The 71,126-nt window shown below is 42.6% G+C and overlaps 6 protein-coding genes across 7 annotated transcripts in view; all 6 read right to left on the bottom strand.

Annotated features, from left to right (window-relative positions):
- The window catches only part of LOC133899605 (squamosa promoter-binding-like protein 15), a 5,242-nt gene extending 1,605 nt beyond the window's left edge, over nucleotides 1-3,637 (bottom strand). The window contains exons 1-9 of the mRNA XM_062340615.1: nucleotides 3,302-3,637; nucleotides 2,483-3,226; nucleotides 2,071-2,264; nucleotides 1,140-1,990; nucleotides 957-1,031; nucleotides 746-853; nucleotides 543-660; nucleotides 274-409; nucleotides 48-192 (exon numbers count right to left, since the gene is read on the bottom strand). Of these exons, the coding sequence (XP_062196599.1) occupies nucleotides 48-192; nucleotides 274-409; nucleotides 543-660; nucleotides 746-853; nucleotides 957-1,031; nucleotides 1,140-1,990; nucleotides 2,071-2,264; nucleotides 2,483-3,174 (2,319 nt within the window). The 5' untranslated portion in view covers nucleotides 3,175-3,226; nucleotides 3,302-3,637. The remainder of the gene's footprint in view (nucleotides 1-47; nucleotides 193-273; nucleotides 410-542; nucleotides 661-745; nucleotides 854-956; nucleotides 1,032-1,139; nucleotides 1,991-2,070; nucleotides 2,265-2,482; nucleotides 3,227-3,301) is intronic.
- Nucleotides 3,638-27,127: 23,490 nt separating this feature from the next.
- Nucleotides 27,128-28,286, bottom strand: LOC133898746 (calvin cycle protein CP12-3, chloroplastic-like). The gene has a single exon (XM_062339432.1). The coding sequence runs from the start codon at nucleotides 27,782-27,784 to the stop codon at nucleotides 27,362-27,364; it is 423 nt and encodes a 140-aa protein (XP_062195416.1). The 5' UTR covers nucleotides 27,785-28,286; the 3' UTR covers nucleotides 27,128-27,361.
- A 185-nt stretch (nucleotides 28,287-28,471) lies between these two features.
- Nucleotides 28,472-31,846, bottom strand: LOC133898745 (serine/threonine-protein phosphatase 7-like). 2 transcript variants are annotated; one of them, XM_062339430.1, is made up of 5 exons: nucleotides 31,148-31,839; nucleotides 30,179-30,682; nucleotides 29,290-29,436; nucleotides 28,963-29,070; nucleotides 28,472-28,802 (listed from the first exon to the last, which is right to left on the bottom strand). In XM_062339430.1, exons 1-5 carry the CDS (start codon nucleotides 31,601-31,603, stop codon nucleotides 28,713-28,715), a joined length of 1,305 nt encoding a protein of 434 aa, XP_062195414.1. In that variant the 5' UTR covers nucleotides 31,604-31,839; the 3' UTR covers nucleotides 28,472-28,712. The 2 variants fall into 2 exon arrangements, with proteins under 2 accessions (XP_062195414.1, XP_062195415.1); XM_062339431.1 differs by lacking the exons at nucleotides 28,472-28,802; nucleotides 28,963-29,070 and having other exon boundaries at nucleotides 29,289-29,425; nucleotides 31,148-31,846.
- Nucleotides 31,847-32,015: 169 nt separating this feature from the next.
- Nucleotides 32,016-34,407, bottom strand: LOC133898747 (uncharacterized). The gene is made up of 3 exons (XM_062339433.1): nucleotides 34,091-34,407; nucleotides 33,008-33,082; nucleotides 32,016-32,908 (listed from the first exon to the last, which is right to left on the bottom strand). The coding sequence occupies exons 1-3, from the start codon at nucleotides 34,259-34,261 to the stop codon at nucleotides 32,855-32,857; spliced, it is 300 nt and encodes a 99-aa protein (XP_062195417.1). The 5' UTR covers nucleotides 34,262-34,407; the 3' UTR covers nucleotides 32,016-32,854.
- A 13,479-nt stretch (nucleotides 34,408-47,886) lies between these two features.
- Nucleotides 47,887-53,448, bottom strand: LOC133898822 (3-hydroxy-3-methylglutaryl-coenzyme A reductase 3). The gene is made up of 4 exons (XM_062339578.1): nucleotides 52,391-53,448; nucleotides 50,931-51,112; nucleotides 49,771-50,117; nucleotides 47,887-48,963 (listed from the first exon to the last, which is right to left on the bottom strand). The coding sequence occupies exons 1-4, from the start codon at nucleotides 53,326-53,328 to the stop codon at nucleotides 48,721-48,723; spliced, it is 1,710 nt and encodes a 569-aa protein (XP_062195562.1). The 5' UTR covers nucleotides 53,329-53,448; the 3' UTR covers nucleotides 47,887-48,720.
- Nucleotides 53,449-58,543: 5,095 nt separating this feature from the next.
- On the bottom strand, nucleotides 58,544-60,439 carry LOC133899086 (cyclin-dependent kinase B2-1). The gene is made up of 6 exons (XM_062340013.1): nucleotides 59,906-60,439; nucleotides 59,622-59,795; nucleotides 59,431-59,524; nucleotides 59,265-59,334; nucleotides 59,020-59,158; nucleotides 58,544-58,866 (listed from the first exon to the last, which is right to left on the bottom strand). Exons 1-6 carry the CDS (start codon nucleotides 60,320-60,322, stop codon nucleotides 58,774-58,776), a joined length of 987 nt encoding a protein of 328 aa, XP_062195997.1. The 5' UTR covers nucleotides 60,323-60,439; the 3' UTR covers nucleotides 58,544-58,773.
- Between the last annotated feature and the right edge of the window lie 10,687 nt (nucleotides 60,440-71,126).

The following is a 71,126-nucleotide window of genomic DNA, read 5'->3' as shown; positions in this document are numbered from 1 at the left end:
TAGTTTCCACATTAAAAACAATTAGAAGACTCTGAAATTATACAAACCTCAATAAAGCAACGGCCAATAATAAGATGTGGTTCTCCTGGCAAGTCAAAGGTCTCCACACCTGAATCATCATATATGGTACCTGGATATGCTGAGCATAGCACTTCTTTGGATATGTACTTCCCTGTACTGGTACAGTGGATCCTACATTGATCCAAAGTTAACAAGTCATTAAGATTGTGGATATTATTGCCAATCCAACACTACTTACAACTCTGAACTTACTGGGTGCCAGGAATTGTCAGATTACAGCCCTTGAGAACTAGGGAGGTCTTTCTCCCGCCAACAACAGCAATTGGTGATACAAATGTCAGCTCAGGCGTATTCCAAGTTTTCCATGATTTCGATAAACGGGTGATTCCTGAAATAAGAAAGCAAAATTGACATCAACAAAAATGAAGTGACAAACAAACACGTAAGCAAACATCAAATAAGCTTTCAGATGAGCAGCACTAGAGGAAAAAAATGGCACAATTGACAGTAGTCATGCATACCATCTTTATACGATACCAATTGGGTATCAGTTCGAACTAAAAACCTTCCTTTTCTCCAGAAATCCAAATCAGAACTTTGAACTAATGTGTTTACTCTCTGGAGAAGATTTTCTTCAAGCTGCATTTACATTAGAGATTCCACATTAGATGTAGTAATTGTAGTTGTGTTTTATTCGTTTTGCCTAATTTAGTGACACACTTACTTCATCCCATGCAATAACTGGCATTGATAGGTACATGGATAGCACAAGGCAACCAGGGCGAATGTATCCCTCCATCTCAGTAGGGCTGTGTTTGAGCCAATTTATTATCTAAGCAAGAAACAAGAGGAGAATTATGCCAATAACATATTCATAGAGTGAAATGGGCTAAAGGGCTGCAATTTATCATGTTAGAATAACCGCGTGATCATACATCGCCACGAAGGTTCCCGGGGATTGTGCCAGGTTCCTTGCCAAATAGCTTGAATATAATCCTACCAGTCCGATCCTTTAAAATGGCAAAACAAGAGAATAGCTTGAGTACATGACTAATATAATAAGACATGTATGAAAAATTACAAACCAACTGGAACTGCAACCTTCCAATACAAACTACCTGTCCATCTGAGTTTGAGCTTGAAGGTGAATGGTCTGAACAAGATGTTGAGGCATAACATGACTGGTACCCAGGATTTGGTGGCGACCCGTTCTCAATTGGCCGCCCTGAATCCTTAAAGAGGTCAAGCGATGGTGCACACCATGCCTGACTTGTGCTAACCTCAACCATTGCAGCATCTTCCCCATAGTCTGCATCACGAGGGTGCCTAATCTCTTCATCTACCGAATGTATGGGGAAAAATTTGTGGGTTATAGGTGGAGAGGACGAAGGAGATCTCTCATCCAGAGGATTACTACTCTCAGAAGATAAGTACTTATTTGCAGAGTCCATCTTAGGAGGAATGTCCTCCTCAGTGCTACCAAACAACTGCAGCGACAAGTATAGCCGAGTTTCTTGATCTGTCTGCTTGTATATATGAGGTTGACTTTCGTGAGTGCTGTTGCTTCTCATAAAACCAGCAGCGGGAAAAGCTCGGGTTGATTTATCATGTGAATTTACAACAGTAGCTGGCTCGGTTGAATGACTCTTGCTCTTGTTATTATCGCTGCTGTCACTGCTCCCTTGGGACTGAGATGTTTTGGTCTCAGGGGTTGAAGTTGCAAGGCCAGTTGATAAAACCGCTAGCAAGTTCATGGTTGATGGCATGGTTTGCTTGTCAATCCCATTAGCTGTCTTTTGCACAGAATCCTGTTCTTGCCCGTGTGAAGCATTCAAATCAACAGCTTCCAATGGAGGAGACTTTGCCACAGCGTTTGTGTCGTTCAATGAATTTATTTTGCTTATAATTTCAACCAGATTCTGTTTATCTGGAATGGGAGGGATGCTAGGTACTTTACCAGCGTTAGTACCTGTTATTACAGAGAATAAATATTAGCACTGGTTTAACCACAAAGTTGTGAAAGAGAGTATTCAGTGTGAGTGCAAGTACCTTGCAAGCGTGCAATAACTGTAATCAGATTGACAATATCTTGTGTCCTATTAGCTGCATTTTCTTGGTTTCCAGGTAGAAGCAACTGTGAAGCGACATCCGTTGGCTGAGTTTTTCTTCTTCGCCGATTGTGGCCGGCGAGCCTACGCCTGCAGCTCCTCTTACCCTCATCAAACTCGGCGAGTGGGTGAAATCTAAACGATTGACCAGAAGAACCAACTTATTAGTAATAGTAACTACTAAATGCTCTCAGCCTACACCAACATCGGCGGCACCATTAAAGAGAACTATCTCTCTGGCCCAATACACACGCCATATCAACTGATCAAATCACAAAAGTACATTCTTAATAGTGCATCATAACAACAAATCTCATCAAGAACGTTTTGGGGGATGCAGTTACTATTATTACCTACTACACTGCTGGCAGAAGCGCTGCATCTGGTTGGAGACGAGAGCCTTTGTGGTCTTGCTGTGGATTTCGCAAACCTTGTGCCTCCGGTGATAATCCTTGGCGCTCGTCAGATCCGCACGGCAGTCATCCACCTGGCACATCGGGTAGCCCCCGCCTCCGTTTGCAGCACCACCCCCTCCTGACCCTCCAGCGCTACCCGGTGATCCAGACCGAACCCGCTTGCTCGGCCTAACAACCGGCTCCTGCCCCGCCGCAGCCGAAGCAGGTGGAGAAGGCGACGACGCCATGGGAGTCAGCCCGCTCGTATCCATCGGGGCCGCGGCGTCCTCCCGCAGGCCGAGCTGAAGATTCAGCACGCCGCTACCCTCGCCCCCCTGCCGCAGCGCCGCAGCTGCCTTCGCCGCCGCTGGCTGCTGCTGCTGCTGGCTCTGCCAGCCGCCGCCACCGAGGCGAAGCGCATCGGAGGACGGCCTCGCGGTGAGGGCGCGGCTGTCCCAGTCCCACATCCTGGGGTTCCAGCTCCCGCCGCCGCCGCCAGCTTCCGCCACCGCCTCCTTGGCCGGCCCCACGGCGGCGCCGGCGGGCCACGGGTGGCCGCGCTTCTTCGTCGCGGCGGCATGGGGAGGCAGCGGCTGGATCTGGTGCATGAACATCGGGGGGGCCACCTGCGGCCCCACCTCCCTCTGCATCGCTCAAGGTCTCCTCCTACCGCCGCACCAACCCCGATCCACCCCCACGGATCTGCGCACAAGGTCAAATCGATAAGCAACCCAGCAGCAGGAAACACGAGCAGCGGGCGAAGAAGATTCCAGTTACCTCTCGGCAAGTCTTCGAGGACCAAGTCGCCAGCGTCACGTCACCTCGCCCACCAGAAATAGCAGCAGAAATATCCCGAGGGGAACGATGCTTCTGGAGTAGAGAGAGGTGGAATCGGCGGTGGAAAGAGCGCGGCGCGGGAGGGAAAGGAGGGGAGGTTGGGGATGAGGAGGAATGGGGTGGTGGCGTGATGCGGCGCTGGAAGGAAGGTGTGAAAGGAGCGAGAGAGCGAGAGCGAGACCGAGAGACAGACCGCGGGGAATCGAGCTGAGACCGCCACGCGAGCGAGCGAGCGAGGAGGACGGCAGCTCGGGCTCGGGCTCGGGCTTTTGGCGTTGGGTTAGCGGTGTAGCGTCCTGGCGCAGCAACAGGGGCCGGGTGGCGTGTGCGTGCGTGGCAGCGGGGCGTAATTAGCTGGCCGGCCCGGGGGCGGGACGGGGAGCTCCCGCGCGCGGTGGGTGGTGGTGCCGTCCCACGCCGCAGGGCCGTACGGCGCGCGAGCGATCGCGCGTCGCGATGGGCGGGGCAGGCGTTAGTACCGGTGGTACGAGCCTACCACCACCACCACTCGTGCTCGTACCGCTGCCGCCCTGCGTGCACCTCCCCTGACCTGACCCCGGTGATGCCGTGGTGGTGCGGAGCCTGCTTTTTACGGTACGGGCCTGGCGCGCAGCGCGCTCGCGCCGGCATGGGAAATGGACACGGATCCTCTGTCGTCGTCGTACGGCGATACCCTCTGCCCCATGCATGCATTAGTGTACTTGGTACTGCACTATTTTTACGTTGGGTTGTCCTACGTTTACCTAGTAGTGCTACACTTTTCACGCTGAGGCTTTTTTTGTAAAAATTTGGCATTCTGTTATGTCCTAGACGCGTTCGTGGAATACTCTACATTCTCGCCTTATGTTTCCAATTGTGCTTCAGATATTACTTTGAGGAATTTCGATCATGATTACATCCATAAGTCGATTATTTAGTTATGTTTGGCTATTCAAAAGTGTTAAATGTTTGCATACTTTCCCGGCCATTGAACTCTAACATGCGGAGTTGCGGACACCACTTTCCTTTGCATCATCTGTCCTCTATTACGACCTGTCAATTAACTCCTTAGCTTCCGTTTCTAATTAATGTTGTTTTCTATCTCTCCCTTAGAGGTAGACATAAAACAATTTATAAATCTATTTTACTCGATCAATTAATTAGATCAAAATAATTTAATTAATTAAGTTATACTACCCTATCTCGTGCGACCTTGCAGGTCAACCTCAGTCACCCGACTCCAATTTTACCAAGCAAGGTAAGGATCTCTATGCAAAAAGATTATTTTATTGTTCCTTTTTCGGTCCACGGATTCAATACTCTGTGTGTTAAATATTCCATTTCCCTGGCTTCAAACTGAAGGGCAAAATGGGGAGAGTGAGATGGGGGTGGGGGTGGGACTCGTGAGAGGACGACAACGGGGCCGCGGGGTCTTGCTTCTCGTCTCAATTATTTTGTCCTTTCGCTTCCTTCTAAATCCCGGCTTCCCGACGGCGCCACACACCGATCCCGTCCACGACTCCCCCGGTCGGTACTGCGCCCACGGGATTCAGGGTCTTTTGGTTCGGTTTTTTCCTTCAGTTTCTAAGAAGGCAGAAGTTAAATCAGACCATTCAGCTATGAGTTAATTTTTTGAAACTGAAAAACTAATTTTTAATAAAATAAAGTAAAAGTTAAGAAGCTAATTGAGATAATTTTTTAATTTTTAGCATACTAGGAAAGTAAAAATTTATCAAAACCTAATAATAAAAAATCGTAAGACAAAAACCAAAAACCTGAGATCAACCAACAGACCCTTGTACACCGCGTGCTTCTTGGCTCTCCTGCCGCACGGCCGCACGCAGGTGCAACGAGTGTCACCTGTCCAGTGGCCGTGCGGCTGCTGGGACTAGGCCCGCGCGACGACGCCCAAGTCCTTATCTGCCAGGTCTGCCACTGTACTGATGTACTCCTCCTGGGGTAGCGATGCTTTAGGCTAATCAAACCAGCCTTTCGGAGGATTTGGGGATCGAACGAGGACTGAGGTAAACAATGGTAAAAAAAAACATATGGTATGAAAAATGTATCAGTGTAGGTATCTGAAAAGCTAGCAGTAAAAAGTTAAATTGTGACAAAAAAAGTTAAAAATATGAGCTGAAAAATCACCAACTTTTGATGCGCACACCCGAGCCTAAGAAATCGACTCCACATGTGTCACATCCGGTTTTATAAATGAACAAAATTAGATACAAACCATATGTATGTCAGGATAAAATTTCATACATACAACAACTTCATCAGTGTATTATACAAAATATCATTATTACATCGTTTAACTTAAACAAGATAGAAAGACCTTAAAGTCTTTAACTAAAGCACACTAGCAAAATACAGCGAAGCTCTCATTTTCTATAGGCAATCGATCGAGGTCCACCAGCCTAAAAGTCTTTATCTTCGTTGACGAAGTAGTTTGATTCTTCTTCATTGTCTGAGCAGCGTTTGATGCATATTTGGATGAAAATAACAAGTGTAAGTACATATAATACTCAACAAGTGTGGGAAATAATAACATGCAAGTTTAAATAAAGGAACAGTCTGTAACAAGTTAAATTTGCATAAACGTCAACTATGCTATTGTAGGGTTATAAAAGCATACTATTCAACTATGTGATTCACCACTAGACTTCCAACTCTCAGAAATATCTCCGCATATTTTTCAACCACGTGAATCCCACATCATGTTCCCAAACCAGCCAAACCAAACCAACTAATCATGTGAGAATCAAGTCTCTCATGACCATGGGTGTGAGGAATCGTCCAAACTGTATTCTAATTAGTCATTAGGAGGATCATTATTCATAATCACAACCTTCATGATTAAACGGAATACCATCCTGGTAGTCTCAACACGTATTTTGTGCCCAAGATCGGAACACATGCCTTTCCAACATAAGTCATCACAACAAAATTTAAGAAAGAGCGAGTAATTAAAGTTATCTTACAAGCCTTTAGGCAAGCATCATTTATAATAGTTTATAGAGATACTACGCAGCGGAAAGTAAAGCTAAAAACAACAAAAGCTAAGTGAAGTTGTATGCCCATAGGCTCCACCTCAAAGCACGCAATTTAGAGTAGGATGCACTACTCATGCTTGCCGCCAATATCAACAGGCGTGAAGTAGCCAAACACCGCATCTTCCTCACCAGCAGAATCTGAAAGAGCAGCGTGAGTGAAAGGACAATGATGTCGCCTAGAGGAGGGGTGAATAGACGTTTTACAAAAATTCGTCCCCTTTTTACCATTGGCCTAAACTTGCAGTGGAATATAAATTAACGGATTTTTCACAAGTGAAAAACCTAAATATGCTAGGCTCAACTAGTGCACAATCACCCTAAATAAGTGTGAAAATTATAATCCTAAGGTGACTAAAATTATTCAATTCTAGCAAGAGATATGCAATAAAACTTAAATTGAAAAAGGCTTAAAACACTGTTTATATGCCTGAAATTACTCCGGTGAAGACAGGAGTCTCCGGGTTGTCTAAGTCCGAAATCTCCGGTAAAGTCCGGATTCTCCGGATTCTGTACAGAACTGAGCTCGAAACTGAATATAAAGGATGTGTAGAGAGTTCTAGCTCAAACCAAGTAATGTCGTGTATTCCGGAGATGATTCTAAGTAGATCCACAAAGAATCTACACCCAAATACACACAAACAAGTAGATCGAGCAATATGCACAAAGATTTGAATAAGAACTCAAAAGTAAAGAAACAAGAGAGGAGACACAAGATTTGTTTCCCGAAGTTCGGATTCACCACCATGAATCCTACGTCTCCGTTGAGGAAGCTCCAACGAGCCGGGTCTCTTTCAACCGCTTTCCTCGATCCACTCTTGATTTCTTCCCTTGCGGAGGCGAAATCGAGCCCTTCACAAACTTTACCGCGGCTCACCACGAGCACGGAAGCTCACCGGCGACACCTAGCCGGCTAGGAGGCTTCACCTCCAAGAGTAACAAATGCTTCGAGAACTTCTTTTCAAGAACTCAAGTGCTCAAGAATGGATTTAGCTCACTTGCACTCAATCTTCCAATCTCTGAACCCAACTCACTTTTCTTCTCAAATCACACACTAGAATGGAGTGGGATGGAGTTCTTTTGGCTCTAAAAAGTGTTTCTTTCGTGCCCTTGCAGCCGCCCCAAAGGATGAGGTGAGTGGGTATAAATAGCCCACTTCAAAAAACTAACCGTTAGGCTTTTTTCTGGACTTTACCGGAATATCCGGCCTACACCGGAGTCTCCGGCCACTCCAGGTACCGGAGAATCCGGTTTTCACCGGAGTCTCCGAGTACAGCACAGCTGACCTCCGAAAAACGGCGATAACTTTTGATCCCGGAGTCCAATTTCGATGATTTTGGACTCTATGGAAAGTTTATTCAGAGGGCTACATATACCAACTGAACTCATGACCTAAAACACATAAGATCAAATTAGGAACACTCCAAAACCCATTTTAGACACTTCCACACTTTCCGCTTCGGACTCTTAACAAGAAACTCTCACTTTGGGTTTGGTTGCGAACTCTTGAGCACTGAGACACGACAATTAGTTCACGTTGCATCCCTCTTAATAGTGCGGCATGCCTAGACTCAATTTCAAAGATAAAACATATTTTTACCAATTTGAGCCTTTTGAATACTTTCAAGTACCGCTTCTTACTTTCAAACCTTTGAGGGTTGCCAACTTCCATATATTCTTCACTTGATTCTTCATATGATTGATGTGAATCATCCATAGCTTCCTATAGCCTCGCACGGTCCATCGGCGCAAAGCCTTTACTCGCTCTTCACCACCGCCTTGGTCCTTCGGCGCCAAGCCATTTGCTTGCCCTTCACCACGGATGGTCCATCGCAGCCGAGTCTTGCTTGCCCTTCACCGTCTTGCCATGAAAAACCACTTTGTATTCGACATCTTCAAGGAATTCATATTATCAAATATGGAGTCCACTCTTGTTCTTGACTCTTGGCATATATGATTTCAATTCAACTTATGCCTTCTTATGGATCCTAACTCCAACTCACTCTCAAGCACAAAGCACATGGGTTAGTCCATAAAACCTAAATGACAACTTTTATACCTTAAGTTACTTGATCTCCACAAGTAACTTATTAGCCTTCATGCATATTGTCAATCTTCATATAGAACCTAACCCCACTCATTCTTAAACACATAGCACATGGGTTAGTCCATAAAACTCTATTGACAAGTCATACCTTTAGTTACTTGATCTTCACAAGTAACTTAGCCTTCAAGCTTATTGCCAATCTTATTGAGCTTCTTCTTCTTCTTATGAGCATCACTAAAATCTCAATGACTTTTGATGCAATTCTTTGGACTCATGGCATTTCTCAAAGAATCCATGCTTCATCATTTGTGCATCTCCTATGGAATAACCTAATAGCAATTCTCAATATGATTGTTAGTCCATAGGCATTGTCATCACTTACCCGCATCACCTAGAGCTCATTCAACTTAATGCATTTTCATTCTCCCCATTCATCGAGAGCTCATGCATATCTCTCATCCATGCATCACCTATGGAACAACCTACTAACAAACTCAACACCATTGTTAGTTTATAAGTATTGTCATTAATTACCAAAACCACACATAGGGGCTAGATGCACTTTCAGTGAGTACGAAGGTACTCACAAGATTAATCCGTATATAGCAGATATAAATAGTTCGACTCCAAGGACTATGCATTGAGCCATTAGCAAGAAGAAAGAACACAAGGTTAAGTAAATTAACGCACAAAAGCAACCTAGACATATATGTGTTTGTGTTATCGTAGATCTCACTTGGTTACAAACAGAATTCTAGCAGTTTGCCATAATTGATTTTCCTTGATTACAGACGGGGTCATCATCCCTTTATATCGTAGGAAGGGAGAACTTACATGTGGGCCCTACACATATGGCCTCTGCTCATTCTAATATCTAATTCAAATCATCACTATGGAGGACCAGGCATGCCAACTTGCTCTGACGGTATTGTATGTCGTGTTTAGCTCGTAGAGCGCTACCTCGCCGGATTTAATGCGACAGGATGGAACGGTGCCCTTCTACGCCATCCCCATCCACTTGCCTCTCCGCGTCGTCCCCGTCCACTTGCCTCTCTGCGTTGTTTCCGTCCACTTGTCCTATCGGGTGGCTGACAACATCCCATTTGTCGTGCAGCACAGTGCCAGCCTGTAAAGTCTCACTCCGTAGTCTTTAATGCTATGGGACGGGACAATCCCCCTGCACTGTCCATGATTTTATCCGCCGGAGCCAGTGCCTGGTGAAGAGAAGCGTTCGAGCGGGTGCCAATAAAGGCGCTTCGGATGGGTTGCATCTAATCCGGCCCCGCGACCAGCCCCACTGGTCGCGAGTTATGTGAAGGCGCAGCGAGATTGGTCACTAGAGGCCTTGCACTGGTCGTGCGGCCGATCAGTTTTTTAGGAGGCATGTTCCCCTGGCTGTTTACATCGTTCATGGGGCCTGGTAGCTGGGGTACCCCTTTACTCAATACACCGACACATCGCTTGGCGCTAAGGTATCTAGAACTACTTCCGGAGCAAACTAAATACCTCTACAAACTCGTCTTCTTTCTTTTTTTATTACCTCCGTCTGCTCACACTATCGATGTTTAAGCCCAAATGACCACAGCTACAGAGGCATTTGGCTCGCCTTACCATTAGATCGGCATATGGTGAGTAAGGTAAGTGCTAGAAACAACTGCACCGACAGATGGTCTTAAACGATGCATGCGGTTTATGGTGTCCGGGTTCCTCTCCTGAACTGCCATAAGGACTCCTCCTGAGCAGAAAACACCTCTAACACTGCTCACATCTCATCTCATACTCACCATTCATCCAACCATCTCAACATCATAAATGTATCCGTAAACCATAAGTGAGCCATATGCTCGTGAACAATGGCGGTACCGTCGCTTGATTCCTACCGAGGACCTAAGCGTTGCTAAGCATATCGAATAAACTTATAATTAGACATCGATCATGTGCTCAAGGTTACAAAGATATGGATAAATGACAATTCAAGATAGAGATCATGCAATCAACATAGGTTCTACCCATTTTTGCTCGACACTTGACTTGTTAAACAAACAATATACATAAGCATAATTTATCAATTTTAGACTTCATCCAATTGAAAAAAAAGGGTGCAATATGCTTAGATGCTTTACGTTCTGCTCCGAGGTTTGTCTGACGCTACCTACACAGAATTTGCAGAAGTGGTGCACCTCGGTGTCACCCTTAATCACTCTCGCATCACGTTCCAGATCTTCGTTCACTAAAAGAACGTATGCAATGATGACTATGAATGTTGTGCAGAGAGATATGCTTCACAGTGTATAACAACCGCAGAGATACAATGCATCATGGCATGAGACTATAACTTCAAACGTTTCCTTAATTTGGTTTACTGTTAAACATGTAATAAGTTATGGATTAACTTAAGCTTAAACCAAGCTCCAATCAAATTAAAAAGTTAACTATGTTTAACGTGAGTGTGAGTATTTTTAATAAACAGGGCATAATAAAATAAGTGGTGCGCCTCGGTGTCACCCTTAATCACTCTCGCATCACATTCCAGATCTTCGTTCACTAAAAGAATGTATGCAATGATGACTATGAATGTTGTGTAGAGAAATATGCTTCATAGTGTATAACAACCGCAGAGATGCAATGCATCATGGCATGAGACTATAACATCAAACGTTTCCTTAATTTGGTTTACTGTTAAACATTTAATAAGTTATAGATTAACTTAAGCTTAAACCAAGCTCAAATCAAATTAAAAAGTTAACTATATTTAACGTGAGTGTGAGTATTTTTAATAAACAAGGCATAATAAAATAAGATTAATAAAATTGATGAAAATCAATTTTGGAGTTACCAATATTTAATTATGGATTAATGAAGCTCAAACCTATTTTATTAACCCATGAAATTTGAATAAATATTTCATAGCTCTCAGTATTTTTAACATGTAGATAATGATCATACAAACCTAACAAAATTAGTTTCATGATTTTTGGAGCTATACACATTTTTCTATGCATTTTTAAGTGTTTGAGCTGATTTATCAATGCAACAATAAAACCATTTCGCTTTTTATCTGGACTTCCAAATTAAAAAGGCCCGAAATCTTTTGTGTCGGGGGGCTATATAGCCACTACCAGGACTGTGGGCCCAGGCCAGTTGACTCCGGTCAGGAGGCCAGAGCCACGACGCTTGGCATGGCCAGCGGCTCTGCTCTGGATCGTGGAAGGCGGTCGAAGCACCAGTGCGACACGGCAGACCCAACTGAGACACACGTGGTCGACGGTGATGACCAGAAGGAGGCCATCGATGGCAACTGGCAGGAATCAAAGGCGACGACTCGGTCAAGCACGCTGGCGGCGAAACGACGACGAAACTGACTCGGTTGAACGCTCCTACACAATCTACGCGAGCATGCAGATCCAACGGTGTGCTCATCGGCAACTAGGCCTGGCCGGAGCACGACCGGTAGCGTGCGACCGTGGACGGCGACGCTCGGCCCTCAAGGCAAGCCACGTCGGCGTCAGGCTCAGCACAAAAAGGCGTGGGCCATAGACGAGGGACATGGGAAGCTCACCAGCGGTTCAGCTTGGATGGAGGTGGCTCGAAGCATAGGGTCAGCGGTGGAATCTTGGAGCTCGGCACCAGAGTTGATGAGGAACAGCCGGACGCACCAAATCCGGCTAGGACTCGATGGAAATCCGGTGAAGCAAGGACGTCAACGAGAGGTAACGGCATGAGGAACTCATCCACAAGGATGTTGCCGGTTAGCCTGAACGGAGAGAGATCGACAACGTGCACACAACGTGGCGGCGCTCGGATGCTCGAGGTGGGCCACGTCGGCATCGGGTCGAAGACCACTCGACACACGCCAAGGTTCGCCCGAGGTGAGAAGAAGCTCAATGAGCCCTTGGTTGGTCGGGAAAGGCTGTACCACGACAGCGCGTCGGTAAGCCATGGAGTGAAGGGTGCCAGACTTGGGAAGAAGCTCGGTCTGGTGGGGCTGCTTCAAGCTCCTGTAGGTCCGGAGTGGTTGGGCAAAGACGGTCTCCGCTCGGTGGCGGTGGAGCCTTGCTGCAGCGCCGGCTCAGGGAAGAAGGTGCCAGCCTTAGCTGCGCGTGGCTAAGAGAGCAGGAGGGAGGAGTTGCTCGTCATTTTCCTGAGAGAGAGAGAGAGAGAGAGAGAGAGAGAGAGAGAGAGAGAGAGAGAGAGCACGAGAGAGCTATGGTTGTTCCCAACCCTATGTTGCATAGCAATATTATGAGTTGCTTCACAACGTATCACTTAAAACTAATCTTAACAATTTATGTTTGATTTGACTTCCATAAAAAATTCTCAAAACAATTAAATATGATGCTAATGATGCTCATGAAATTACATGTTTAAGGGTTTTGGGCTGTCACAATGAGCATGGCTGATATATCAGATTTTTATACTCTGCAGAGGTTATCCAGCTTTCCCCACGAGTCGTGATTTTTTTTGTTACTATATCCGCGAAACACTTAACATACACCAGTGGTATGTCACCCAGAAAGTCACTATAAGGGTGTTACAAAGTTTCATCCAGTATGTGCACGTCCGCTAGATTTCACCGTCGTCAAAGTGGTTTTCATGCCACCCAGAAGCCCCCTTTTGTGCATTATAATTTTCAGCAAATTTTCACCCTTCACTTCCACTACACATCTCATACTACTAACCAAATGGTTCTGGCCTTAGTCGTCCCCACACATCCACTCTTACCGTTTGTCATGCACAAAACTGGAGTCCACTAATTAATAGGCCAAGCCTGTCTCACACCAGATATCGTAATTGGTACGATACTTCTTGGGTTGTCGCTCCATAAACTGATCCTTACTTAGGTCACTTGAGTAAACACTAATCCAACAACATAACCATCATCATCAATACTACTTTGCTCAAGGCCTAAGGTTCCATATTACTATACTATTTTCAGAATTTTTCAACTCATAGTTGCATAGTTTATTAGTCATGTTCAACTAACTACCCGTCTATACCCTTGTACAAAGCTAAGCATAAGCTACCCAACAAAACTACTACTAACAACTAGGCGACAAGGAATATATGAAACAAGGTACTATAAGTAAATAGGATTCAGAATTAACAGCATGCATGTTTAAAATAAAGAACACATTTAAAAAACTAGGATCAGAATGTTCAAGGGCACGTGCCTCTTCCAACTTGCAGCTCAGACTCTTCAAAGACTTGGTCCTGGAGATTCTCGAACTGCTCTTCATCTGCTCTCAAAATACACCAGAAAAGCACACAACCAAACTAACTGAGAACAGTAAACCAATCAATAGCTAACATCTATGAAAAGGGTACTAAAAGATAGTACACATTGCTATGAACACGCGAGTGCGAGAAATCGTCTAAATCTGAGCTAAAACGAGAAAGTTACGCTAGAAACAAGTTTATGGTTGAATCTGAAAAAGGAAAAGGACTAATTTTGAATAAAACGGAAGGGCTAGGGGCCTTTGTAAAAATAGAGGGACCTAATTGTAAATAAATAAAAGTTTAGGAGCTAAACTGTAAAAAGACATGGGCTTTTTATTAAATATAGAAAAGTTCAGGGGCTTATTTGCAAAATTATCGCTTTCAAACTCTTCGTATTACTTGGGTCGTCTGTTTGGCACGGTCATGATTCTGAGATAAGTCTTTCTACTCAAAGCATCGGCAACTACATTCGCCTTTCTGGGATGATAATTAATTCTCAAGTTATAATCCTTGATAAGTTCTAACCATCTTTGCTGCCTGAGGTTGAGATCTAGCTAAGTAAAGATATACTTCAAACTCTTATGATCTGAATATATTTTATATGTTTTTCCAATCAAATAGTGTCTCAATATTTTGAGTGCATGTACAACGGCGGCTAACTCTAAATCATGTGTCGGGTAGTGTTCATCATGCTTCTTTAATTGCCTAGATGCATAGGCTATTACATGGCCTTCTTGCATAAGAACACATCATAATCCTTAATGAGGGGCGTCACAATAGATGGAGAATGGATTCTGTGTATCTGGCATGATTAGTACTAGCTCAGATGTTAATCTTTTCTTCAGCTCTTTAAAACTTGCCTCACAAGCAGGGGTCCATTTAAGTGTTTGAACTTTTCTCAAGTAACTTGGTGATAGGCTTTGCAATTTTAGAGAAACTTTCTATGAACCGACAGTAGTAACCTGCTAATCCAAGGAAACTATGGATCTCGGAGACATTCTGGGGAGGCTTCCAATTCAAATGTCTTCCACTTCATTTCCTTCCTTAGCAGTCAAACGAATGATTTTTCTTGCACAGTCGATAATTCCATTGAATTTGGTTAACTAATCCATTCCTAGTATGATATATATCCCTTCGAATTCCAAAACAATAAGGTTTACCGGAAAATCTACCCCCCTTATTTTAATACTAGGGTTAGGGTATACATTCATTGCTTTTTTTTCACCTGGAGAGCTAACAATCATTTTATGCTTCATAAAAGATATAGGTAGATTGTATCTTCCCACATACTTGGTTGATATAAAAGAATATGATGCTCTAGAATTAAATAACACTGTAGTGGGGTTGGAGTTGATAAGAAACATACTGATCACGATATCTGATGCATCTTGAGCTTCATTAACTGTCACATGGTTCACACGACCTCTAGCAACATTCTGCTTTGCTTGATTCTGGGGCTGATTCCCATTGCAGTTCTGTTGGTTTGCACCTTGAATGGGTGGCTGATTTTGACGCTTCTGAGGGCATTGGAAGGCAAAATGTCCCTCTACTCCACAATGAAAACAAGGTTTTCCATTAGCGGAGGCTTGAGTGTTGTTGCTGGTGTTGTTGTTCCTTTGAGAGATCTAATTTGAAGTGTGGGGCGCTTGAAAGTTGGAGCGCTGATACTGTCCTGCATTCCTGGAGAAGCTTTGATTTGTAGACTAGGTCCTGGACTAATTGTACTACTGACCAGAATAATTCATAGATCCAGACTGAGAAGAGTCATAACGGGTCCTGGTGTTGCTGCTTGACTGACCTGGGTGGTCCATCTTGCGCTTGCGCTCAATCTTGTTTCTGTTGTGCTCCAAGATAAGAGCACGATCTACAAGGGTCTCGAAGTTCTTGAAATCACGAGAAGCCAAAGAATATTACAGTCCATCATTCAATCCTTCTAAGAAACAATCTTGCTTCTTCTCATTGGTATCCACATCTTCTGCCGCATAATGAGACAGGTGAGTGAATCTAGTGACATACTCACTCACAGTCATTTCTCCTTGCTTGAGTGCTAAGAATTACTTTCTCTTGATCTTGATAGCTCCTTGGGGTACATGATGAGCACGAAAAGCATTCTTGAAGTCCTGCCAGTTAATACTATCAGGTTCTTCATGAGCAGCGACATAGACATCTCTCTAGTCTACAACAGGTCCCATCAACTGGTGTGAAGCAAACAAAACTTTCTTCCTGATGTTGTACTAAGCGACTGAAAGTTTCTTTTCGATGACCTTGAGCCAGTCATCAATGTCCATAGGTTCAACAACATAAGAGAATGTAGGTGACTTAGTCCTTTGGAACTCTCCAAGCTTGTCACGGGGTTGTTGTGGCGGTATAAGGGCGGCGACGAGGGGATTCTGCTGTATTTGGGCCATTGTTTAGGTCACTCCTTATAGAATATGTGTTTGCACTTCCAGAAACTGTTCGAGGGAAGGCTGCCACGGTGGAGGTGGATTGTCATTACCTTGTCCATCACAAGCATTGCCATTAGCATTGACACGGTTCCTTAGGTTCACCATCTGACATAGAGACAAGATGAGGAGAAGGAAAAAAGGTAGAACAACAGCAACAAAGAATGGACAAAGATAGACAGAGATAGACTCCCAAACTAACTATTATATTACTATTATAATAAGGATGTATTCGTGAAGAAGCTCTTCACAATACATCACACACTCAAAAAAAGATCCAAATCATTACATAGCACACCACCAACTCAACCAACTCATTCACTAGCACATGATTCTAACAACTCAAAACATCTAAAGGGGTAACCTCCTAAATGAACTCATAACTCTGCTGAAGCCTCAAGGTGCTAGTGCTGGGAAATGACGGGTTTGGAGATGGTGTGGAGAACACGGAGTCTCTTCCTCAGACTCAGAGTCGGAAGAAGAAGATTCCTAGCAGTCCGAGTGGTGGCACTTCTTGTTGCGTAGCTCACCCTGAGCTAGCTTGCCTTTGACATACTACAACTCTTCGGTGGTACGGTCCAACTCATGACTCAGCTCCAAGGCCAGGGCAGTCTGCTCTCCAAGCTTGGTAGTGCCTTCTGCGGGAAGAGCAATGACGTTGGTGAATCCACTGACGCGCTAAGGGTAGTGGATGAACTAGGTGAAGATTAGCTCTTCGCTGTGGCGGTGGCAAAGGACCAGAAGGGCTAGGCATGCGGCGTCATGGATTACAGCCTCCAAGGTAGCTCTTGGTGAGATAGCAAAGTGGATGCTTGTCACTTCATAGGCACCAGGCTTTGGTAGCGAACTGTAGATCACCACTTCAACTTTCCACTCAAGAGGAGCATCCATGTATTCTGTCTTTACTCATGTGTACTCAGGTGCCTTCTCGGATCTGAGACTGTGGAATATCTCCGAAATCTTGGCGGGGAACCATCTTGGGCGTCATCCATCAGAGTGGTAGATGCGGGACCAACGCGGAACACAGGGTGGTAGCGAACTGTAGATCCAAATCTTGCAGCGGTCATGGCATGAGTCGAGGACAACGGTGGAGCAGGAAGACGACCACCAACACTCTTGCAAGCGGTCTGACGGGTACGGGCCATCTACAAAATTTTGAAATGGGCAGGAAGAGATCAGTAAAAGGGTTTAAACAGAATAATCCAAGAAAAACACATCAAAGATAAAGTAGAGTTTTTTGAAAATAGTTTTCTTTACCAAATTAATCCTTAAAACTCGATCATTCTAACTAGGCTCATGACCTACGGTCAACATAGCTCTGATACTACCTCTGTCACACTCGGTTTTATAATGGGACAAAACCAGATACATGCCAGATGTATGTCAGGATCAAGTTTCATAAATACATCGACTTCATCAGTATATCACACACAGTGCCATTATTACATCATTTAATTTAAACAAGATAGAAAGACCTCAAAGCCTTTAACCAAAGCACACTAGCAAAACACAGCGAAGCTCCCATCTTCCATAAGCAATCGACCGGGGGTCCACCAGCCTAGAAGTCTTTATCTTCATCGACGAAGTAGTCTGGTTCTTCTTCATTGTCTGAGCAGCGTTTGATGGACATTTGAATGAAAATAGCAAGTGTGAGTATATGTAGTACTATGCAAGTGTGAGAAATAAATAACATGCAAGTTTAAATAAAGGAACAGACTGTAACAAGTTAAATTTGCATAAACACAACTATGCCATCGTAGAGTTATAAAAGCATCATATTCAACTATGTCATTCATCACTAGACTTCCAACCCGTAGAAACATCTCCTTATGTTTTCCAACCAGCTTAATCCCACATCAGGTTCCCAAACCAGCCAAACCAAACCAAACCAACTAATCATGAGAGCATCCAAGTCTCTCATGACTGTGAGCACGGCTGATATATCAGATTTTACACTCTGCAGAGGTTATCTAGCTTTCCCCACGAGTTATGATTTTCCTTGTTGTTGTGTCCGTGAAACACTTAAACACGTCAATCGTGTGTCACCCAGAAAGTCACTACAAGGCCATTACAAAATTTCATCCAGTATGTGCACACTCGCTAGGTTTCACCGTCGTTAAAGTGGTTTTCACACCACCTAGAAGCCTCCTTTTGCGCCTTGTAGTTTCTAGCAAGTTTTCACCCTTCCCTTCCACTACACATCTCATGCCACTAACCAAATAATTATGGCCTTGGTCATCCCCACACATCCACTCTTACCGTTTGGCACGCACAAAACTGGAATCCACTAATTAATAATCTATGCGTCCCATACCAGGTCTCGTGGTTGGTACGATATTTCTTGAGTTATTGCTCTACAAACCGGTCCTTACTTAGATCACTTGAGCAAACACTAATCCAACAAAATAACCATCATCATCATCAACACTACTTTGCTCAAAGACTAAGATTTCATGTTGCTATACCATTACCAGAATTTCCCAACTCATAGTTGCATAGTTCATTAGTCATATTCAATTGACTACCCATTCATACCCTTGTGCAAAACTAAGCATAAACTATCGAACAAAACTACTACTAACAACTAGACGACAAAAAAAAAATAGAACATGGTACTATAAGTAAATTGGATTTAGAATTAACAACATGCATGTTTGAAATAAAGAATGTATTTGAAAAATTAGGATCAGAATGTTCAAGGGCGCTTGCCTCTTCCAGTTTGCTGCTCAGACTCTTCAAAGACTTGGTCATAGAGATTCTAAAACTGCTTTTTGTCTGCTCTTGAAACACATCAAAATAGCACACAACCAAACTAACTAAGAATAACACACCAATTAATATCTAACGTCTATGAAAAGGGCACTAAAAGATAGTATGCGCTGCTATGAACACATGAGTGCAAGAATCGTCTAAATCGGAGCTAAAACGAGAAAGTTATGCTAAAAACAAGCTTAGGGTTGAATATGAAAAAAGGAAAATAACTTATTTTGAATAAAACAGAAGAGTCAGGTGCTTTTTGTAAAAATAGAGGGACCTAATTGTAAAAAAATAAAAATTTAGGGGCTAAACTGTAAAAAGACACATGCTTTTTATTAAATAAATAAAATTTTAGGGGCTTATTTACAAAATTACCGCTTTTCTGGAATTAAAATAAATCAGAAAAGCTGACTGGAGAAAAGCTGCTGATGTGGCGGGACACATGGGCGGATACTACTGATGTGGCCGGTTGATGAGGGCGATGACGTGGCTCTAGCGGCTGATTGGATTAAAGTGGCCACATGTCATCACAGGATTAGGTTAGTGAAGGGGTATTTTGCTTCTAATCTAGGCCATCGAAGATAGGTTGGACGACCGGGAGAAAAGGGGCGGGGTTGGCCGGCCGGCGGTGAAGACCCAAGCGACTATGGCGGCTCAAGCATGGCGGAGCTTTACTGGAGCTCGACAAAAAACACGTCACCGGCCACAGGTCGCAATGGTGAACGGCGGAGCAGAGAGAGGGGCACATGACGAACTCGTTTGAGGCGGATTTGGACAATGGTTAGACTCACCGAGGCTTGGCGACGGAGGAGGTCGGTGAGCGGCGAAGGAGGTCTTCCAGCGGTCGGTGGGAAACAAGGAGGGGTCGACGAGCTTACTCCCGAGCTTGCGAAGCCGGAGAGCCGGTCGGTGAGGAAGGGGTGGCGACGGCGCGAGCTTGCCAAGCTCGACAATGGAGATGGGCGGTGGCTCGGTGTAGAGCGAAAACATATAGAAAAGAGAGGGGGTGCGGACCTTTATATAGGCGGGGATGAGTGCGGGCGTTAGGATAAGTGCGAAGTTTGGTTGGGATACGGGCTCGGGGAAAGGCAGCGTCAGCTGGCGTGACCGGCTCAGAATCGAGCGGTGCGGCGTGGGTCGGAGGAGGAAGATGGTGCGGGACCCACATGGTGGCGGGAGAGGGAAGGCATTGGCACGAGAGGCGCCAACCGGGAGGACGGCAGCGCGAGGCTGGGCCTAGCCTTCAGTCGGCTCAGGCGGGAAGGCGAAGTGAAGGGAGCAGAGGAACGGGCTCAGCCCGGGAAGGAAAAAAAAGAAAGAAATAGGCTGCCATGGTGAAAAGAAGACAGAGAGAAAGAAAGAGTCCAACAAAGAAAAATAGGTTTTCTTTTAGAAACATTTTACAAACTTTTCCAAAGATTAAACGGCAAGCTCGATGTTTTCAAAAGCTTATTTTACACATAATAAAAACCCTAATGCATCTATTTCAACATGAATACAACACACTTTAATATACCTAAATTAATTACTTAACTTAGAAAATAATTTTTTCTCCTAAAATTTTGAGACAAAGAAGAACATCCTAATTCTAGAAAAAGACAAATTATTACTATTTTCTAAAAAGAAGTGAAAATTAAGATGTTACAACATGCTGGTACGTTTTCGTCATTTTCCTCTTTTTCTTTTCCGTGGGCAGGACAGCCCTCGCTTTGTAGATTGTACGTGGATCTCATCATGCAATTGGAGAGCGCCGTGGAATGTGTCATGCTACCGATGTGACAGATGCGATCGCGACGGGATTAAGAAACTTTCGGAGCAGCAACAGTTGTTTATCGCCGCCTCTCGGCCTCATCTGCCTAGGAAACAATGGAAAATTGTTTCAACAAATGACCTATACGCATCACTACGTAAGTATACTACACATACATACGTGAATATGTTCTTATCATACATTTACAGATAATAATATCACTATTCTCATCTCATCTGAACACATGGTACTGTACTAATTTGGTAATGATTACAGTGACCGAAAGACCCTTACTGAAATTAAGCTTGCCTAAAATATTACCGGCAAAATTTGTATGGAACCATGTACCATGTTTTAAAAAGGGCATAACATGAATTTTGCTGACGTTCAGATGTCGTTTTCAAGGTGTGTGCAGTGCTGTTGTGTACCTAGCAATATTTGCGATGAGGTGTACGTGGTTAGTATCATTGTCAATATAATAAAGCAATAATGGAGGTCTTTGGAGACCGAGGATTAGAAAAGTACGGCGCCGGAAGTGGTCCGTACGTATATTTTCTTTCACGTCTGTTTCTGTGGGTGCAGACCCATCGATCAGGCGCTACCTGGGTTAGGTGCGCCTAACCCTATTTTGTCGAGTAAATAAATCTACTTCGCCTCATTAATCTTGTCAAGTAATTAAGGCCCTGTGTTAGCTTGTGATCTAGGACAGGGCAAGATCCTATTCTATAATGAATGAATAACATAGCTCCGGTCCTATTTTGGAAAAAAAAAACCCCCGAAAATAATGAGGTTAGTGTTTACTTAACTGAATTGACCAATATGTCCTTTGAGTAGGTGCAAAACTGAATTAACCAACATGTGACCACGAAAATGATTGGCAATGCGAATCAAGTTGCGCCAAAATCTTGTGACAACTAAATACTTGCTATCCCTAGCCATAATTTGCCATGTTTTTTTTATGCCATCGAACTGCCGTCTTCGATTCAAACACCAGAGGTCCAACCTTACCATCCATGGTTATCTTTTGGCTACTCAAACGTGGTAGTAGCCCGAGTTGGTGGTTACATAGCCAAGCAAGCAATAACCACTCTATTTTTTTTAAAAATGTGGTGGTTACAGAACATATTAAATCCGGTGTACTCTGTTGCCCCCAATGTCACGAAACATTGCTAGTCTCTTTGTCAAATCTAATGGAGAAGCGTGCAAATTATTGCCAATCTGTTATCAAATAGGTATGGATTTATGTGAAAAAACGTAGCACTTTTCACACTGATTACTGCTGGTAAATATGATTTTAAGAGTACAAGGCAGTGGCCCAAACTAGCTACGCACTGCACTTACTCTAAAGTTTTTCCCACGGCTTATTTACTTATTGCCATACAATATTGTCGATGATTTATAAATCATAGGTCTAACAAATTTATTAAAGAATTAAAAAATACTTTGAATAAATGAATTATAAGAGAAACATACTTAAGTGTTTAAACAGGTTCGAGCCTATTTGATGATAATAACCATATATTCTGCTTTATTTTTATTTTAATCTAAAAATAGAGAGTTAAATTATTTTATTTTATTTTACAAATTCAAAATCTAATATCTAGTTGAGAGCCAGACAATGCCAAACAAAACTTCAATTAATCGGCTCCTGAAAGTCCTCTTAATTACACCTCCTCTCCCGACTATTCTAATCCCGTCCCGTCCAACCCGAGCTGGCCATCTGCTACGTGGTTGACGCATCCGACGATTGGCGACGAGGTAATCCACGGACGCGACGCGACGCGACCAACCACAGCTAGCGCGAGGCGATGGACTCATGGACGCCCTCGCGCGTAGGTCCGCCTCACCTTTTGCTCGTCACACGTACGCCGTGCAAACCCTTCCGCTGCTGCCCCACGTGAATGTCAACACCCTTGCCCCGCTACCCTTTTACGTGCGTACCAGCATCTCCATCGTGAGCCGTCGGTCGCTCCAGCAGTCTAACTATATACGCACGCAAGGAGAAAGATGCCGCGCGTAGGTACCGTTATTTCTGGCCTTGGGTCTGAAAAACAGATTCAGGTTTGTTCCACGGAGGGATACAGCTTCAGCTCAAACTGTGGCATTTGATAGTTCTACTCTTTGAAGGAAGCTACCGCCTACCGCTCAAAGTCTCTGTGTATTCGCAAGGGTGGACCCACGTTGGTGCAAAGGTATTCAATTGAATACTCAATCTTTTTGCAAAAAAATAAGTATATAGTAGCTGTACTGAGTATATATCTCTGGTTGAGCCAGTTTGTTTCCTTCCTGCTTTAATACATCAAACCGCATAGCAAAATATGAGTCAAAGCTAACATCTATCCTCCATTCGATATATTAATTGGAAAGAGTTCACCTTTTCATACCACAACAGTAAACATCAAAAGTCTATAATCTTCATACCATGTATACTAAATATTAATCACTAAATTCTAAATCCACCACTAATATATCGTATCGACATAAGTCTCTGGTCAATGTTGCCAATGAGCGAGGACATCAGATAAGAGATCGTCGTGGGTTTTAAGACAGAGATTGATGCAAATGTCAATGTGCCACTAAACAACCTCATCCGGAAGAAGATTTCAACATATGTTAGTTGGGAACTACAGTACCGCTGGATTCTTAACCAACAGATCTTATGTGCGTATGAACATGATACCAGACTTGGATTGAACATCTTTTGACAAACGTTATTATCGATAATACTTCTGCCAAGAAAATATCTGTTTATCTACACCATCAAAAACTAATATCACACCAAGATTTAGCGAGAAACCAGTTTTTGTTGGCATTAGAAAACAGGATCCAGACCTGATTCGAGAACATCTCTATTTCCATCTATCCAGTCGATGGAGCCATGTAGATTTGTCAGCAGAGGCAAAACTACAGTAACCCACCCGAGTACACTGGCACCAGGGAAAAATAAATAAAATCTCGATTATTAGCATTAATTCAATTTTACCTTTTATGTATCATCTAATCTCAAACATGTACATCATCTAGATCTAAATATATTAAAGCGTGTACTCAGATTTTAAAGCTCTAGCTTCGCCACTGATCGTCGGCACGGGCTGTTGATTATATGTTCCGTACGACAGTAGCAGTATATAGCAGCAAACAATGAGCCGTAGATACGTGGAGGCACGCCGAGAAGCATATGCCGCGTACATCGCCATCTTTTTGTACAGCATCGCTTAGCATGACACGTCGCCGACGTGACGCCCAGCGCGGACGGCGAAACGGCCCGTCTGTCTGAGCGTCTGGCTGCCTTCCCGCCCCCGCACGTTTGCTCGAGTCGGGTGGACAGCGGCAGGCCGGGGCTGGGTTCGCGCGGCGCGGTCCCGTGCCCGCCCCGGTTCGGGCCCCGCGACGTGACCTGCCGCGCGCGGGAGGTGAAGCGACCGACGTCCCTCCCCCGTCACATGGCACGCCCGGCCCCTCGCGCTCGCGCACACCGCTCCCGCTTCGCCGCCTGAAATCCCGCGGATGTCACACGTCCCGCGGAACCGGCCGTTTCGCCCGCGGGCACGGCGCTGGGGACGTCACGGCCGGTCGTGGTAAGCCAAGCCAAGCCGTGCCGTGCCGCGCGCGGGGGGGGGGGGGGGGGGCATCGGCGTAGAAGAGATGAGATCGAGTGCAGCCGGCGCTGCACGCAACCATCCGTGCGACGCGACGCGATGCCCGGTTCGACGCGATGCGAGCCGCATGCGCGCTGCAGCGGATACGGACGGGAGGGGTGCAAGTGCAATCACTCCGGCGCCGTACGACTGTGTGCATCTTATCTTTTCTCCGCCTGGAATGAAAAAGTCCTAGGTCCGGCCTTTGAACGTTTGACGTGGAGAAGTGTGGGCCTGATCTGCAGGACAGGAAGGATATTTCTGCGCAACTTGGTTTCTGCAGGGTGCTGTGCGATTCAACTATCCTGTTGATCACTGGCGGTACTCCACAGTGTATGGATAAACAATTCAGCACTACATACTGGTTCGTTTTCCTAGGAAGGAAGGAGTCAGCAGCAACGGGGTGAGGTGAAGTTGACTTCAATTTGCTAACAAGAAGATCGGGCAAGCTTGGATTACGCCGGGGTTAGCCCGCCAAAATTTGGATGGACAACTTTCTGGCGAAGGATTCTGCGCAAGCGTTCTGACCGTGAATTGACGAGAAAATGAACTAACCTGGGTGCGGGAGCATGAGCGATGCGCGGACTCGCCAACATGTTGACGCCAAACCAAGCAACTGTGTCGCGTGCATGGGCGTGCTAGGACGTTAACCCACTGTGCGGTTTCACATTCACCCACCCATGGAAGAAGGCCAGTTTCCAGTTAGACTAGACAGCCAGACAACGAAAAACGGCTCAAGAGTCAAGACATATCCATTCCATATCGACGTAAGGCTAGAGCGCTAGGATAACTAATATTTCAGAAAACAAGCACGATGGACGTCATACAAGCTGGCTCGACATGGGTGGCCGCGTAACAACTACTGCCCCCTTTGCCGGCAGCGCGAGCTCCGAAGTGAGCTCGCCACCCAACCAAACGTCCATCCACCTTTGTTTCCTCGCTTGGCAAGGCCGAGGATCCAAACGTGCCCATAGCAAATGGATCTGGGAAGAGGTCGCACGATGGCTTGGATATCCAGCACAGAAGTGACACAATGGAGGACCTCCCTCTCTTCCACCATAGGGGTACCCAAGAAGGCAATACGGTCACCGATCATCCTTGTCAGCTAGGAGCTGTGGAACTAGAGAAACGCGCGTATTTTTCGGCATAAGGAGCTCTCCACGATTGCATTGCTCACAAAGATCAAGGATGAGCTGCGAACATGGCTATTAGCGGGCGCGAAAAGCTTTAGCGCAAATTGTATCGAGTGGGTCCCTGTGATTTTGCTTCTAGACATGTACATAATTTCACCCGTCCGGGACTCTATTCTTAATTAATACAATGGGTTGACCCTCGTACTGTTCGTTTCAACACGCGCAAACGAATTTCTCCGGATTTTAATTGCATAATTCTAGGGGATCGTCCGTCCTAAACTGTCTATCACAGCACATCCAAAAAGCACATGACCACTCCTAGGATCAACAGATTCTCGTCCTCCTGAGACCAGGCCTAGAACTAAAAAACCTTCCTATGAACATGTGGCGCCAACAGAATGGAGATCAAAGTTCGCTGGTCTCGTTGGCGATCACGAATTGAATAAGGCGTACGTCTCGGTATATTGATACGATTTGTCGTACGCTGAGCCCATCTGCTCCAGCAAAGTAACAAACTACACGTACCTGGGGTAGCTGCATGTTAGGTCTGAGCTGGTTGGGATCCAGCCGAATCCCTCGTGTTGGCATAAGGCTGGAGCCCATTGCATGCATCCACGGGGCAAAGTGGCAACCAGGACGGGGTTCCTCTCAGAACATGCAGAGGCCATGCATCAAGGACGCTGGACGCAGCTCTGGGCGCAAGGGGAAGCATGTACGAATAACAATCCGTGCAATGTGCATATGCTGCGCCCACCACAAGTCTAGTCCGGTCTAGTTATCCGTGCAATGTGCATATGCTGCGCCCACCGCAAGCCTAGTCTGGTCTAGTACATCGTCACATGCGCTTGGAATCGACCGTGGTCCAGACGTCCAGTGCTTGCTGCTAGAGAAAATAAATTAGGAGCCACCCCCAACCAATGCAATTGCAAGCACACATTCGGCGTGTGTGGGCGCGACAGGTGTCTAGGTGCTTGCATTATGAAGGTGCTTGTCAGCAATGTATGCATTCTGATGAGACCAAGGGAATCATGGGCTCTCTGTTGCGAAAAAAACTGAAAGGCTAAAGGGTAGAAGGATCGTATGGTAGAGCCATCCTCTGAATATGTCACCAATTCAGCTATGGTTTGTTCAGTGTTTCAGTAAACAACAGCGTATCGCTATACCTTACCTACATATCACCAATCGTCTGAACAAGTGAACATGTCGGCAAGAACTACCTTACCTATCTATCAGTATGATTACACCTCACCTCGGTGACTGATTGATAAGTGCAGATCGTTGTGTTATCCAGTTATCCTTACCAAATTTAGATCGGCAATGTCCTAAAACCGGGAAGGGACACATGGTTGTTTGCAAAGATTAGTGCAATGCTGCCAAAGCCACCAGAAAGCAGGCATTGCTGCAACTTCCTTTTGCCCCTATGTTCACTAGCCTAAACCCTGTTTGCCTGAGCTTCAAATCTAGATCCATCTCAGATCTGGAGTTTATAGGTTAAAATAAAATAGATCAAGTCGTTATTTTTAGACTAAAATAGAAACAAATGACTCAAACAAAATCCCAACCACCTCCAATATACTTATTGCTTCCGCTCCATGAATTCAGATACCCGGCTCTAAGAATTAATAGAGCTGAAGATCTGCCAACAGGCCCTAAATGTCATTGGCTTTAGTTTATGAGTTACTTCATTAAGTGTTCAGGTTTCAGGCCACAAGTGGGAATGCTCATCAGATTCAGATTCAGACATCAAGGGCAGCCGAAATGCCATGAACTTTATAAATACTTGCACACTGATGAAGCAACGCTAATGACATCTAATCATACCATTACTAACGTGTCTGTGATAATTGAACCTCAAAGCTGAAGCATGGTTTTTTCCCTCTCGAGTCTCGATCAACAAGCAGTAAAGCAAGCAAATCATAATTCGTTGCCAAAGAACCGAGCTGTGATCACGCACAGATCATGGAGTGGACGGTGGGAGGGAGGGGTCAGTCGTCGACGTAGACGACGGCGCAGTCGTCGGCGGTGGGGTTGTGTGCGCAGAAGGGCTCGAGCGGGTCGTCGGGGGCCTCGGCGATGCGGCGGCGGAGGTCGGCCTTGGCCTGGCTCACCTCCTCCACCTCGTCCCACGCCACCCGGCACCCGTCGTCCCTCTCCTCCCCTCGCTGGCCCTCGCACGCCTCCATCGCCTCCGCCACCTTCCGCTCGATCAGCTCCGCCAGCGCCGCCTCCTTCCTCGCCGTCCCCTTGTACCGCCGCTTCACCGCCGCCGCTGCCACCAGCCGCCGCGCCGGCTGCTGCTGATGGCGCGCACCGTGGTCGTGGCACCACACGCGGACGGAGGACGGCGATCCGGCGACGACCTGGAGAGCCGTGGCGGAGAAGAGGGAGGCGATGGATGGTGACGCCATTGCTGTCGACTCTACCGATTGGATGCGACAAGCTCTGCAGAATTATGAATAGTTGGGAGGACTAAATCGAGGAAACGCATAGAAGCTTCAGACGACGGAGTATTCAAAGCCCATTTTCCAGTTGAAAAAAAAACATATTTGCATTAAACAAAAAAAATCTGAATTCATAACTTGACAAAAAACTTACCATAAAACTTATAACATAGCAAGAGAAAATCATAGGTAAAGAAACAAGAAAGAAAATAAATTGTTACGTAAACGCTATGAATTAGGTCCAAATGCAAATACATGATACTAGATCTTATAGGATCATTTTCCCTAATTTAGGAACAGGTAATTATTTTTTGGGCTGGCACCGACAGAGATCAACATTGTTGACCATAAAAAAAGCCATATTTGCAAACATGGGATGACAGTAAGGAGCCTGAAGTATCATGCTGAAAGACTGTGTTCTACAAGGCAAACAAGCTCCTTCAGATAACATGAGATCGATGCAAAAAACAAGAATCCCCGAGGCCGAACGATGCAGCTGGCTAGGACATCGCCCTGTGCACATCTGATTCAAGTACATCCTCAGGGAAATGAGCCTGGCTCATGCAGGTTTGGTGTCGAAGTGCAACTGGGCAACACCAAAGGCCTGCACGAGAAACAGAAGATATTCCTTTGATTGAATTGGCAAAAGAAAGATTTGCAAATTAAGATACTTGGAACTGTCAGGTTGGTCCCTGCAATCAATTTTTTATGACACATTTCCTGGCCATGGTAATCTACATACAGATCAACCTAAATTGAACCAACAGATAAGCTTGCCAGACGTGACAAAAGGCTAAAGCAAAACCAGCAACGTTAGCATCGGTTACAACAAAAACTTGGCACTTCTCCATTCCTGCTGGCAATGGGCATGCTAAATACAAGGCAAAAGATATCATCATCTGCTCGATGTGCCGTTGTCCATGGCGCCTAAATTTAGCTCTTCATCTGAGTCGATCACTTCTTCAAAATCATAGTATGGATGCGCCTGCATCAAAAACCTATTTGATTAATCTGTTTCCCATTATTTTAAGAGATTAATCCCATACAAAAACTACAATGTGCAGTTCCACATATACATAATAGAATCAATGATTATTCAGGACATAGAGTTTGTTAAACTTAGCAGCAAAAGATGTTTCACATACCGCAGGTCGAGGCTTTACAGCTTCAAAACTATGGAAAACAGGGGTGGCAAAATCAGGTGGATTAAGGACAATATATGCTCCACAATTGTTGTACCGGTCCTCTGAAGCCTATACCAGAAAAAAAATAGTGATATCATGTGCAACAATATAAAGAATCAAAGTACATCTTTTACATTACCTAAATAAACCTCTAAATTAATCATAGAATCTAAATCATTCACCGATGAATGCCAAATTAGAAGTTTTCTCTAACTAAATTTGAATAAAAAAGACAAAACAGAATCAATATTTGAAGATCGACAGCCAATTATACGATATAAGTATAACCTGAAATTGTGGGTAGTCCGGAGCACTAAATAGAGTAATTAGTTTCCCGCATTCCACATCATGATCGATTGTATATCCTTTCTCCATTCCTAGGAGATTGTGTCGTTTGTCCCTTGCGTCTGGACCCTCATGTGACCTGATGATCAACTTTGTTCAAACAAAAGAGGAATTAAGCATATGATTTTAAAACATACACAGCACTGCAATGATTCATGGTTTCAAATGTCATGAAGGAACATGCTCCATTTTCTACAAGACTATTATTTTTCATACCAGAGTGCCTGCTCTACCAGTTTAAATAAGCCTATAAATATTCAACAAGCTATCTTGCCTAGCATTAATACTGAACTAATAGGATCATGTAGATCCAAGTTTGTTCATAAGTATCTCGCATTCACTGCCTTCATTTTAGGTGACTTTGCGAAATAAAAGAATTTTCACAAAAAGAAGGTTGTTAGGATGTTACTGCATGCTTGAAGCTATTAAGGAATAAGGAGTTCTATAATACTCAGTCAACCAGTCACACAGCCACTGCAATTGCACATATATGTAGTAGTAAACAGTCATCATTCGACAAGCTACGGTGCATATATGTGCTGAACTACAACTAAACAAATACGAAGATAAACATTCTGATAATAGATACATAAGAGATAATGGTACTCCAAACGACAGTAGAAAGAAGGTTCATAATTGCAACTCTGTAATCCAAACAAATAAAAATGTATTCTGTCCATGGATTTTAGACAAAATTCACAGTGCAATATAAAATGCAAGCATTTAGTATCAAAACACTAAATAGGCACCCTAACACTTTGGTAAGAAATAATTCTATTTGACAGATAATTTAAAACATAACAGCGACAATAATACGTGAAAGAAAACGAACCTTCAAATTATTTGTACGCAAAAATTGCTGGGTAACATCTGGACCCCAAAGTAAACCGATGCCTCTTTCTTTATTTGGGGAAAGACCCAACTCCAAGGAAGGATCGGACCATAGCACATCTCCGGGAATCAAATTTGCACCCTCCCATGGAGGGTCAAGAACAGTTCTCCTTGCTTTTAATAACTCATCCAAGGATCCAAGCTTCATAGACATCGGATCAACAATGGAATCTGCCTTGTATTTACGACCTTTCTTTCCCTTTTTTGCTCTTTTTGATGGTAACACATTTGTCCCACGGAAAATCCCTCCATGAGCAGTGTATACACATCCTGCTATTATTGTTGCTAGAGGAAGGTCCTCAAAACATCTTAAAAACTTCCTATAAACTTGAGGACCTTGATCTTTATATTTAGTCATTACCTCCTGTTCGAAACCATATACTGATGTGCAGTACTTGGATTCATGATTCCCCCGAAGAAGGAACACACAATTTGGAAGCAACACCTGAAAGAAATGATACGCATTAATGGCCATCGTGTGATGTTTTACACTGCTTGATGGTTGACCATAATTTACACACAAATCAATTTTGCAACGTGACAGGAGGACAAGCATGCTAGTGCGTGTCAACTGTCAAATCTACAAACATTTCACCGAACAAGTACCAACAACAAATATTATGGATTATGTCTCAGAATGCTATGCTGATTTCAGTTTAGTTGCATACGGAGCAAAATGAGCAAAGTCATAGGTAATTGTTAAGTCCAATCCAAACAAAAGGCGACATCATTACAGTCAGTACTGCCAATATAATGACCCAGCTCATTTACATTACCTATGGAAAATTAAACGCGTTTCTATCTACGACTACGCCCGTCAATTTCGCATATCCAACACAAAAATTGGGAATCGTAATTTGCAGGTGTTGTGACAGCAAAGCTTAAAATGAGTTGAATCTGCACAATTCACCTTCCAAGCCAAGAGTAGGAGGAACGTCTCGAGCCCCCAGGCGCCGCGATCCACGTAATCCCCGTTGAAGACGAAGAATCGCTCCTCGGAGGGGAACCCGGCGTCCCGGAGCAGGAAGATGACGTCGTGGAGCTGGCCGTGTACGTCCCCGACGACGACGACGGCCTGGCCGGGCCGCGGATCGACGCGGACGAGGTTGGGCTCGCGGTGGAGGATGGCAGCCGCGGCGAGGACCAGCCGCTGGACGAGCGGCGCCGGGAGCACGGACGGGAGGCGGTCCGCGGGGACGTGGCGCGAGCACCAGTCCAGCGTCGAGGTGAGCCCCGCCACCCAGTCCCTCGTCAGCACGCCGTCCTCCGGCCACTCCACCGGCGGTGGAGGAGACGGGGAGGGGGCGGGATCCGCCGCCACGGCCATGGCTGTGCCGCCATCGTCGGCTCCGTCGCTCTGCGACATGGCATGGATCGGGATCGACGCAGTGGGTTTGTGATTTTTTCTTCCTCTGGGGACTCGTTTACGATTTCTTCCTGTTTCGTGCGAATTGCATATTTGCAGTGGGGGTTTGTGTGCTTTGCTTTGGGGGAGACGACCGACGAGACGAGACGAGACGAAGGCTCGCACGTCCCAGTTGGTTGCGGCGGCGGTGGCGGTGGCGGCGGCTGCTGCTGCTGCTTTGTTTTTTCCCCTTTCCTTTACTGCGCCATCCACCTGTGCCGCTGCTTCACTTTGGTTTGGGCTCGCCGGAACCGAGTCGTGGAGCTGACACGGCAGCGAAAGCGACCGGGGGACAGGAAAAAAAAAAGGTCCCGTGAGCTATTGAATCACTGTTCACCGACTTACGAATCAGAAAGAGCCGCTTATCCACATCGTCAGGATGGATCGCATCGTTTCCGTGTGGATGCGTCCTCTGCAAGGCCGCAACAACAATTCAGCTGGAATTCTGGGATGTGAAACGGACGTCAGAACTCAAGGAATCAAGGAAGAAACCTTTTCATGTGCTACGAAATAAATCATGAACCATGGTAGTACAAGCTATGCCTGCCGTGCCATAAGCCATCAGCTCCTCGGCGGCGAGGTGCGCCGGCGCGTGAGACGACGACGCGAGGGTGATTTCCTGCAAAAGGGGAGATGTATCGGCGATTGTAGCTGCAGGATCGGTGATTGCAGGAACAGGCGGCGAACTGGGGGGCTAAAGTCACGCGCTGAAGTCGGAGGATCTCAATCCCTGGCGATTCAGCTCAAAAGCTAATTCATGGAAGGCATGGAAGAGCATAGGCACAGAGTGGAACTGGAATCAATGGATTCTTCTCACCGTCTGAGAACAACGGTGTTATTACTTCGCAGAAGCAGTATGCAGGGGACTAGGGGAGCAAACGGATAGCCACTGAGAGTGGCATACATTGGTACACTGATACATAAACATGTGAGCATCCAGATCTAGCTAGAAAAAAAAGTATAGCAACGATGTCTCTATTCTGAAGGCATTTACATTTCTCATTAGACGATAGTGAGCAGCTACTTCCTTCAGTTCAAGTACTCAAACTGCAACAATTCGATTGTGGGCTTGCTACTTGTTAGCATGTAGAAGCAACAATTTCATGAAACGTTTGTCATGTAGCCAGCAGACTTCCAGAAATCATTCCTTGTATTGTTGCACAGCAAAGGATGGCACATTTTGGTATAAGATATCCGGTATACCCGGAGGAACTAGTCGTCAAATTTTGTAGGCTCCTTCTTCTTCCCATAAATAAGGCCAGTATCCTAGTCACTCACACGAATTAGCACAAGGAAATAACCCATAGAACTTATTTGTGGAACTACTTTTTTTTATGGCATCTAACACAGAATGGATGGAGCTACCTGTGGGTCAGGAATTGGTTTTCGCTTCTCAACATAACGATAAGGATCAGAGGCAGCAGCCAAAGCAGCTCGCTCCTGCAGGGAAAAAGGCATCATAAGTTAACTGAATGGACAAACAAGGTGATAACAGTGCAGTTCTCTGAAGTAATTGGCCATATCTGCAGTTTAAATCGTTTCTGAGGAGGTGCGACCAGCGACACAGTTGAATGAAATATATAAAAAAATAGCATATAACTACATGATATCAACACTAAGATAGGGGGGGGGGGGGAGCTAACTGACAAACTATCAGGTGCAAAGAGAGAAACTGCAACAAAAAGGGACCATTTGGTTTATCACCAACTTTGTCATAGCTAAGTTTAGGTAAGCAAGGGCGCCTTACTCGAGTGTGAAACTATTAAATAACACCGCAGAAAACATCAAGTTTGGAGTGTGAAGAATTTAGATTATCACAGATTGTAGTGTCTAGTGTCTTTGTTAGTTGTATGGATACAAGAGGCACATGAACTTTTTTGTCACATTTAAGCTGCAATACATGTACAAGAGGAGCATCACTACTTGCCACCAATGAGGTATCGCAACAGTTCTCCTGATATCATACTCCACAGATGCAGCATTTACCCCAACTATTCCATCACACTACTCCTGTCGACAAGAGCATCATTATGATTCATAATCTGATTCCACAAGCAACAATGGCTACAGCAAGAACTATGTCTTGTCAGCTCCCTACGGCCGCAGATACTAAGAGCAATACGTTCCAGGCCTAACTACGCCGTGCTTCCCCACGGCTAGATTCAGCAGGGAGAAAGGCGAACTATTCACACCAAAACCAGCCCAACGGAAACAATTTTCCAGCAATCCAATGCGTAACTACTCTCGGCGCCCAGAGTTATTCGCGCATGAGTAAACAAACTGCTGGATTCAACAATACCCAGGGGCTACCTACGCACGCACGGATGGATCAGAGACGCGAGCAGCCGTCCTCTTTGGCGATCCGAGGGCAACGTGCCAACCCAATCGAAATCCCAACTAGCTCCGCGATAGGAAGTAGCAGAGGGGTGAAGGAAGCTAGGTGTGCACCTCCCGCTCCTTCTGGAGCTGGCGCGCGGGCTTGACCCAGAGGTAGTAGGCGAGGGTTCCGGCGACGGTCCAGGAGGCGAGGCTGCTCCAACCGCGGAGGCCGCCCAGCGCGTTGCCAACGAACGACCGCGTGGTCCCCACCGCCTGACTCCACCCGCTCTCCGGAGCCATCTTCCTCCCTCCTCTCCGGTGATCTCTCCTCCCCTCCGGTCCGCTCCCCAGGTACGCGACCGCTCGCCTTCGTGTCTGGTATTGGTCCGCAAGAAAGAAAAGCGCAGCGGGGTAGAAACGGAACGACCAGGCGGTGTAACAGTCATCGGGTCGGACGGCCCATGTGGGCATGTTGTATGCTGTGTTGGAACTGGCCGGACCTGTATGTGGGCCATGTTATAGGGCCTAGGTTAGTGAAAATTGGGACTTCTTAATTTTCAACCGCATATTTTTTCATAGCCTTTTTCAACCTCACGCCACCCCGCCGCAATGACTATTATGTTTGGAGCTCCCTCGTCTCGGCACCGGCTTACCGATTGTCTGTAGCCCAACCCGTGGCTGGCTTTACCCTCACAGCCTCACCGCTCTGGCTCTACGCTCACCTCTTCTGTTAGGCTAGTCTTGTCACCCACCGACCTCTCTATAAGGCCACAGGCACAAATCCTCACTAGAAAAGCTCGTTGGCAAAAGTCCCGAACCCTAGCCTCTCTTTGCCGGCGGAATTTGAATCGTATGAAATCTTGCGTGATTTCAGACATGAAAATTAGGAGGTGCGGTGAAAATTAGGCCCATCAGCTTCGTCCAACTTTCTCATAGAGGCTATGAGCATGCAATTACCACACTAGACCTTTGCACGTCTAATGTTGTACCTTTTTTAAAGAAAAAAACGCAGTAGTTTTGCTACTTGCTCTTTTTCTGGTGACAGCACATATTTGGTTAGCCGCACGCACGATTGGTTGTCAGTTGTCACATGGCATGCCGCCATGTAAAGTCCCTGTGGACGAAACCAGGAGAAAGGCCGTGCGGCCGCCGCTTTCACCTTCCGCCCGGCGCCGGAACACCGGATTCCGGCGGCCACACTCGATCGGATCTCAAATGCAAGTGTAAGTCCTGGCTACGAGCACCAACCACATGAACGAAACTACTCAAAGTTGTTAGAATTTGATTATAGTTAGTGATCAATTAGTAAATATGTATCTTCATACATGTTCTTTGATGAAGAGATTTTAAATATTTTCATTGTGTCCATTAGAGGGATGTATCTCTCCAATAACATTCATTTATCATATATATTTATGTAAACAGCTCATTGAATAAAGACAGAAGTTTTATTCTTTACTTTCTATCTTTATTTTCATTTCCTACTGTAATACATTATCATACACTTTCTCTCCAAATCGCTAATCGGCCACCATCACCGAAAGGAACACAATCACTAGAAACGAAAGCACATAGAGGCACAAAGTCCTCTCATAGAAGCACCGTACATCATCCGTATGACCACTGCGCTACGAAGGATGAACACTGAAGACCGATGCGAGACCACGATGCCAATACAGAGGACGCAATGACTTGCTGCCTTCTCCACAGAGCAATCAACAACAAGCACAAAGAGGCACGAAGGCGCCTCCCAGATGCAGTTGCTATCCACTATGCCCTGCACAACAGGCCACAACAGGAGATCAGCACGGCGTACATCCTCTGCATCCTCGCTGCCTTCTTCTTGATCAACGGAGACTTCTCCACCTGCATCAGTCACACGCAAGGGACAAGACTTTAGGAAAATAGTGTCGAGCAAGCACGAACAACGGGTAAGATTTAATGTTTTCATCACTATGTTCTTACCTCTCTGATGAAGTGTGAGGATGCTATCCTCTGCATACTTTCACCTTCACGGCTTTACCATCCACCGGCCATCACTGGCAGCGACCATGGGCGTCCTCCATGGTGGGACCCCAACGCGTGCAACGCGCATGCCCTATGGCCGGTGAAGACGCCCTTCCGTGGCCACCATGCGCTCCTCCGATGGCCACCAGCGTCGCTTGGTCGCACCCCACCGGTGGTTGGCGACTCCCAATGCAACGCGGCGACACGCCCGCATCGGAGCCGCTTGCCACAGCGGCTGCCTGCATCGGCCCTCCGGCCGTGTTTGGGTAGCAAAGCTGCCTCGCCCTCATGGTGGCGCCTACGTGTGTACCGGAGGCAGCGCCTGCCCAAAGGCGGTAACCGCACCGGTCGCGACCCTTTGGGACGCGCGACCCTAGGACAGCCTCGATGACGACCACATCCTACAACGTAGTGGCCTGCCCAGATCGGCGGCTTGGCCAGTCCAGCGATGGAGCCCGCATCAGCGCCTCCCTCCGGCACACCCTCATGGCGGCGCAAGCGATGGCACTCATGGCTGTCCGCAACGGTGACGGGCAGGCACACCCTGCGACACTCCCGCAAGGCTCCGACTTGGCGGCTGGCCTGAATCCGGCAGACAGCGTTAACCGCCCTGGCGGCGGCGGCGCGAACGCACAGTGAGGGGGAGGGCCGGCCGGTTAGGGTTGAACCGCCGCCACATCTCCATTTTATACGGCACGGGGTTGGGGGGGGTGCCCCGTTTGGGCTTGGGCCAAAAGGTCGCATGGGTTATAGCTCAGGTTGTCTCAGCTCCCACCGAAACCTTGGCTATTTTGCAAAAAGCCCCCTGGGTTCTTAATAAATGGCAAAATAGTCCAACAAAATTGTACTATGTGTCTAGTACTTTTCATGTTTAGGCCATCAGTGTTTTCAGTAAGTGCATATTGTGTTATTTATTGATATAAAATTGTATTACAGATCTTATTTTCTAAAAAATCTGCAATGTTCAGTGTGTTTGCTATTAAGTATTCCCTATAACATACAATTGAATTAACAATCGTATTAATTTCACAATTATCCAACATCAGCATGGATGTTAAGCTCAGCCTTGCGTCCTGCGAAATAGTAGAGGCACTACCAACCTCCCCAAGAGGGAGATCCACCGCTACCAGATCATATTAAATATGATGCATTATACATATGGCATCATATCCGTCCAAAATCTCAAATCTAAGTATATGATGGAAGAAAATTCGAGCACTTTGTGACTAGCTCTCAAAAACAAATATGAACAGCAGTAGTCAGTCATTCTGTCCGATACAAATCATGAATTGACACATCTCTGATTCCACGACTTTAAGTCCGTCAAAAATCACAATCATGATGTTCATAAAATCTACTCAAAATTGTATTTTTGTGAAAAAGAACATATAGACACGAAAAAGATAAAGAAAACTTTATCTACTTTGCTTTCCGCTGATAGGAACTTACAACAATAATACCGTGCAAGAGAATACCAAGTTTATTCTGACTCAATAGATGTATTACTTCATACTGAATAGCATGATGAACTCATTCTAAGGAATCATCATCAGCGCTCAATCGACGTTGCTTCTTTACTTGAAGTACATGCTAATATTCAGAATAACAACAAGTTAGATGACTCTTTTAGACGTCATCCAAAGAACTTTAATGGTAAATACAAAAGTAACAAAAAGCAGAAGGCATATGCACCAGATCAGGAAAAAGAAATTTCTAGATCCAAACTTGAGGTAGACCGTAGTTCGGTATTGCGCTTCGCCGGCGATGCTCCGGTGAGACCCGAACCGGCGCCGCCGTTCTTCTGTCGCCGCCGACCGTTAAACCTCCCCAACCGCCGAGAGCCGTTAGATCATCCACCGATGGCCCAGATTAGATCGACCAAACCCCGTACCCTTTCGGTCTACCATGGACCAATGGACTCAGTCCATGGCGCGAGCCCACCGTCCTAGTAAGCAGCCCTGTAGGCACCACGTCAGCTCCTGGGCCGAGTCAACAGCCGCGTAACCCGCCACGTCAGCCCACCCAAGCTCAGTCAGCCTACTGACGCAATAAATAGGTTTTTTAGTACAAAAATAATTCCCTTATTCCCTGAAATTAGGTAATTTTACATTTAGGCCCCCAAACATTTCTAGTTTCACAAATATGCCCCTAGTTAGTACTGTAATTTACTTTTAGCCCTCTAAACTTTTGTATAATTACAAATAGGTCCCTGAATTTTACATATAGGTCCCTGGAACTTTCTGTTTTTGCAATTTAGCCCCTGTAATTTTTTGGAAATGCCCCTGTAGATTAAAACCATCACAAAATTTTTATACGAGCTCCGATTTAGGCGATTCTTGCGCTCCCGCGATCGCAAGTGTGGATGCTACAAGCACTCTACTAAAAAATACTGCAACCTGAGACATTTAGTTGATTTGTACTTATAATTCGTGAGACGTAACCGACCTGCTCAAAGGTAAAGATTTAAAGCACACTTCAATCTTGAACCTGAATCCACCAAGAAGACTTAGTTGTTCATAACAAGTTCTACAAGAACCAAATAACAATCAGACTCTTTTGCAACCAGAAGATCCTATGAGCACGGAAAATATGTTTGTCAAATTTATTTTGCACGACATGTTTGGAGATCTTAACTAGTCTCCTAATTCCTTACATACCATATTATCTACGTCACATTAAATGTTGTAATACAATATTGTATCAGCACTATGATACTACAATAAATTATGTATCTATTCTATATATCTGATAAAGAATTTCATATCAAATTCTTCAATTCTATATATAGATTTCTACAGAAGTCAATCCGATGGAGGAAATGTGACTTGTGAATAACTATACCACAAATTCTATACTTAGGAAAACCAAAATATTTTCGAACCCTTACTAAGAGATAAGAAAATATTTTGATAATTGTTGGACACGATGTAGTGATTGTTGGCTCTGATTGTGCCATAATTACTCTCCCTATAGGTACACAAGTCATAACAGTTGATGCTCTATTGTATCTCGATTCAACTCGTATCTTAGTAAGTTATAGAGATATCCGTCAGAATAGTTTCCATATCGAAACCTATGATAACAACAAAGAGGAATTTCTTCTCTTAATCAAAATAACGAATATGACAATATTCCCAAATACCATTAGGATTGCACTATACATACATCAAATCCCGTACCACATATTACGTACAAAATAATTTTTTTATTTTGATCAAATCAAGACTTGGCATGATTGCTTTGGTCACTCTACCTTAGAGACGATGAAAAAAATTGTTAACAATTCTATTGGTCACAATATTCCTAAAAATCTTTAGATTGGCCACAATATTGGTCACAAGAAATTTAATTTTAAGATCCTCTTACCTTAAAATTCAAAATAAGTCACCCAATTTCTTGAACACCTTCAAGAATATATATGTTGCTCTATTCAGCAATATTATAGACCATCTAGGTACTCTACAATGCTGATTGATGCATCTACAAAATAATCTCACATGTGTCCTTATACATAAGGCATCACAATTATGTCAAACCCATTGCTCACATAATTAAAATTCATTTGCATGACCCAATCATAGAATTGCTGTTCCTTAACATGTATTCAATTATTATTTGGCTTTGGGTACTACTGCAATAAGTACCCTATGTGCATATTCATAATGGTCTAGCTGAATATCTCATCAAGAAAATCAATTCATTTGCATGACCCAATCATAGAATTGCAATTTGCCAACATCTTGTTGGTGACATACGGCTTTACACACCGCATCATTAAACCAAATTCGTTCAATTGCAGTCATCTGATTCCCTCTGTTGCAGTTAATATGTGAAAGTTTCTCCTCAGCCAAGTATTTCCCATCTACAAATTGGTTACGTTCTACTCATACCGATATCACTACCATACAACATACATCAAAGGGCATTAGGGATCCATATAAGGTATAATTATCCGTCAATCATATAATACCTCGTGTTCCTCACATGAGACATATTCATTGCCCGTATACTCATAACATTTAGACAATTCTCGACATTAGAGGAAGATTAATACCACAAAGAATACCAGAAATCATAAGAGAACGTCATGCACGTTCACATTCAGTCCTCATATCCACGCACCTGATATTTGAATCCTTATTCAGAATATTTTGTATTTGCAACATATTACAAATAACCTGCTAAGATGTATTTACTAACAACAAAAGTATCATAAAATCCTATATTTCTACTAGGAATATGCCGAAAAGAGTGGTTGTACCAAACAAAATCACTCAACTCTTAAAATCAAAATAAAGAGGGGGAAGTACAGTCACAAAGGATAAAGCTTCTTGTAAGCTACTGTGAAAATAGAGGAATCTCTCCTCCACGTCAGTAAATACAAATCAACATCAAATTGATAGACACCTTATGGATATTCATTTTCTAAACGCCTATGGATGTTCAACATCTAAATACCTAGCACAAATGTATACATAAATTCAGGGTTGAGTCATGAGAACACCCTAACTCCATTGTTTTGGAAAATACATGGACTTAAATATGATAATATTTTCACAAACTATATTTATTCCATATAATAAATCAATACCAAAGACTACAAATTTATCGATAAATATTTCTCCTTAAAAATTGCAGAAAATCTTCAATTGGATCCATGCCAAAGTACATGGCTATGGCAGAGTGCCTCAAGCACTTAGACTAGACTAAATAAAAAGAAGCAATTGAGCTAGAATTGCATTCGCTTACAAAAAGAGAGATTCATAAAAGTAATACCTATACCTTCAATGTTTTTCCTATGGAAGCAAAATGGATTTTCATTCCATAAGGTTGTGAAATAAGCAAGACTTGTACCACAAGGGTTCAAGCAGAGACCCGTCATCAATTATGATGCTACATACCCTATGGTATGTATGGAAATTATATTCTCATATTCAATTTCATTGACAGATCAAATGAATTGAATAGATTCAAACATATAAGTCTCTAATGGACTTCGCATTCTGAATCTAAATATAAATCACAATATATATTACATGCAGCTTAAAATCATTCCATAACTTCAAACAGTTAAGTTGATTATGGTACAACTGATTAAATGAGTTTCTTTTATAGAAGTGTTACTCCAACGATTGCATATGTATGTTCATAATAAACTCCCAAATGTATTTTATATAATCTCCAAACCACACATGACAAAATATTTAATCATCTTAAAGACGGAATTTGATATGATTGATTTGGGTAAAACCAAATTATGCTTAAGTCTACAACTTAAGCATATTTCTTTAGGAATATTTATCTATCAATTCACTAATATCTAAATGATATTGGACAGTCATATCCATCAAAACATTTATGATCATTCAATCTCTAAATATGAATCAAGATACATTCATACATTGGATTGACATTGAAAAGATATTGAACATAAAGATCTATATCTTAGTACCATTAAAGCGCTCATGTATCTTGTAAAATGCATTTATAGATAACGTGCTAGCTTAAATAGCGTAGCTCTAACAACGACATTTAGACAGGAATCAAATAATAAGATATCCACAAATATCTTTATGATCATAGTGGGATATACAGATTCTGGATATAACTGATCCTCATAATGTTAGATTACAGGCTGATTTTATGGTGATATAACCATCTCATAAGAGTCATCAAAACATATTCCAATGGCTATTTCCATCTATTATTATGAAACATCACATATATGTGTATGACTTCGCAGAATGATAAAACACATAAATCATATGGTATTGATTCTATTAAATCACCAACAACATGCATTGCTCAAATGCAAACAAATTACATAAAGAGCAATTAACCAAATATATTGCTCATAAATTGTTCTATCCTCGTAATGGGGAGATAGACATCTTGCAAACTAAATCATGTTATAATCTCACTGATTAATTTACTAAGTCCTTATCAACTTCCACATTCCAAATTGTATTTATGGAATTGATATGCGACGACTACGAGATTTACAAAGTCCAAAGGAAGTTGATCCCTAAATAATAACCTGTTCATCATTATATTGCACTCTTTTTCTTTATAAGTTTTTTCTATACGGTTTCTCATATAAGATTTTTGATGAGGCAATTTCTATATAATATCATATGTCATATCTTTTATTTTTCCCACCAAGATTTTTTAAGTAGGTATACAAGACATATCTATTGTTCTCTAAACTCGCTTATGAGTTTTTCCTTTTACAAGCTTTTCTCATATGAGTTAACAAAGAGATAATAATCAATATATACGGTATCATTTTCTCCTTATTTTCCCACTGTGTTAAATGAGTTTTAACAGCATATCATTATTATTCATCCTATTTTCTCAAGAGGTTTTTTAGAAGTTTTAATACGATTCATACATCATAATTATTGTTCTCTAAACTCACCAAATGAGTTTTTCCTATCTAAGTTTCTCATATGAGCTTACAATGAGACAATAACCAATATATGCCATATCATTTTTCCTTATATTTTCCCATTGATTTTTAAAGGAGTTTTAATGTCATATCAACATACTATTCTCTTCTTATATCTTTCTCACATGGTTTTAGAGGATTTTTTCAACAAGAAGTTTACACTATAAATAATTGATGAAGGAAAAGTATTAGAATTTGATTACAGTTAGTGATCAATTAGTAAATATGTGTCTTTACCTAAAGGACATATCTTTTCATCTATGAATCAATTATGTTCTGCATATATCGATATCACCACCGTACATCATACATCAAAGGATATTAAGGATCCATATGAGATATAATTATCCGTCAATCATATGGAACATATTCATTGCCCGTATGATCATAATATTTTAAGATAATTCTCACCATTAGGGGGAGACTAATACCACAAAGAATATCAGGAATCATAAGAGAACGTCATGCATGTTCACATTCAGTCCTTATATCCATGTATCTGATATTTGAATCCTGTTCGAAATATTTTGTATTTGCAATATATTACAAATAACATACTAAGATGTATTTATTGACAACAAATGTGTCATAAAATCCTATATTTCTACTAGGAATATGCCAGAAAGAGTGAAGGTACTAAACAAAATCACTCAACTCTTAAATCAAAATAAGAGGCGGAGAAATACAGTCACAAAAGATAAAGCTTCTTACAAATTACCGCAGAAATAGAGGAATCCCTCCTTCAAGACAGTAAATACAAATCAACATCAAATTGATAGACACCTTGTGGATATTCATTTTCCAAATGCCTATGGATGTTCAGCATCCAAATATTTAGCACAAATACGTACACAAATTTAGGCGCTGGATTATTAGAACACCCTAACTCTATTATTTTGGGAAATACACGGAGTTAAATAGGATAATATTTTCACAAACTATATCGATTCCATATAATCAATCAATACCAAAGACTGCAAATTGTCGATAAATATTTTTCTTGAAAATTGCAGAAGATCTTCAATTGGATCCATGCTAAAGTCCATGACCATAACAGGGTGCCTTAAGCACTTGGACTAGACCAAATAGAAGAAACCAATTGAGGTAGAATTGCACTTACTTATAAAAAGAGATATTCACAAAAGTAATATCTCTACCTCTAATGTCTTCCCTACGGAAACAAAATGGATTTTTATTCTATAAGGTTGTGAAATAAGTGAGCCTTGTAGCACAAGAGTTCACGCAGAAACCCAACATCAATTATGATGCTATATACCCCATAGTATGTGTGAAAATTATATTCTCATATTCAATATCATTGGCAGATCAAATGAATTGGATAGCTTCGGACATATAAATCCCTAATGGACTTCGCATTCTGAATCTAAATATAAATCGTAGTATATATTATGTGCAGCCTAAAGTCATTCCATGACTTCAAGCAGTTAAGTTGATTATGGTACAACTGACTAAATGAGTTCCTTTCACAATTGCATATGTGTGTTCATAATGAAATCCCAAATGTATTTTATGTCATCTCTAAACCACACACGATAAAATATTTAATCATCTTAAAGATAGAATTTGAGATGAATGATTTAAGTAAAAACAAATTATGCTTAAGTCTACAACTTGAGCATATTTATTCACGAATATTTATCTAATATATCAGTCCATCAATATCCAAAAATATTAGACAGTCATATCCATCAAAATACTTATGGTCATTCAATCCCTAAATATAAATCAAGATACATTCATACATTGGATTGACATTGAAAAGATATTGAACCTAAAGTTCTATATCTTAGTACCATCAAATCGCTCATGTATTTTGTAAATCGCAACAGACCTGATATTACATTTGTAGATAATTTGCTAGCTTAAATAGCACGGCTCTAACAACGTCATTAGGCATGAGTCAAATAAGATATTCACATATATCTTTATGATCATAGTGGGATATCCAGTTTTTTGCTATATAACTGATTCTCATAATGCTAGATTACATGTTGATTTTATGGTGATATAACCATCTCATAGGAGTCATCAAAACATATTCTAGTAGCTATTTTCACCTATCATTCTGAAACATCACATATATGTGTATGACTTCGCAGAATGATAAAAACACATACATCATATGATATTGATTCTATTAAATCACCAATCATTATCTATAAAGATAATTCATCATGTATTGCTCAAATACAAACAAGTTACATAAAGAGTAATATAACCAAATATATTGCTCCTAAATTGTTCTATTCTTATAATGGAGGGATAGATATCTTGCAAACTAAATCATGTTATAATCTCGCTGATTAATTCACTAAGTCCTTACCAACTTCCACATTCCAAAATGTATTCATGGAAATAGTAAGCGACAACTACGAGATTTATAAGGTTCAGAGAAAGTTGATCCCTAAATAATAACATGTTCATAATTATATTATACTCTTTTTTCTTTATGAGTTTTTCCTATACGATTTCTCATAGAAGGTTTTTGATGAGACAATATCTACATAAGATCATATGTCATATCCCTTATTTTTCCCACCGAAATTTTTAAAGGAGGTATACAAGACATATCTATTGTTCTCTAAACTCGCTTATGGATTTTTCCTTTTACAAGATTTTTTTATATGAGTTAACAAAGATACGATAATCAATATATACGGTATCATTTTGTCCTTATTTTCTCACCGGGTTAAATGAGTTTTAACAACATATCACTATTATATTCCTCATATTTTTTCAATAGGTTTTTCGGGGGTTTTAATGCGATTCATAGATCATAATTATTATTCTCTAAACTCACCAAATGAGTTTTTCCTATCTAAATTTCTCATATGAGCTTACAATGAGACAATAACCAATATATATCATACCATTTTTTTTACATTTCCCATTAAATTTTAAAGGAGTTTTAATGGCATATCAATATACTATTCTCTCCTCATATTTTTCTCACAAGATTTTAGAGAAGTTTTTTAACAAGAAGTTTACATTACAGATAATTGATCAAGGGGAAGTGTTAGAATTTAATTACAGTTAGTGATCAATTAGTAAATAGATGTCTTTACCTAAGAGACATGTCTTTTGATGAAGAGACTTTAAATCCTTTTATTGTGTTTATTGGAGAGAGATATATCTCTTCAATAACACCCCTTCATCATGTATACATATAAAGGGTTCATTAAATCAGAATAAAAGTTCCATTCTCTGCTTTTTTTCCTCTATTTTCATTTCCTACTGCAATATAAGTGATGACTCGTGTTTCATGTCCATGTGTCCGCACAGACAATGGGCTACACCAACAGCAAGGACTTAGTCTGTTTGTTACACGATGCTCTTGCACCCACGATTCACCTTACCGACCGACCGGAGCTCTGGTGGTAACCGAAAATTCGCGGTTACCGCGGTAACCGATCAAAAATTAAAAAAATTCGGACAAAATTCATTTGGTAAAATTTGAAATTTGAAAAAAAAATCGTGATTTTAGCTGTTCGGTAACCGATCGGTTTGGACCGGTTACTGAACGGTTTTTGCGATTTATCGAGCGGTTTTCTCGAATTTTCCGCATTGTCGGTAACTGCTCGGTTTTCTCGGTAACCGCTCGGTTTTCTCGATTTATCGAGCGGTTTTCTCCATTTTCAGTGAAGTTCAACAAAAAAATCCAAAAATTATCTCAATCTTGTAAAATCAATAACTAATTCAACTGAGCTTCAAATCAAGTGAAACAAATTTTGTTGATTTTCTTGTAACATGATTTACATGATAAAAGTATTTATACCCATAAAAAGTTCAAAATTTTCTGTAAGAAATTGTATTTGTTAAACCAAGTTAAATGCATAGTTTACTCTTTGCTAATCCAAAAATAATGAAACTAATTTTTTTAGTCTTCTTACATGATCCTATGTATTTTAAAAATACATGAACTCATGAATTAGTTATTGTAACATGTATGATTGTGTAAATATGTTGCGATTAGATTAATTCATAACTGACCCATCACACCTAAAAAATTAGTGAAACCACTTTTATTAGTTTATTTATACTATGATTTATGTAGGAAAAATAATAGTAGACATGAAAAGTTAATTACAGTGTTGTTTTTTTAACATATTCACTTTATGCTTGTGAACTTTGTAAAAATCATAGAGAAATTAATAAAACTCTAAATAAAGTGAAATCAATTTTAAAGATCCTCTTAAGATACGTTTTACACAAGAAAAATATGTGTTTGCATGTTAAACTTTTCGTTAACATGAGTTAATAACTGAGCCGCACGTTTCAATTTTTTTATTTTTTTCAAACTTCCTCCCTATAGAATATAATGCAAACGATATTATTTTTTAAATTTTTTTTCACAAAAGGTCTTAAAATTGTGTCTAGTTTTTTTAAGATTTTTTTGAATTTTTTTGAATTTTTCGAATTTAAATTCGGTTACCCTTCGGTTTCTGAAACCGAACCGGATCGAGCAGGTCGGTTATCGCGATTTTTGCTCGGTTACCATCGGTTTTTTAACCCTGCTTGCACCTGTTGCCCACGAGCGCATGCACGCACACTTGGCCCATGCATGGCAGCGTCTCAAACAAGAAAGACCGCTGGAGATTCTTCCCCAGCGTTTAGCTCGTACTCCGCCTGCAACTGCAAGCGTTTGTGGTGTAATCTACCTGTCCTCTCTTTCTCTTGGCCGGGAGGTCGGCACTTGGCACTGGGCGGACAAGTGGACTGCGTGCGAGGAGCGGCACAGAAAACTGCAGAGGCCGCGGCACAAATCTGGCAATCCCAGGCCAATAGGCCAACAGCAAGGACTCAGTCTGTTTGTTACACGCTGCTCTTGCACCTGTTGCCCACGAGCGCATGCACGCACACTTGGCCCATGCATGGCAGCGTCTCAAACTAGAAGACCGCTGGAGATTCTTTCCCAGCGTTTAGCTCGTACTCCGCCTGCAACTGCAAGCGGCTGTGGTGTGATCTACCTGTCCTCTCTTTTTCTTGGCCGGGAGGTCGGCACTTGGCACTGGGCGGACAAGTGGACTGCGTGCGAGGAGCGGCACAGAAAACTGCAGAGGTTGCGGCACAAATCTGGCAATCCCAGGCCATGTGCCATGCTGGATCCAGTCTGCAGAACATGCAGTCACATGCCCATCACCTCACCGGACCGATCGATTAGGTCCTCCCTGACCACCCCATGCAGAGAATCTCGATTACTTTAAACCGCCAAAGCAGGATGATAATGGCGATGCTGCTGCACAAGTGTCAGATTAATCACTGGGGCCTAGACAAAAGTGCAGACAAAAGCTTTGTACAAGGCTGCGGGGTTTGGGATGCGTTTGGTTAGATTGATGAGCTTCGAAAGATGATTATTCAGTTTTAGTGATATTTGGTTAGAGAAATGTGATGGATGGAGTGATCAGGATAGAAAGAGTATTCCCTCTTATGTTATTCCGAGGGATCAGGATAAATATAAATAGATCATTCTATCTATTCTATTCTTATTAATAAAATAGAAAACTAGCCCATCTCATTCATCACAACTAAATAGAAAATTAAATTATTCTTATAAAAAATATAAATAACAAATTAAATCATTCTATTAAAAAATATAAATAACTCTACTTTATCCAACCTCGCACTTCAAGCAAACACAACCCTCCACCCTCTAGATTGTTCGTTTCCATCTCGGCATCTCCAACCAACCAACTTGCTGGGGACAGGCATGTGAGGGTGATACTCGAGCATCTGATGGCAAACCACCGATCCAGAATCAGGCAGAAACAGAAAGGTGGTGCACTGGTGCTGATGCAATGGGAGAAACTGCCATGGTGCTCTGGAGGGCCACGTGTCTTCCTAAAACCACATCATCGACTTCGATAAGGAAAAGAGGATCATACAAAGCGAAGAAAATAGTTACAAAGCTGGTGGAAAGAAAGATCACAAGCTGCTTCCTGAAGCAAGGGGAGAGATCTACCAGGACCTACTACAACACTTTCTGCACCAAGGTAATCAAAGCTTTATGAACACAAAACCAAAGGTTGGTTTGCTTGCTTCTCCAGTGTCAGAGCGCAGAGGGCGACGGGTTTGATACCGAGTTGGACCGGCCAGCGTCACGAAATAAATAGGTCAAACTCCGGAAGAAGGATTTGCCCTATTTGTAGTCACCGAGTCCCAAACCTTGGCCCTCTCCTCACAGTCACCCACCTCTGCTCTTCCGCGGGACATAAAATTATTCGACAGTATTTTTTTTTTACTTTCTGGAATTGTCCATTTCCTTAGCAATGATCCAAATCTCGGATTAAGATGCAGCCTTGGACATATCTTTGCTGGATCTGTTGTATTTCATGTGGCTCTTCACCAGCTGGCCTGCGGCAAGAGCTGACAAGAGGGACAGCTCCCCGGCGAGAACGCCACCTGCCACCACGGTGGCCAGGAGCCTTGCATTTGATCCTGGGGATTCCCTGTTCGCGCCTTTCACGCCGAGCAGGTCCAAGCATGCAGCCTGTGACGCCAACTGAGTCCCTCCCCCAACTGTGCCCACCTGCATTTCAGAAATAACCAGAGCATGTCGATCATTGTATACTTGGATCATAATTTGGAAGGGTATTAAACAAATAATCTTAGGCAGCCAAACATTGGTATCTTCCATCAGAATCAACAACGATGAAACATACAATAAAATTATGTGCCTCATCCTAACATCATCATAATAGACGACAAAGCCTGCTCAGGCCAGCAAAAAGACGAGATGAATAGAAAACGAGAAAAGATTCCTTTTCGCTCGGAATGAATGGAAATATTCCTTGGATACAAATCAGCTGATTGTGCCGACAAAAAAATGTAGCTAAAACTAATGCGTTAAATAAACGGTCTAAGAAGAAAAGGGGCAAATCACGACTGTATAGCTAGACCATTTGTAGACATCACATAAGGACAGGTAAGCACTTGTAAATGAATTAATTTCTACATGGTTCATCCAACTCAACTAGTTTAGAGGCCACATGTTCAGAAGAATGGACAAAGCACAAAACTTCTAGTCACACCAACTATGTTTGCCCTAGTAGTGCAAAACTAAAACACAAAGTTTTTAGTTAGCAGAATATCAGCATTGATTATATCATCTTTTCTTTATGAATAAAGGAACTTGCTAGATGGAAATGCTCAAGAGATTTCATAGGTCAATTATTCATGGAAAAGGATGTGCAGGTTGAGTATTAACCCAATAGGGACCATAAGATACGTGGAGAGCGTTTGTTGCAAAACAAAATCAAAGTGGGACCAAAGATATTGCTGTGAAGCACGTCATAAGCACAAAGCCTGGATAAATAAAACGGGCATAGTTGCAAACCTCAATAGATGGCATAGTGACAGATATGTGAAGGTCTTTTCCATCGTTTACAGGTTCCAACATAGTGATGCAGTGAGAACTTTCTACGTTCTGTGCAGGATCTTGGCCAGTGGCAATGAAGATGGCTGTTACAATATTACTTGCATGAGCGTTGAAACCCCCAAGAGCTCCAGCAATAGCGGATCCAACAAGATTCTTGATCGTGTTCAGTTCAACTAGTGACTGTACATTGGTTTTTAGAACCTTTTTCACAACTTCCTCCTTGATTACTGCTTCACAAACCACAGATTTTCCACGTCCTTCAATCCAATTCACAGCAGCTGGCTTCTTGTCAGAACAAAAGTTACCTGATTTCACGAGCCAAGGACACTGGTTAGTTGGGAAAATATAAGTGCAAAATATGTTAAATGGTCTTGTATTTACAATTCTGTAGAATTATTTCATGCACCAAATTATGCTGATGGTATCAGGTATATATCAGTGCAACCAAATAAGACATGCATGACACACCAAGGCTGTCAAGTTGTGTTAAAAAAATTAGTAGTCATGTGTTTGCTTGAAATCTTTGTTCTTCTGATTTTCCTTGCAGCTAGTGTCCTGAACACTTTACTAATATGCATAGTAGTTCCAACCACTCAGAGCAAGAACTAATTGGAATCGGTATTGGTTTATACTCCAGTACTCCTGTCAGGTCGAGCGCATCAAATATGTTTCTTTGCATCATGAAAGACCTTTATAGTGAAGAAGAATATTGTAATGAAGGAGTAGCTGAAGATCCTATGTCGTGCCAAGTTGGTTCACTGACCATCTAAGTTTTAAAAAGTACAGTTGGATTAAACAAGCCAATGTTCAGCATCATGCTGTTACCAAGTTTCCTCGTTGATTCAATCGGACAAACGGTACTTGGTATTTGTATTGTCAAAAGGCCTTTCATGCTTATTGATGTTTAAAGATTCATCAGTATGGTCCACTTTCAAATGTGATGGTGTTTGAAACAACAGTGATGAAGAATTTCGGGGCTTGTCATACACTTAATTCTAAATGCTACTATGAATGAAAGAACGTGATTTGGCAGTTTATTACTTCTTAGAACAAACATCCAACAGGTGACTCGGATGAAGTAATTTGATTTAGTCAAAAGACAACAGAGAAAAGCGAACCTGAGATGCTAATGACATCCATGTCAGGGAAGTCATCCTGAAGAAAATCCAATACATTCTGCACGCCCTTGGAAACCATGTTCATTCCCATGGCGTCCCCTGTGCTGCAGCTGAATCTCATGTACAGGTTCCTCCCCGCCATCGCGCACTGCACCCCCTGCAGCCTGCCGAACCTACTTGACCTATGGTTCCCAAACAATTCATTGATCACATCATACTCACATCATCCTACATATTAAGAGCAACTCCAACCAACTCCCTAAATCTCGCTCCTATCTTCATATAGAGAGCCTCTGCAAAAAATTCCCTCTCTATTTCTCTACGCGCTCCAACCAACTCCCTAAATCTCGTTCATTAAATTTCACTCCTCCATATTTTATTAGTATCCTATAAATAAAAAATATTTGCAACAACTATATTTCTAATGGCTAAATTTTGTATATGTTTGAATTTTGTTTGAATTCAAATTGAATTAAGAAGAATATCACATGAAATTATAAAAATACGTATAAATAGAGCATTACAAAGGAACTCATTTTTTCACCATATAACTTAGGGCTGAAAATAATTTTAGAAATTAGTCCATCAAATAAGAAGAATATTAATGAAATTTTCCAAATTTTTGGGAATTGATTTGAGGCTTTAACAATTGTTAGAATTTATAAAAGTAGATTTTTTTTTGATAATTTTAGTTTAAATTTTACATATATTTTTTGGTTGAATCTAGTTAAAATGGGTTGCACATGAATTATAGAACACGTACAATTTTTTTTAGGATTTTTAAGCAACAGAATATCACTTTTTAACAGAGGAAATGGGGAAAAATTGGAGCTGCTAGTACTGTTCACCCGCGGGTCCATCTGTCAGTTCCTCTTCCATCAGTGAGATAGCGAGCCACTCCCCTGCTTGCTAGACCAGAAGAGCGAGACAGACTGGATAGGGAGCGCATACATATAGCGAGGGAGTTGGTGAGTGGGTTGGAGATGATTGTTTGAGGTTGATCGCTATTTTTGACCATAGGCAGCTGGAAAGGGAGACAGGTGGAGTTGCTCTAACAGCTTCAAATTCTTGTAGACATTTAAGAATACTGCTTTTGATTAAAGACGTATCGTCGAATATAAGCGGCGTGTTAACCCAGTGCCATTTGTCGCACTGATACACAAGTTGAGAAGGCTAGTACGTTTTCATTTACATGACACTAATAGTTTACTGTAGTAATTTTGATCGTGTGTTTTTAAAAAAATTACGAATACTTAAAAGTATATAATATTAATAAAGTATATTTCACGACGATCTAATAATATGAAAGTTTTAAGTATTTATAAACTTTTTATAGAAAAAGCACAAGTTTAAAATTACTACATGAAATTATTAGTGACAAGTAAAAAAATAGAGGTAATAAGATTAAACACAAGCAGTTGTGGCACGTAGCTATCAAGCTTTGAAGTTTCATGATTCACCTGTTGAAGACCATGGAGAGTGTGTCAAAGTTGGCGGGGCCCTCCAGGAAGGCCTTGAGCTCGGCGGCGCGGCGCGCGCTCGGGAGGCGGGCGACTGGGGCCCGCGTCATGCCGTCCCGGAGCACGATGCTGGTGGCACCGCCGGACTCCGCGATGGCCTTGCAGCCGCGGTTGGTGCTGGCAACGAGGCACCCCTCGGTGGTCGCCATGGGCACGTAGAACCTCTGCCCGTCGAGCAGGAGCGGCCCGGCGATGCCCACCGGCAGCTGCACGTACCCGACAGGCAGCTCGCAGCACTGGCCGAGAATCGAGGCGTAGTCGAAGCCGTCGAGCGGGAGCCCCTCGATCTGGCTCCCCGTGATCCGCCGCAACGCCTCGCGCCGGATGCCGGCGGCGCGGCGGCAGTCGCCGAGCCTGGTCTCCAGCACGTAGGACGGGATCTTCCCGGCGACGACCGATGCCACAATCTCCTCGTCCTCCTCCGGCATTTTCTCGGGCGCCGCGGCAGAGCTCCCCAGCAGCGCGCACTGGACCGGCGCAGATGGCGCCGAAGGCTCCCGCTGCGCCACGCCGGACCCGACCAGGAAGTCCTCGTCCTCGTCGCTGGATGAGACGATGGACTGGACGAAGGCGATGCCGAAGAAGCTGAGGAGGTAGATGAGGGAGGCGACGAGGCCGAAGATGGCGAGCATCTCGGTGAGGCCGACGGCGTGGAGCGGCGTGGAGGAGCGGATCTTCTCGCGCCACCTCCGCATCAGGTACGCCAGCGACGCCGCGAACAGGGCCGAGAATATCAGGTTGGTGTGCCGGATCGGCAGCGGCAGCGCGTCCCCCGCCTGCACCCTCGCCCCACTCACCCGAGCCGCCGGCGGAGGCTGGCGCGGCCCCGCCGCGACAGCGCCGCCCCCACCGTGCCCCATCATGCGGCGCACTTCCATGGCGGCGCGCGAGCGCACTGGTCGGTCAACGAGTCAAAGGCGAGGAGTGGTCGGGGTTGAGGTCCGTGGTGGGATGGCCGCGAGGAGGGGGAGGAGGAGACGGACGGACGGACGGACGGACGGAGGAGCGGGTGTTCCCTGTTCCGTGGAGGCTCCTCTCTCCTCGGGACGCGGGCGGCCACGGGGAGGCTGGGAGCGGCCGGCGCGGGCCTTTAATAGCGGCGGAGCGGACTGGCAGCCCACGGCCGGTGCGCTTACCGCAGTCTCCCCTCCCACGAGGCCGACCCACCACGGCCGGTGCGCTTACCGCAGGCAGCCTCGAGCGAGCCGACGTGGGCCGCTTGGCCTTTTGCTCCCTCCTTGCCTTTTCGCCTGTCCGGGGCTCTGGAATCGTGTGGAGTGCCAGCACAAATATATTACTATATTAGCATTAGCCCATGTCGGCATGATCGGACTGCTCTATTACTTTATTAGTGGATATTACTAAAGTTCAGCCACATGAAAACTTAAAAGTTTTTAGATGATGTATGAACTCTAGATTGCTGTTAGTGGAGGTTAGGGTTTTTCTTTGTTGCCGGGTTTAAAAAAACTGTTAGGAAAGATTAGCCTAGCGAAGGAGACAGGCATAGGGTGGTTCGTCAAGACGGTGAGGATACTAGCGGTTACGGGAGGTGAAGGATCTCTGGTGGGTTAGTGTCGGGGTAAGGAAACGAAAAAATAATTATTAGCGAGGGAGGTATGACGGTTGCGAATCCAACGGTAGAACCATGGTAAGAGGCGAAGGAGCAAGGTGACGTCAATCAAAGAAAGAATACAAACAGGATGAAATTAGATAGAAATGGTTAGCGAGAGGTTGAAAAAAAAGCTATAAACCGTTATGTCTATCCAACTACTCATAACCGTCGTAAAAAAAAAAAACTTGTTAAATAGCAACGCCCATACTAGTCTGCTGCTACGGAAGCACCGGACTCTCTGGGTCGTTACACTTTGCACCGTTCGTGATCGGGCAGGACGCACGCATGACGTGCTGGCATTACACGTGCTGTCCATGTCCTGATGTCCATCTCAATTTTGTGCTGCCGGGACGGCCTTGAAGGACGCACCAAATCTGCCTGATGGGAGGAGGAAATTTCAGGTACTGTTCCATCACTCCCTTATCAAAACCATTCTTTTCTTCCCTACGTACGTCCGCGCATTAACGGTCTGATAAGGGATGTTAATAGGGACTCGATTTCGATTTCTTGTGCGGAATTTTTCTATTAGAGAATGGGATAGGGAGATTTTGTTCCCGCAAACTTATATGGAGACGAGGATAAAAAGACGCTCCCCGTTATATCCGATATTACATATATATATATATATATATATATATATATATATATATATATATATATATATATATATATATATATATATATATATATGTATAAATATTATATTACGTAGAGTAAATAATAAATTACTCTTCTTTTTTATCTAACCTATAATATTTAATCAATCTTGTATTAATTGTCCTTGTATGCATCAATAAATTACTTATTTATATAATGTACATATTATTAATATATAAAAATAATCAAATATCATTTAATTTTATATTAAGAACTCAATCCTCGTAAAATTCACCGCGGGAATAAGGATGAAAAAAATCTTCCCAATAGCTAAATAGGGATGGGAATGAAAAGTATTCCCCGTAGAAATTAGCCCCATTGCCATCCCTATGTCTGATCCCTCCCATCGACTTCATACAACGGCTCATGTTTATTTCGTGTCCTGCCTTCCTCGCTCCAGCAAGGAATCAGCCTAAAGCATGGGTCCGATGTGTACGAATCTACGACACTACTTCCGTATTCTTTTACTTATCACAATTTACTGTAGCAAATTTGACTGTCTATTTTTTAAAAGATTTATAGATATTTGAAAATATACAATATTAATAAATTTTGTTTCATAATAATTCTAACAATATAAAATTTTAAATATCTATAAATCTCTTTTTTAAAAAGCAGACGATCAAATTTGCTACGCACTTTTTTTCGCATGTTTTTAGCGAGACCTTTTTCTAGCGACGGCCGACGGGCTTGCCGTGCTCTTTCACTAGTACACCGTCCAGTGCCCAGTGGAAAGCAGCCAGCGTACTGAAATACACTGTAACTGACACCCGACTGAAAGGATCCGCATGCGCTACACTGAGACCGACGTCTTAGGGCGTGTTTGGATGCCCTGCTGAGCGCGTGCATGCACCAGTGGATATAGAGCGGAGCAGAATGCGCGTGTTTGGTTGGTGTTCCTGACTGCACCCGCTCGTGCAGCTGCATCCGCTTAGCCAGGCTCGGGAAAACGTCGGAATCGGCCGTTTCTGTCGGGCCTGGCTGGGGAGATGCAAAAATACTGTGCGTACGATTTTTTTTATTTAACTTTTGATTTTATTTAGAGGTCCAAAAATTCTAAACATTTTCGTGAGTAAATTAGAGCTTATTAGCAACCTATTTTAATTAATTTAATCCAAAAAATCTAAGTTAATATTTAATTAAAATTCTTCAAAAATCATTAAAAATTGACTAATATTCTTATCCTGTGATGTATTAATTTATAAAAATATTTCCAACCCTAAGTTATTTGGTAAAAAAGTGAGTTTCTTTGTAATACAACGTATACTCATGCGGGCAACCAAACACAATCTTTTCTCAGCCAAACTCAGCATATGCAGCCAACCAAACAGACCCTCATGCATCAACTCAGCTTGACTCAACTCAGCCTGCATGACTCGTACGAAACAGGCTGAGGACATTCGGGCAACCAAACATACCCTTACTCGATCGTACCCCGGATACCGTGCCATATACTTGTCGGTTGAGCCCTAGTTTGTATCTACGTGTATTGGCCAAACCTACTCGCTCGATCCATCCCTGCGTCCTCGCAAGCAACATAAGTTAATAATCTTTTAAGCTCTCTATTTTTTTATTTTTAGTAGACATTGTATAAATATATATGATGGTTTAAATCTGTGTCCAGTATATGGCATTAAGGAGTGTTACTCAATGGAGTAGTCAAGAAATCAAACTAGCAGGTAAAAGAAATAAGAAAAAGGAAAGACTTTCTATTTTGCTCTTTTAATCATTATTTCTAAATCTGATGCATAACGGTGCACACTTATTGCGTTTGCTGGATGCTGAGACCGTATCGCTATCCTCGTTGATTCGCCGCTTGTCAGGGCGCAGCTTATCAACCTCTTTCAGCGGGGTGACATTTCGTACGCACACGCACGCACGCATGCTCCGACGAATGCCGGCCATTCACCAGGCAGGGACGCACGAACCGTTTGGTTTTTTTTAGAGGGTATAAGAGGACGTATACTACTTATGCATATTACATTTACACCATACGTATACACACAGTAAGATGAGATCGGAAAACTCAAGATCTTCGATGCGTGGAAAAACGTAGTACCGCTTAACGAAAAACGTAGTACCGCTTAACGTGCACACATATGAGTATCCTATGCTTAGCTCGGGGCCAATTCAAAAGCATTTAGGGAGTAAATCCTTAGTGAATATCCACACCGGCCTTAAGGCTCAAACGCGGACGGACTCGATCGCACACTAACACCTTTGATCACGTTTGGTTCATGAGTGCATGTTACACAGGGATGGATTTTGGGCCTAGGCAGGGCCGCGGCCCCAGTTATGGCTAAAAAAAAATCCGAGTACCCTCTTCAATTTTCTATAGACTAGACTGTTTTTTCATTAATTGGCCTCAGGTCTACTCGGGCGCAGGTTAAACTTCTCTCTGGCTCTCTCAGTCTCTCTGCTCGACTCCACGCCACGGAGCACACCCAGGCACCCAGCCGAAGCAAATCACACCACACGCAGCGCCACGATGCCAGGGCCGCCGCGTCTGTGTCCAACCCCGACCAGCCAAGCATAGATCCGACCGGGCCAAGGGCTTAGGAACCACGGGGTAGCTTGCACGAGGTTTTCCCTACGGTTTCCGTCGGTTTCCCGGTCAGCGTGCACACGAACCCGCCGCCAGACCATGTCTTCCCCAGCTCCGGCCACCGCAACCGATGCCCATCGCCCAAATACATGAGCCCCGAGTCTAGGGAAGCGAGGAAGGAGATTGCACGCCACCACTCCGACCAATTCCCGCACGCCCCCTCCGGATTTCGAGCGCCACCGTGGTGCTGCTGTGGCTTCTGAAGCGATGGGCCACTCGACCAGGATCACCAGCAGCTATGCAGCAGGGCGTTCGGCGGCTGGCAGGCAAGCAGCAGCAGCAGGGTGCTGGCGCTCGGCAGCTGGGCACTGAGGCAGCAGCACGGCAGCACTGTTACGTGCTGTGCGGCTGGGGTGTGAATTAATTACGAACGCATGATTTGGTGTCGCGCTGCCAACTTCTGGGATCACTTGCGCAGACGTACGTTCGACACGGCGCCACATAACGTCAGACGCCGAACAACACCAAGGTCCACACAAATATGCAGTCGGCAATTCGGCATGCATCGCGCCATCGCGGTATGATCCCATGCGACCAGAGCTGATCCATGCGTGTTAGTTGGTACCGAATTCAGTGAGTTATGTGACTACGAGCTTTTTTAAATAATATTATTTTATTGAAAAATTGTAAAAAATATGTCGACAAAGTGCCATGCGACATGTCATACTGACAGATCTTGTGTCCCGTAGACTTCTAGCTTCTTCCCATTTATTTGAGTTTTTGTTAACATAAACTACTAGGCGTGAGCTAAGGATCAAGCAGGACGACCCCGGGCAGCAGCACAGGTGAGGCGTGGAGCGTACAGGACGCGTGCTCTGGCTATGATGGCACAACAAGGCTCGCCTGCTCCTGTCATTTTTACCCGCTCCCCGCGGTGGTCACGGGCCTTCCGGCAGGAGACGCGCCCCGACGGCACACACGGTACCAGTGTAGCAGCTTCTCTGACAACCGACGAGTGTCGATCACGGCTAAATGGAATGGCTGATAGATTAGGGCATTCTCGGTGTCGATCACGGCTATATTTGTGTATGTGCCGCCAGGTGTAGATTTTATGAGTGGTACGTTTTTGTTGGAACCATCAAGGAATTAGAAAATATGAAAAAGACTGGGAAAAGGAACGATCTTGTGGGAGGGGACCGGAAGCCTTTCTAATCATTCCCTTGACGCCCATCGCCGGCGAGCTGCAACGATGGATAGTTGGATACTGCACGAACATTTTTCAGACGAGTTCAGTTACGCAGAGATTCTTCCTAATCATTCGTTATCCATCACAACCAAAGTGAAAAGCACACGAGAGAGCAGCTAGAGAAACAGAGATGGGTGCCCTCGAAGCAAAAGCACTGCTTCAGGGCAATCGAGCTACACACGCAAAGGAGCTAAGATTATAAGCTACTTGCCTTCATTCTAAGTCGTGAAGGCTCTCGATGGACTCCTGCTAGCTGAATCGCTTCAGTACAGCTCCTTGTTCACATCACTGAAGTACGGGTGCTCCAAGGCCTTCTTCGCAGAGATCCGCTTCGCCGGCTCGTACTGCAGCATTTTCTGCAGGAACCACAAAAGTGGCACATTTTATTTTCAGTCACGCTTACAAATTCATCTTATAGGCTACATTTGAGCATATACCTAAATTCAGTAATCAATAGCAAGAACATCACAATGCATAGATTTTCGGTCATTCCATAATCTACTACTGACCTCAAGCAGATCAATGCCATCGGCGTCGAGACCAGGAACAAAAGGGGGCAGCTTTGAGGGGTTCCACTGGGGGTACTCGTGCCAGTTCGGCAGCTTGCTTACTCCCGGCCACACCTTCTCATTTGGGGTGCCCAGCAACCTGACACAACAAGAACAAGATGGATCATGGGTCAGTATCAGATACTAACAACTAAGAATCTCAGCAGGCGAACAAGGAACCATTGGTAAGGCGCTGGGGATATTACTTGAAAATGTGCAGGAGCTGCTGCACCTCTGAGTCCCCAGCGAAAAGCGGTTGGTTTGTGACCAACTCAGCTGCCATTCACAACGAGTTTAGCATATGCACGTTACGGTGGGAATTCTGAAGCAGTGTACATTGCCAAGGAATTTTTTAGTTCATGGCGTTCTTACCAAATATGCAGCCCACGGACCACATGTCAACCGGCGTGGAGTAGTGCGTGGCGCCAAGAAGGACCTCGGGAGCCCTGTACCACAGCGTCAGGATCTGCACAGCAATTCAGAGCCCGTTGTTAAGAAAACAGATCCGGGAGCAGGAACCAATCGAAATCACTCGTGCGGTTGATGCAAATAGGGAAACGGACCTCGTGGGTGTACTTCTTGAGAGGGACGGTGAAGGAGCGACTGAGCCCGAGGTCGGCGATCTTGAGCGCCATGGTCTTGCGGTCCATGAGCAGGTTGTGCGGCTTGAGGTCACGGTGCAGCACGCCGCGGCCGTGGACGAAGGCCACGCCCTTGCAGAGCTGGTACATCAGGATCTGCGAACCATCCATTGAATCAACTGTGAGCGACGCATTCACACGGTTCGGGGAAGGAGAAAAGGAATAGAAAAGAAAAAGGACGCAAAATTCGCAATCGGGCGTCATACCTTTACGGTGGGCGCGGGGATCTTCTCGTGGTTGTTGCGGTGGCTGCGGATGAACTTCTTGAGGTCGGTGTCCATGTACTCGAAGACGAGGTAGAGGATGGTCTGCCCCTCCTTGTTCACGCCCTGCTTGAGGTCGAGGAGCCGCACCACGTGCGGGTCCTGCGACAGCATCCGCAGCAGGGACACCTCCCGCAGCGCGGTGGGCGGCACGCCCTCGTCATCCTCGGGGAGCCGCGTCTTCTTCAGCGCCACGATCCGGCCCGTCGCCTTCTCCTGGGCCTTGTACACCTTCCCGTACGTGCCCTCCCCGACCTTCTCCAGCTTCTCGTACAGGTCCATCGCGCGCATGCCGCCCCCCGTCGTCGTTGTCGGCGCCGCCGCCGCCGCCGGTTCCTGCTGGTGCTGGACCGTCGCCATCGCGTCACGCGGATCCGCCGCTCTCTCTCTCGCTCTTCGCGTCGAGCGAGGATGGGATGGGGTGGGATTGGAGTGGGGTGCGATTAGGGTTTGGGAATTGGGGGAGGTTTTTGTATGCGGGAGCGTGGGGAGAGAGCCGTTTGAGAGGGGAGGGGGCGCCGAAGAGGAGGCGCTCCAACGGCTTCTTTTTGGGATTTCGAATTTCGAATCGTGTACGCTTTTGGGTGCGCGCACGCGTGGGCCGGCGCTTTCTTTCATACGAATTATGGGCCGAAGGGGGAAACAGGCCTGATTATGCTGCAGCCCAAATTCGCACCAATGTGTACACGAGTTTTTTTTTAACTTAAAATATTAAATAAATAAACTCCTGGTAAAAAAATTTAAAAAAATAAATGACGACACCTAATGAGCGGCTAGACTCTTACTACTGCCTCTGAGAGAGTGATGAACAGTATTCGTCGAAATTATTATTCACAACTCTCAGTTTCTTCTCACCTATGCTCTATTCAAAATATTTGTCTTCTGTTTCTCAAAAAATTCTATAATTTTTTGTATGTATTTTATAATCCATGCGCAACCCATTTTAATTAGATTCATCCAAAAATCCTGTGTAGAATTTAAATTAAAATTATTCAAAAAAGACTACTTTAATAAATTCTAGCAATTGTTATGGTCTCAAATAAATTTTCAAAAATCTGAAAACAATTCAATAATATTCTTTTATATGATGAACTAATTTCTAAAATTATTTTCAGCCATAGTTTATATGGTGAAAACAATATCACATGAAATTTTGTAAAAGTATTTCCATCCTATAAATAAAAAATATTTCCATCCTATCTATAAAAAATATTTACAATTGATATATTTCAAATGGCTAAATTGTGTATATGTTTGAATTTTCTTTGAATTCAAATTGAATTAAATGATTAATATCACATGAAATGATAAAAATACATATAAATAGAGTATTATAAAGGAACTCACTTTTTCACCATATAAACTATGACTGAAAATAATTTTAAAAATTAGTCAATCATATAAGAAGAATATTAGTAATTTTTTTAGATTTTAAAAAAATTATTTGAGACCCTAACAATTGTTAGAAATTATAAAAGTAGTTTTTAAAGAATTAATTCTATGCGGGCTTTTTGGATGAGTCCAATTAAAATAGTTTGCACATGGATTATGAAACACATACAAAAAATTATAAAAATTTTAGAGCAACAGGAGACAACTATTTTGAATAGAACATATGTGTGACGAAACTGATACTGCTCATTCGATTGGCTGTTGAAGAGGCGGTAAGGACCGCTGTACTGCTTGCCGTCCTCTAAGCGGTGATAAGAGCCTACCGTCCGATGAAAAAGCGGTAGATGTCTATTTTTTTTAGATTTTTCTAACTGGAATCTATTTATTTAATATTTTAAGTTAGAAAATATTAAAAAAACTCATGTGTACTCTATTATAGGCTGTGAGAAGGGGAAAGGCCCAGCTCATGTAGAGCCCAGAACAGTTGCTTTGAGAGTGATTGGTTGTCCGTATGTACAATATATGAGGCTGAGTGAAAGTAGATTGAGGAAGAGTTATATTTGTTAAAATAATAGTATTTTATTGGTTGACAGATTGAGTTGAGTTTCTATTTGATTGACTAAATCTGAGATCGTATAAGTAGATGTAAGAGTTGAAATTATGATTAATTGTTGATTACATAACACTTACAAGTGGGCCACCGGCCCATGTTGCGGAGGGCTCCTAAATCAGTCTATAAGCATATATTTATATCTACCGGGCTAGTATGAAATAATATATACAGGCAATCAATGAGCCCCTCAGTTTGTGGCATGACTAGTGGTTTAAGTAGGTATTCAATGTATAGTCCTGGATCATCACATTAATTTATTTACTTTTTCAGTTTAAGTAGTTGGAAGTGCATTAGGTCAACTGCGTGAGCGCTGTGTCGACCCAGTGACTAAAATAAATAAATAATCAAAACTCGCATCCTCGTGCGACGCATCGCAATATTACGCCTACAAAGATTCACTTATTATCCACTCAAGAGAGAGAAACATTCACTTGTTATCCAGCTCTAATAAAAGAGAGAGAGATAGAACATTCACTTGTTACACCTCTGAGATATAACCACTCATTTGTTACAGTGTTTAAGAATTGTGGAATACCGCACCACCTCAGCAACGCCGCATTTATCTAAGACATATACCATTTTATTTATTTACCACTAGTCTATAAAATGACAACGCGTCAATTTATATTTTCGCTACTGAACTTGGGCCGTCGTCTGCCTCTTCTCTGCTTACCGTCGACCGCTGCATCCGAATGCTACACATGCAGAGCGGAGCGCTGTTTCATGTCAACCTGAACGATTGGACAGCCTGTAAAACGGGAGAAGAAACAGACCCATCCTTCAGCGCTCCAGGCCCCCGCAATAGCCCGAACTAGTGATAAAAACGGTACGAAAATGATCCAAAACACCTGAATCCCTTTTTAGTTTCATATTTTCTCTAGAAACCAAGTGATAATGATAATACTGAAAATGAATTCAACATCGATAATACGAGAAAATTATAAATAGTGTTATCAGAACGGAAACATACCGGTATCAAAAATCGATAATTCAAAAAAGCAAGAAAGCAGCGAATTGTAGCTCTGACTAATGATGTCTTATTTTTGCACTATTAAAAAGAACTAGTCTGATTGGTGCGCTTACATCACGCTTTTTTTTTCACAGCGCCGGACAAAAGAAAACTAAAAAAGCAATTTGGATATCTCAATATTTATTTATGAATTTATCAATATTTAACACATTCACTTAATTATAGAGAAAACAGTAGTACTTTCATGCATGCACATAATTTTAGCATGTAGACAACCATATACGAAACTAACAAGATTTGTTTCATATTTTTTGAGTTTTATATATTTTTCTTTGCATTTTAGATTATTTCAGTCGATTTATCAATATAATTAATATTCTTGTTGATATTTTTTTGGATTTTTTTTGAAAATAAAATTATATTATATGTGTAAATATACGTATATATATATATATCCATATATCTATACATACACATACGTGGGGCTCACTGCTACAGTAGCTACAGTGCCAGGATCCTCAGAGCGCTCAAAATCTTGGCTCGATAGTATATGTTATAGATGCCCAGCCAGCAATTCAGTCGTAGTTTTTTCTTGCATCCTATATGTACTTCTAAGATTCTAACTTCAACCTACCACAAATAATTGGGCAAATAGACAATAGGAAATTAGGTTGGAAGAGTGGAAGCCTCGAAGGCGTGCTATTTATAAGGCTGTTGGTCATATCCGAGTTGAGATGGACTACAGAAAGTAGAATCAGAAATTTCATACGGTAATTTTCAACTGAAAACAGAAGAACTAAAATACGATTGGAAAAGTCCTAAATTATTTCCGTTATCGTTTTCGCATAGTTTTCTAGTTTTTATTTTCATTTTTTTATATATCATTTTCAACTACTACAGTCAATAAAATTTGAAAACAATCTTAAAATAAAAAATTACCGTTTTCGTTTTCATGGCTAACCGGACACAAAGGAGGAAATGCGTGATCTCACCTTCTCTATCTGAGCTCTGTACGTGTCGGACTCGTCCTCGATGTACTGCAAGACACCAAAAGATAAGCTTCATGCTAGTTGCATATCCAGCTATGGAAGCGTCCGGTGAAGTCTAGAAGATCGTTGCTCACCTGGCCTGTCACCGTGTACAGCCGGTTGTACCTATCTTCAACTATATATTTTTTTTCATTTCATTCCTTTTTTATCTTTTTCTCCGTTTTCATTCTTTTTATTTTCTCTCATCTCCAACAGCTTCCCTTCGAGAGAAATCGTGAAGGAAAAATAGAGAGAATATCATCCTAAAGTGAATGATCTTGAAAATCTATTCGTGACAGGAACCGTGAAAGGAATGAGATAACTTATTATTGTTAGTACATCATCATTCTTGAGCTTATATATACTTCTTTTATGTACTCCTGGGTGTATATACTCCCACCTCTCATATACCACTTTTACACATGAGTTATACTTCTTTATCACTTTAAATATACTTCATTAGTAATTATAAGATACTACAATACAAATCCCACGAAAATTTTTATGAAATTCCATGATTTTTATCTTAATTTGCGTATATACTTCTTTTATGTATAAAAAAGAGTATATAGCAAAAATGAAAGGCTAACATTGAATTTTTTTTCATACAATTCATATTGGAGTATCTTAGAATTAGTATTAGAGTATACTAAAAATGATAAAAGAGTATAAAGTGTTTGTTTAGGTGGTATATTGCATGTGGGAGTACATACTCCTAGGAGTATAGAATAGGTGTCCTATATATATATATTACGCACATAAATATAATGATAATGTTTGACTCCCATTAGAGAAGCAATTTAATGATAATGTTTGACTCCCATTAGCTCAAGAACTTAACTAGATATTGATGAGAATTCAATATTCAAATGACTAGTGAGAGCAATTTAAGCAAATGTCCCTTATGATCATAAAATGTAGGATTTGGGGAAACAATTCTCTAGTTAAATTATGATTATCTGGCAATAATGGAAAAACGTTATGAAGCTCCTCAAAAAGTTCTTATCAGTACACTGATCGTAAGAGTGCTCAAAGGTTAATGAGTTAGGACATGAAGAATTATTAGAGAATTTCTAATTTACTTCATTACGTTATTTTTTTTTTCTAAGATGATCAACAACGCAGAATGAAAAGTGAACTATGATTGTACCTATAAATATATACATTCATAAAGAAAGTTGGTGATATACTAAGATAAAAGACTATTTTATGCTGCCAACATTCCTTAAGACCATCGAATTTTTAAAGTAAAGTCTTAGGGAATGGACAGGAGGCTAATGCTAAAGCTGTTGGAAGTTTTCTATTAGTACCAAATTATATTTTCACCCTCCATCCTAATAATATTATTTATATCCCCATTATGAGAAGTAATTTCATGTGTTTCTCCATGTTACACTTTTATGAATTATCTATGGAACATTAAGCAAATTGTTAACTCTATTTACTTCACTTAAAGTCAAATATTTATAGGAGTTAATCGAAATTGTGGCATTGATACTTATGCCATATTTCGAGGGGGGGGGGGATGAAATATCTCATTAAGAAAAGAAAAGCTTCATTATGTGAGACATACCCCATAGCTAAATTTATTTAGTGTATTTTTTTAAATAAAATGAAATTATTGTCTCAACCTCTCGCAAACTTACATACTTATGCATACCTTACAGAAGTATTAAAGATAATTGTACATCCATTTAGTCGGTGTCCCAACAAATCAATACCAACATATTATGTTTTAGGAAAATGCCGAGCTTCGAGCTTAAAATACTTATGTGCATAGGATTGACAAACTTCCATCCAGACTAAAAGATGTTATTGTTATTGTCAAAGCCGTACCACTGAGTTTGTAGAAATGTTAATTCCAATGGGAGCTCTGAGGCAAGGAAAACTGTACTTGAGGGTAAATACACTTATGTTCTGTGAGGAACCATCCAAATAGTATTCCAATTAATCATCAGGACGATCATTTGCTTAATCACGATCATTTTGCTTAACCGGAATACCTTCCCGATAGACCGGCCACATGTTTTGTACCCAAGTTCGGAACACATGACTTTCCAATAAATAGCATCACAACAAAGCTTAAGAAAAAAAATAAGTAATTAAATTATATTATAGGTTCTTAAGCATTCAACCATTTACAACAATGTACAACAAAAGATTAGAGAAGCTACGCAACAGAAAAGTAACACATATCAATACCAAAAGCTAGGTGAAGCCATATACCCTTAGGCTCCACCCAAAAGCACGCCACATGAGTAGTTGCACTACTCATTCTTGCCACCTACATCGGCGGGCGTGAAGTAGCCAAACATGAGCTCCTCCTCGCCGGTAGAAGTTAAAAGAGCAGTGTGAGTATGAAGGTACTCGCAAGACTTAATCCATTATAGGTACATATAATAACTCGACTTAGAGGATTATGTATTTAAGCCATTAGTAAGGAGTAGGCCACAAGGTTAGGTAAATTCATAAGTGTAAACAACCTATACACCTATGTGTGAGCATACCAAAAGTATATTTCTACCCTGCAACTAACAACTTGAACATAAATAGAACTGGAACCATCTCATGTAATCAATAATCATTTCCAACCATCCCCAACACACCATTCCATCCACACATCGCTGAATTCAGAAACTCTATGACCGATACAAATGAACAGAAGCATGCTCATGACCAAGAGTGTGGTAATTCAAATTATTTTTACACCCTACAGGGGGTACTCCTTTACCTACACGACTCGAGGACCATACGGCTCACGTGTTCACACAAGCCCACGTAAGGGGTACTTTTATCAACCTTTCCTAATAAGCCCCAACCGTTTGATCATGCGTCGATAGGTGCGGGGGTCATCCAGAACTACTCCTGAAGTAAATTGGATACCCCTAAAAGCCTATTAGGCTCACGACACCATCGACTCACATGTCGAAAGGCTACAACTACAAAGGTATTCGATTTATCATTCTCATATGCGACATGTAATAAGTACGGAAAGTGTCAAAGCTAACTGCACTGACGGACGGTGCTTAAACGATGCAAGCGCAGAAGATACCCCTAGCACCATTCATATCTCGCCTCATTCTCACATCTCATACAACCCACATCATTGTCATTTGTGTTTATAAACAATAAATAAGCCATAAGCTCTCGAACAATGGTTGAACCATTGCTCGTCTTCTACCGAGGATCTATGCATTGCTAAGCATTCTGAATAATTTGTAAATTAGACATTAATAATGTTATCAAGGCTACAAGAATATGGATAATCAACAACTCAAGGTAGAGGTAATGCAATTTATCAATATAGGTTCTACCCATCAAATCCGATAATGGACTCACTACTCATGCAAACATACATAAAGTGTAATTTATCAAGTTATACAATACGAGATCCAAAGTAGTAGGTTGAATATGCTTAGATGTTTGGCTTGCTGCTCTGGCGGTTGTCTGATACTCCTGGCACAATACTCACAGAACTCAAGTAGATTGGTGTCGCCTTCACTTTCTTGGACCGTCGGTGTAACGCTCTCTAAACGAATCAAAAATGCATTGCAGAAATAATACAACGATGAAAACATATGCATATGATGCATGCTTGAAAATTAATAGAGCGTCGTGTTTCAAAAATGTTTGCAAAAGATTGACAAAAGACTCGAGTTGGAAAATGTTTGAACCTCAAACAATGTAACCTAAGTGCATAGAGTTGTGAATCACTAGAGGTCAGACCGACATTGGGGTGGTGGCCAGACCGCGAGCGTGCAGAGTGTCTTGGGCCTTGGAGGTTAGATCGAAGGCATGACGGCGGTCAAACTAGCCCTATCTGACGGTCTGACTCCTGTGTGGAGTTCACTCCGGACCTTTTGATCCAAACTGGCGGTCAGACCAGCCCTATCAGCGATCAGACCACCAGTCCTTGTCGGCAACACCATTGCGAGGTCACCGGTGAGGACTCTGGAGAAACCTTAGACTACAAAGTGTACCAAAAATACCCTCTGAGACTAGTGGAGTGCTTCTAAAGTGATTTGGACAATATTTACCGAGCTAAGCACAAAATACCATATGAATTGGATCTAGAATAGGTTGAACTTGGGTCTAAATGATATGAGGGTCGAATCGAGCTTGGAAACAACGAAGAAACGGTAGGAGATGCCTTACCTTAGTGTGTGATAGCTTTCTAGCAGATCAATCCACTCCGGAGAAGCTTTGATTTGGAGATTGGGCTTTGGGGTGGCATGCGGGCTTAAGGCTAGATGAGTGTGCCTCCGATGAGGGAGAAGAGGGGAGGAGCTCAAGTCCTTTGAAAACTTGGGGAGGTTCCGACCTCCGATCTCCGGTCGTCATGGATGTCGGGGTAGAGTTCTCCTTCTCTCTCTAAGGTGGAGTGGGGAAGAGAGTGAGGGAGTGTGTGTGTGAGAGAGAGAGAGAGCAAGGGAGAGTGATTGATTCACTTAAGTCGAGTCTCTGTGCTCTAACAGTTAGACCACGGGAAGTTCTGGTCGGACCATGAGAAATCCACAGGGCAAGCCTATGTGGTTGTCCCCGGTGGTCATACCGCGGGTGATCCCGGTTAGACCGTGAGGGCAGTCTTGTGATAAAAACTTGATTCTAATCTCCTTTTCTATTTTTATTCATCTCCAAGGCATTTAGAGTTTTTCTAAAGGGCTCTAAACTATATCCAAATACTTTTGAAACATGTTTAAATTCAAGTTATCAAACGAATACGCATAAAAATAATGTCATGATGGTTATGAATGCTTAATCACGTGATTAGAGTTTTGGGATGTGACATGTTGCAATACCGAAAGTCCGAGAGATTAGCAATCCTTCGTCTTCAAAAGTTTTTCCTCCAGTTAATTCTAGATAATGTGAGTCTCATATAAAGATATCTTAATTTTTAACCTTAAGACTACATTAAGATCAGTGAGAGTAAGTTTAACCTCTTAGATGTTTATATAGACGATATATTGTTGACTATCAGTAATAGTGATATTAATATTTAGGACCTAAAGATTTCTTTTCTTCTGAGTATTAAGATTGTCTTGGTGATGCATCTCATATTTTGACTATTAATATCCACTAAGATAGGTCTATCTATTAAGGGAGTTCACTTTGATTATTGAGAGCGATAAGAATTTTTCTTATGCTACCGTTGTCATGAATATTATGTATACTTAAGTTTGTATACGTCCTCATTAACGTTTATAATCGGGATACTTGACAAATATAGACCCAGAACTGGACCACTGGAAAACTACTGAAGATAGCTCTGCGTCATACGCAGGGTGCTAATGATTACATGCTCATATATAAAAAGTCTGATAACCATAAATTGTGGGTTATTCAGATGCCAATTATGCAAGGAGTGTTGATATTAAGAAATCCACATTAATTAAAATTTTCACCCTTGCGAGAGGAGTCATATTGTGGAATGACTCTAATCAATCTCTTAAGACATTATTAACGATGCAAGCTAAGTTGTGGCATGTTGTAAAACTATTGGGTAATAAGAAATCCACATTAGGTTGTTGTGTTTAAGAGTAAGAAAAAAACTTCTGGCTTAAGATTCTATCCCGGAACTTATTATGTTAGAGTGCAATTTTGTTTCAAGTAACAACTTGTCAAGTGGTACTGCCAAATGCATGATGTTCTAAACGATTGACCCATAATCAAATTATTGATGTTCAGCTTATAAGAGTTAAGTATTATTTTCAGCATATATGTGTTATGCATCGTTTAGCTTAATGAGTTTTTGTTAAAGGCTTGTCTCAGAATGTTGCTGGCATAAGATTAATGAAAGCCTATAGGACTGGGATAATTGAGATCCCAAACTTTGATTCTGGAACTATAAAGTTTGTTTTTCTTTTCAATGGTGCACATACTGATAAATGAAAACAAACTGCACGAAAGGACCATAAGTGTATAAGCCATCTCCTAAATAAGTATACATGTATATCCTATCAAGATAGAGTAATACACTATAGATGTTGCGGTTCAGTGGTGTCATTATCAACTGCTGTAACACTGTATCTCGATGTGATGTTCTATTAAGTGTGAAGCTTATGTTGGTAGACCTTCGATCATGTGAGAGAATGTTAATCTTGGTCTTGTCTAACTATCACCTAAGAAAATAGGGCCACAGTTGACCAAGAAATGTTCATGATCGGTGGGCCTCTAACTAACTACTTGGCTAGGTATTAGGTCACACCGAGCTATAAGAGGAGAGTCATAACTCCTCACGTGAAGGAAATATATGAGAATGGTCAGTTAATACTCCTAACCACCTACCGATCAAGACTAGCTCAGGTAGCGACTTGAAGACCATCAGCCATTGCCAGCCCCCCCCCCCCCCCACCGTGCTGGCAAATATCATCACACTGTCTCCATCACCGACTAAAGGGGCACAACACCAACCACATCATCTACAACATGCCTGCATCAAGCAGGTGAGGGTCTTCTAGGCCTAAGAGGCATCTATAATCGGGTATGTGATTTTTAGTGCAAATCTAGGTGTTTATGTCCTAAGGTTAGTTGATCCAATGATATAATTGAGAATTATGCCTAACAAGGATTTTGAAACCCCACATTGGCCGTTGCAGCAACTCGAGCGATCCAACAAGAGAAGATAAAACCCCACATCCAAGATTGGTTCCTCATAAATTTATTGAAATCAGCATTTTTCCTGCAAAACAGAAAAAAGTATACGATGAAATGAATAAACCTACAAAAGTCAGCTTGCATGTTCCTTTATGGAGTTGCTGTGGGCGAAACACTGGCTCCTCGTTTCGTAATTGCAAAGCAAGAAAAAAAACAGTTACTCGAGAAATATGCACTCATTTAAAAAGAATGATATGAAATGAATAAACCAATCAAATTCAATCAGCATATAGCTACATCTTCATATTCTCTGACCAAGTTGCCTAGTTCGAAAGGTAAAATAATGGCCTTCCTATTTTTGTTCATTTCTTCGTGGCATTTTGATGCATAATAGTTTAAATTCTGATTAGATGTTGACATTGTAATGCTCTACACATATTTTGTAAGCCAGTTTCTTCTAATCATAAAGTTCCGAAACTTCGTCAATTTATTTATGTACCAAATTTGTTCAGTGCTGATAGGCAGTCAAATTTGTTCAGTGCTGATAGGCAGTAGTTTTTCTTCTTT

This window comes from Phragmites australis, chromosome 18, assembly GCF_958298935.1.
Source record: "Phragmites australis chromosome 18, lpPhrAust1.1, whole genome shotgun sequence".
NCBI lineage: Eukaryota > Viridiplantae > Streptophyta > Magnoliopsida > Poales > Poaceae > Phragmites > Phragmites australis.
Note: the sequence above shows the minus strand (reverse complement) of the source record. Positions and strands in the feature narration are given on the sequence as shown.

What these genes read in the sequence shown, in the direction of transcription:
- LOC133899086 (XM_062340013.1), bottom strand. Translation starts at nt 60,322, where the DNA reads ATGGCGACGGTCCAGCACCAGCAGGAACCGGCGGCGGCGGCGGCGCCG. An exon ending in TCCCCGCGCCCACCGTAAAG is followed by an intron (nt 59,796 to 59,905) that starts GTATGACGCCCG and finishes GATGGTTCGCAG; the next exon opens with ATCCTGATGTACCAGCTCTG. An exon ending in ATGGCATTGATCTGCTTGAG is followed by an intron (nt 58,867 to 59,019) that starts GTCAGTAGTAGA and finishes TGGTTCCTGCAG; the next exon opens with AAAATGCTGCAGTACGAGCC.
- LOC133898747 (XM_062339433.1), bottom strand. Translation starts at nt 34,261, where the DNA reads ATGGCTCCGGAGAGCGGGTGGAGTCAGGCGGTGGGGACCACGCGGTCG. An exon ending in AGCTCCAGAAGGAGCGGGAG is followed by an intron (nt 33,083 to 34,090) that starts GTGCACACCTAG and finishes TTTTCCCTGCAG; the next exon opens with GAGCGAGCTGCTTTGGCTGC. An exon ending in AACCAATTCCTGACCCACAG is followed by an intron (nt 32,909 to 33,007) that starts GTAGCTCCATCC and finishes GTGAGTGACTAG; the next exon opens with GATACTGGCCTTATTTATGG.
- LOC133898822 (XM_062339578.1), bottom strand. Translation starts at nt 53,328, where the DNA reads ATGGAAGTGCGCCGCATGATGGGGCACGGTGGGGGCGGCGCTGTCGCG. An exon ending in GGATGTCATTAGCATCTCAG is followed by an intron (nt 50,118 to 50,930) that starts GTTCGCTTTTCT and finishes TCGTGAAATCAG; the next exon opens with GTAACTTTTGTTCTGACAAG. An exon ending in TCACTATGCCATCTATTGAG is followed by an intron (nt 48,964 to 49,770) that starts GTTTGCAACTAT and finishes TCTGAAATGCAG; the next exon opens with GTGGGCACAGTTGGGGGAGG.
- LOC133898746 (XM_062339432.1), bottom strand. Translation starts at nt 27,784, where the DNA reads ATGGCGTCACCATCCATCGCCTCCCTCTTCTCCGCCACGGCTCTCCAG.
- LOC133898745 (XM_062339430.1), bottom strand. Translation starts at nt 31,603, where the DNA reads ATGTCGCAGAGCGACGGAGCCGACGATGGCGGCACAGCCATGGCCGTG. An exon ending in TGCGTACAAATAATTTGAAG is followed by an intron (nt 29,437 to 30,178) that starts GTTCGTTTTCTT and finishes GTTTGAACAAAG; the next exon opens with TTGATCATCAGGTCACATGA. An exon ending in CGGACTACCCACAATTTCAG is followed by an intron (nt 29,071 to 29,289) that starts GTTATACTTATA and finishes TTTCTGGTATAG; the next exon opens with GCTTCAGAGGACCGGTACAA.